The sequence below is a fragment of the Sminthopsis crassicaudata genome, chromosome 2, assembly GCF_048593235.1.
Source record: "Sminthopsis crassicaudata isolate SCR6 chromosome 2, ASM4859323v1, whole genome shotgun sequence".
NCBI lineage: Eukaryota > Metazoa > Chordata > Mammalia > Dasyuromorphia > Dasyuridae > Sminthopsis > Sminthopsis crassicaudata.
Window position 1 is genome coordinate 514121150 of NC_133618.1, and position 70079 is coordinate 514191228.

The window sequence follows — 70079 nt, forward strand, 5'->3', positions numbered from 1 at the left end:
GCTGGGCCTCCAAGGGCTTGTCCGGCCTCAGCCCTGGGCCAGGCAAAGGGGCTGGGGGCTGGCCCAGGCCCTGTGGCCCATAGTACTGGAACAGCTCAGGGGGGTTGGCAGGGGTGGCTCCTGGTGGTGGGGGAGGGCCTGGTCCCACCAGCCCAGGAGGCAGCCCCAGAGGCAGCCCCTGATGTAGCAGCAGAACATTCTGCATGTGCTTCTCTGAGGTCATGTGGATCCGAAGGTTCCGGGAGATATTGGTTTCATAGCTGCAGACCTTGCATTGCCAGGAGGACTTGGCCTTGGGTTCCTTGTCTGCAGCTGGGGCCGGAAGTGCTGCCTCCGTGGGACTCCCTTGACTTCCGGGGCCAGCCTGAAAACCTTGGAGGTTGGCCAAGTGCTTATCCGACTGCATGTGGATGCTGAGGTTCCCCTTGGTGGTGGTGGAGTAGTTGCATACCTCGCATCGGTAGGGCTTGTAGCCGCAGTTGTAGCTCTCCCCTCTTGCCAGGCGGGGGTGGGCCCCTCCTGCACTGCAGTAGCTGCAATGACTGTTGTTCTCGGGGTGCTTCTCCCTCATGTGGACATCCAGGGTCTGCTGGTACTTGTAGTGCCAGTTGCACTTGGGACACTTGAGTGTCTTGCAGGAGTTCCGAGAGTGCAGCAGGGACATGTGGCTGGAGAGACTGAGGCCCTGGAAAGCTGGTGGGGCTGGCGCATAGTCATCAGCCAGCCGATAGGGACGGGGTGGATCATTGGGATCTTCAGGTGAGTCAGCCTGGGCTGGGAGAGCTCCCCCATCTTTGGGGGAGGGTGAACTTTGGTTGAGTGGGGGGCAAAGTCCCCCATCCTCCTCTTGCCCCTCAGGGAACCAATCTGGCCCTGCTTCACCTGCTACCACTAGCGATTCTTTGGCTTGGGTTGGGTTGGGGTCCCAGGCAGTCGGGGTGGCAGGTGGGGAAGGTGGGCTAGGGACCATGTCTTCCTCAAGGGGCAGTGGAGGGCCCTGGTTTCCTGCCTCAGGAGGACTGTCCCCATCCTGGGCTACATTCACCATTCCACTCACTGCTCCATTGCTGAGGAGTGTGGTGGGCAGGGGACCAGGAGAGATTTTTGGTTCCAGAAAACTGACAAGCACTGTGGACCCTTCCTTCCCCTCTTGTATTACAGCTGGGCAGCCTGGCAGGCTCTGGTGCTGAACCGGGGCCAACTTTACTCCATGAGACTGAGCATGAACTACAAAAGCCTTGGGCCCACCGAACCCCAGGCGGCACAGCAAGCAGAGCCAGAAGAGTTCCCTGTGGTCTCCGTTCCCACTCCCTGTGGGGCCATCTTTGGGATCTCTGGGTGGGAGTGGGGCCAGCCGGTAGCTCCGGAAGGCTCCATCCCCTCCCTCGCAGGCGGCCGGAGGTGGCGCTGAGGTATTATGGGGCAGAATTTGGTCAGAAGAGCTAAAGCCTTGAATTCGGTCAAAACCGTGTTGGACGTGGAGGAGTGTAAGGTGAGTGGAGGACGGGCAGACGCGGAGAGGCAGGCCGGACTCTTCCTCAGTCCCTGACTCACCCCAGGGGAAGCCCTTTGGTAAGAGGAGCTTACTGTGGCCAGAGAGGGGCACTTCAGCCAGCAGATAGGCGGCCCCATCTTCAGTGAAGAGCAAGTGATCAGTCAAATCCCAGGGAGGGGGCCCTGCTTCTTCCTCCTGTGCTTCCTCCTCCTCTTTATCTTCCTCCTCCTCGGCTCCAAGCTCCTTTGGTGGGATGAGGCCACAGTCTGGTTCCAGTAGCTGCTCCCTGATCTCCTTTGGTGGGACGAGGCCACAGCCTGGCTCAAGCTGGTGCCCCCCGGGCTCTGAGGGCCTCATTCTGTCAGTGGTGGCAGCAGTGGGGGGATCTTTGGTGGCAGGTGCGGAGGACATGCCAGAGGGAAGGTCCTGAGGCGGGGACGGGGCATTATGAGCAGGGGTGGAGGGGTTACTTGCAACGGAGAGTGAGTTAAGGGTGGCCATGGCAGACGGAGGAGCACTGGGAGGTCATCTCAGCGTGACAGCCAGCACCCTGAAAGGGAGATGCAGAGAGGTTTTGGCGAGGGACCAGATGTGGACAAAAAAGATGAGAGAACAGGAGGGTAAGATGGATGGGGGAAGATACCTATCTGTGTATATTTAGATGTTATTTTTGAGAATGAGCCTTAGGATGTTTCACATTATCAGAGCTCATTTTTCCTGGCTGGACCTCCTACGACATACCTGAGACTGACAACCTGTGGTCTACTTGCCAAAGATGGAACATAAGTTGGTTTCCACTATTACCCAAACCACTTCCATCTTCTTCCTTGAGACAGATACTACAAGTCCTGAGAATTAATGGCAGAGATACTCAATTCTAAGTCAAAAGCTTATCAGCTCCAAGCTTTAGCGAGGAGAGAAGAGGGAGTTTTTTCTGGCACATCTCTTCTAAAAGTGACAATTTAAAATGCTCATCACAGCCCAGGATCAGAGAAAAAGAATCCCACTGAGACACTTAGGACCAAACTGGCAAATCCTTGGTCATACTCCTTATACCCTGTCATGAGGTCATCAGCAAGGCAAATTTCTTCCCCCATTACCAAAATACCAAATTTTCCCCTTATGTTCTCAAACATGTCAAAAGTTCTTTAACTTTTCCTAACTCTAGATCATTGGTGATTCAGACCTTCTTAATCTTCAGTATCCACAGTGAAGCCAGAGAAACTTCAAACCAGACATGTTTCAGAAAGAAGAAAGATGATAAGAGGTTTATTTGCCAGGGATAACTAGAACTAAAAAGGTTCTTTACTTTTGACAACTTTTAGCCTTCACCTCTTGAACTTTTAGATTGTGGAGGAGATTCTAGGTATAGTCCTTGTTGGACCCATCCCCCCCTTATTTTTTGGGGAGAGAGACACTCAGATATGACATCAGAAACATTAGAGTTCTGAAAGGGGTTGGTTTAGCATGCTAGGAAAAGTAAGGTAAGTAAAGGAAGGTCAGGGAGGGAAAAAGTAGACTATGGATGGACAGATGACAAGGTGCCCAGTAGAGTGGGCGAAGGAGCCCACCAAGTTGAAGAAGAGTCTTTCTTTTGTGGCTCTCCTTAAGGACAAAGTGTCCAAGTGCATTTATGGGCAGCAGTGGACTTACTGCTTCTTTCCTTGGGCCTGCTATGACATACCTGAATCTCTAGGAGATTCAGAATCAAGATTTCATTCCCACGTCTACCTTCGTGCTGGCTGAAGGCTTTGGATTCAGAGGGAGCTAGAGACTGAAGCTGGCTGGAGACATTCTGACGGGAAAAGATTCAAGACTTTGAAGGACACAGTATGGGATCTGGACTTTTAACTCCTGGCTGCATTTTGGGATTATTGAACTCAAACTGAAACTAAGGCTGTCTCTCCAGAAGCTCCCCAAGAGATCTCCTCCCAGAGAACGATTGCAATCTAGAGACAACAGAACTTTACATTTGTCCTCCATTAGCACACAGCTAGGCCCTATCAAAAAGAGACACCAGTCCCGAGCACTCTCTACTGGGAAATATCGACCTTAGCCTACAAACACTATTGATGTACTCAGCAACTTTAAGGGGAGACTTTCTGGAATGGAAAAGTGAGCAGCCCATCTGGCTAAGGGAGTCCCTGTCTCTTGGCTTGGGGTCTGGGTGAGATGGAGGCTAAAGGGGCAAAGGGTTGGTAGGCAAGCTGTTTAAAATTGCAAATCTCTTCCAATCCCTCCTCCTCCCCGGAAATAATTTCAATTGCAAATTCATCTCTGCCTCAGTGCATTCCCCCCCCCTTTCTAGTCCCCCCCTCTCCTCCTCCTCTCCTCTTCCCTGGGGGTCTCCCCCTCATCTGAATCATCTTCCCACCAAATCTCAGGAAGAGCAAGGGTTTTTCATGCTTCCTTTGCCCCTTTAACATCTCTGTGCCACTGCCCCAATCTCCTGATGTTGCTTTTGGAGGAGCTGCAGAGAGATGGTGGAGCTTGGATTCGTTCTCTTTAATATCATTCCATGCTGTGGCTTACTGGAATTCTTCCCTCACACTCTGTCTTCTATCCTGGGTTTTAAGGGCTTCTCCTCCGGCCCAGGAATACCAGGTGGCACATGCAAGGACAAGGTGACTCTGAAGGCTGCTGGAGTTGTGGGCTTGTCAGGCCGGGGATGGGTAAAGGGAATGGGTGAAAGAGAGGAGTGAGTGCCTTCGGAGCACCAATGGGAGAGAGGGGGCAAGGAAGGCTGAGAAAGCTGAGGCAGTGGTATGATTAGAGAAGAGATTGATGTGAAGGGGCGCCACAGACGGCAGAGAGAGTCAATAAAACGAGAGGATCACATTAGAGGCGACAGAGAGAGCTTTAAATTACACGGCTGCTGCCACAAAGGGGGATGGGAGGAGGGGGACCTGGAGCAGAGGGAAGGATGGAGAGAATCCAGGGAGCAGTGGATAGCTGATCTAGCCAGATAAATCTCCAGTTCCTCAAAGGCCCCGTTCCACTCTGTCTCTTCCACCAGGGAGAAAGGAAGATATGGGGGAAAGAAGGAATCCTTTTAGGAAATATCGTTTTCAATATCTTCCTATTTGTGGGTTCCTTGTCATTCCTTAGGAAAGGAAACTAGGCATGGAAATTCAAAGACATGGGCAAGAAATATAGAATTTCCCTACCTGGGTCTCTTTTCTATCCACCTCTCAAGTCACTAAGCAGCAAATGTCTTTCCTGACAAGGAAGCAGGAGGCAAATGGTACCTTCCCCAGTAAATAGAAAATAATTTGCAACTCCTGATGCCTTATTCTGAAAACAGGGACACAGAATACAATGAGAATCAGTCAGATTCTCACTAATCTAGTGAGAAAGAAACAGCCACTGAAACCATAAAATGCACAGAACTCCAGGGCATCAGAAAAACCCTTCATAGTCACTGAGACCGACACTAGGATCCAAATGGTCAGTGAGCTAAACAGACTTTATGGATAAGAAAAATTCAGGTGCTAGGAGATATAAAAACAGATAGGTGACAATTTGGAACTACATATTCAACATAGAGAGATGCTGTGAACCAGTCAGCTAGCTGAAAAGGCAAGATGGCTAAAGTCAAAGGAAGACCCAGAAACAATAAAGGAAGAACAGCCATGATGGGAAGAGGAGATGCCATCATTTATTAAGGAGCTAGGAAAAGCCTGACCAAATAATAGGCCAGGACCCTCTTCCTTGCCCCAGAAGCTTCTATTGCCCCACCTGCCACCCCCATGAGGTATCTAATAGCTGGTTTCCCTTAGGAATAATTCTCTAAATCCAACCCTCTCTCAGCCCCCTCAGTTCCCTAGCACTCACAAAAGGAGCTTCATATGGAAAGGGATGCAGATTCCCCCCTAGCTCTCCATTTCTGGTAGGACCTTCCCAAATCTAGGGCTCTGCCTATGATCTTCATTAACTCCTTCCAATGATCCTGCCTCATTTAACACTTGCCCACATACAAACTTTCCTTAAACTCTTAGCTGGCATCTTTTCTACCACCTCTGTTTTTTTCTTACCTTCTTCCTTCATCTCCCTGAGCACCTAACTTGTCCATAAATGTATCCTTCACACTAAGCAGTGGACACCCAAATAAGAGAGAAGCTAGGGAACATGGGAAGAAAATTCTTTGTGTTGGACAGGGACGTCCCAAGCATCTAGGTCTGCTCAAGATGGAGGATCTCTTCTTCTTTCTCTTTTCTAATGAGGCAATTTGACACTCTATAAAGGACCCTGGATATGGCATCAAGAATCAGAGTGATTTATAACTCTGGTCTTTACCACCTTCAAGGCCCTTTAACTATCTCTTTCTGGCCTCAGTTTTTTCATCTATAAAATGAGGGGATAAACGAGATTATCTCTAAGGTCCTCTTTAAAGGCGTCTTGATTTTACTCTTGGCCTACCCTTTCATTGAATTGTTCAGTTATGTCCAACTTCTTGTGACCCCATTTGGGGTTTTCTTGGTAGAGATGGCAGAATAAGTTTGCCATTCCCTTCTCCAGCTCATTTTGTAGATGAGGAAACTGAGGCAAAGAAGATGAAGTGACTTGCCCAGGGTCATTCACTTAGCATCTGAGGCCAGATTTGAACTCAGGAAGAGGAGTCTTCTTGACTGCAGACTAGGCACTCCATTTACAGTGCCAGCCAGCTATCTCTTTCATAGCATACTAGTGTTTGCATTCCTAGAGTATCTAACACTATCAGTCTCTTTGTTTTCCTTACCTAGAGGGTGCCCTTTAAATCTCAGGATCTTGGCTTGGTAAGAAACAAATGTGATTTGAAGAGATGAATTTGGATTCGACTGAAATCCTGATTCTATCACTATATGGCCTGGACAAAAGACTTAAATCTCCGAGTCTCAGTTTCTTTCATCTGTAAAATATAGGGAGGTAGGTTTGAATTTAATGACTTCTGGGGGTCCTTTCCAATTTATGGTCTAATAAGACATAAATTCAAAGTAAGTGGAAGGTCATCTCAAAAAGGCAGGCACTAAGCAGATGGGAGAAAACCTTCGTATAATTAGAACCAGAAGGGACCTTATAGGTCATCCTCTTCTACCCTCTCATATTGCAGATCAGGAAATTGAGGTTCATAGAAGTAAAGTGATTTGGCCAAACTTGTATTAGTATGAAATGAGTTAGGATTTGAATTTATATTCCAAATTCAAAATCAATGCTATTTCTACTACTCTAAGGAGTGCCTGAGGCCTGATTCAAAACTGAGATGCTATCTCTTCCTTTATCTATCTCAAAATCTGTCTTTACTTTCCATAGCTCACCTATCTCTAATCCTTTTGTCATTTTTTTCTCCCTCAATTCCCCTCCCCGGTCACAACTATCTGGGCCAATTCATGATTCTTTTCCATTAAAGAAAAGAAGAAAAAGTCTGAGTATGGTCAGAGAGGGAAAGAATAAGTAGCCAAAGGGAAAAAAGGGGTAGACACTGTAGTGGAAGGAGTTCATTTCCTGATCTGCATATGTAAATATCTCAAAAAGATCTTCCAGCCCGTGGAAAAAATAGTTCAGGTGGCAAGTTTGGGAGGGAACTACCAGAAAATCTTTGTGTTTTATACTTTGCAAAAGGCTTGGGTGGTAGTGGTAGAAGTAGAGGCTTAAGAATGAAGTAAAATAGGAAAAGGGGACACCAGGAAGCTGGAGATAGGAGGGAAATAAAAAGATAGGGATTGGAGGCTGTGAACTGGAACTCAGTTTGCTGAGATGCATCCATATATATTGGCATATCCGTGTTTATAAGAGATATCCTAAGGAATGGTATAACCTGGTACTCTTCCCCATATTTGAAAACTATGTATGTTCAGGTGAAAAGTGATTTTCTGTGCTGCTGGCCATGTATGATTTTATCCATCTTGCCTGTTGACTATATACATACATACACACACACACACACACACACACACACACACATATATGTGTGTCAAGATACCTTAGGGTGGTTTGTGACTATATAAATATATATAAATTCATATGGAGGCATATGGAGCTGAGATTGGAGGACTTTTCTACATGTCACAAGCATCAGTACTTTCATTAATCCAGCCCTGTGTGTACCCTTGTGCACATCCTTGAGTTAGTAGGGTGTTGGAATGTGTCCTTGAACAAATCAGGTATATATCTCCATACTGCCGTGCTTCAGAATATATAAAATATGATTTAAATTACAAGTCAGAAAGGTACTCTATGAATTTCTCCTAGTTATTTTCAAGAATATTTGTGTACACTATGGATTCGTATACATGTGATGGTACCATGTAACTAAGATGATTGTTATTAAGTTCCCTGATATCTGAGTCTAAATGAGGCAGTATTATGTTGCTGGTGTATTTTTCTTCTAGCTTGAAATTGCTAGAAGCATTCAATCCAGATACATTCTTTCTCAGGATGAAGTTTCGCAGCCTCTGTGTGATTTGTCTGTTTGAGTTAAGTCTGTGCCTTTGAGTTTCTGTGGATGGCTTTGTACCTGCTTGTACCCAGTTTGAGAGATTGCATGGGTGGGAGCTTCTCTACTCACAAGACCACATTCCAACTACACGCAGGCCTTTGCCACAGGTGTACCGTCCAGAGCACTTGGTGCCATGGACCAGACAGCTCCTGGATCTGGGAATGTGTGTGCCCTTGTTTCTCTGTCTTGTCCTTGTGTTGTCAGGATGGAGCTTACACCGTGTGTGGCTGTGTGCAGCCTGCTATGGGTGTGTTTGGGGTGGATGTAATTACTGGGATCGGCTGGGCCCTAATGAGTGTGATCTCGTTACACTCTCGCAGCCGAGGCCTCTAATGGAGCTCACCTCATTTCACAGCCATTAGAGATGGAGATGGAGCCCCGCCCCCTCCCCCCCCCCCCCCCCCCCCCGGGCTCTGCCAGCCACTCCTCCCTGGGCCACATTCTTTCCCTCTGGCTCGCCATTTCTCAGCTTCTTCTTTCCTTCTCCCTCATTTCTCTGCTCCCCTTTTCCTTTCTGCCCTGTTCCACAATGATGCCCCTCCCCCTCTCTTTCCCCAGATGCCTCTTCCCTTCTTTTCCTCCAGATACTTCTTCCTCTTCTCCATCTCCTGACCCCTTCCCCTCATTACTCATTCCCCCTTTTCTTTATCTATGTCCATCCTTCCCCTTTCTTTTCCGTCGATCCTCTCCCCCTCCTCCCTCTTTTGCCTAGTCTGGCCAAAGGACAAATCTCAAGGGGAAACTAGCAAAGACAAACAAGGAGCAGTGACTTCATTATCATCATTAATTTGCCACTTCAGTTCCTCCCATAAGGGTCAAACCCAGCAAGGCTTGAACCTGGGATTGACACGGGGAGGAGGGGGTGCAAACAGCCGACCAGGGAGCTGGTCCCTACTCTTCAGCCTTCCCCTTCCTATCTCCTCCCTCACTCTCCAGGCTTTCTTCTACTTCCCAGAAGGTACCAATATCCCTAATCTATCTCATCTCTCTCCTTCCTGATTATTACTCCTCTTTTCCATCACAATTGGGCCACTTCTTTTGGCCCTACCTCATCCTTATATTACATGCTCTCCAGTTCCACCACTCAGATCTCTGCCACATTCAGTTTGTTTCTCCTCCCTTCCACCTCAGCCTTATCTCACAAGATTGTTGTTTTACATAATGTACATGAAAGAGCTTTGTAAACAATAAAACAAAATACAAATATATTATTCCAATTCTGAATTCCTCTCTCATCCTTTGTCTGGCGTACTTTGCTTCTCTCCTTTCTCCTTTTCAAATCTCCAGCCCACTCCCTCTTCCTTGAATCCCAGGTTTTGGTTTTTGAAGTAACTGTTAGGTTACAATAGTAGTATAGTAGAAAGTATAGAGGTCAGAAGATGATATAGATTCTTTTGGAGGCTAGCAATCCAGACAGAATCAAAGCTAGACAGAGATAAACACCACCAGAGAGAAAAAAGGAGACACAAGCAAAGACCACAGTTCTCATAAAGAGACCCAATAGTATGTGTGTGTATATATATATATATATACACACACACACACACACACACACACACACACACACACACATACATACACACATATATATGTGTGTATCAATGAGAACCTATACTACAGAAAAATACAATCTGTGAGGCAGACAGAGACTGACAGGCCAGAGCCAGAGGCAAAGGGCGCTAGGAAATCAGAATCAACATGGAGGACAACCAAATGAGCAGAATGAGAAGAGAGGAATTTGAGGGTGAAAATGACAGTCAACCCAATTCTTCTGAAAAACTCAATCTAGCTCTTTCTGCCCTGATCTTTGTTCTTTTCTCTTCTGAAGCCAAATGGGGGGAGGGGGAAAAAGAGGGTCTGACCTATAACATTTTAGCTTAGTCTCTGCCCCAGTGGTAGCTGTTCAAGAGTGGAGTTATGATTTTTTTTTTTAAACAAAATAAATTGTAAGCAATACAGCACTCACACACATTGTATACCATGTACATAAACATGCTACACATAATCAAGTCTTTCTCTCTCACACACACGTATATAATTATATTCCATATCATATTGATAGAAAATAGCTCTGTCACATCCCATACATATAGGACAACAATAGCTGCATAAAGCCTACACATGCTTGTTCATAGACACAAACCTAGGCTTTGTTATTCACATAATTCTACATGTGGCAGTGTATATGAAGGGTCCCTTTCCTTGGATCTTTTTTCACTCATGGAGAAGACAAGTAAGATATTAGTGATTTTTGGGGGATGAAGTTGAGCTGTCCTTATATCTCTATTGAGCCCCATCACAGCTAATGGGCAGAGATGAGAGAAAATATATGAGAAAGAGGAGAGCATTTCTAAATCTTAACTCCATCCCCCTTTTGCCAGGAAAGATGAGGGTCAAGAATGAAGACAGGTAGAATAGCAGATTTCCTGGTTTCTCTAGGGAGGCAGGGGACTCAGGGCAAGTGGGTGGTGGGATGGCTCAGCTTAATATGAGGAGCCAGAGAAGAAAAATGGAAAAATCAATGAAATGAGTTTCTAACGGTGAGGTAAAGGACCGCCGTGTCGACAGCCTGTCGCCTGCTGCAAAATATGAGCTGCCCAAGTCCACAGTGGTGGCGGACAGCATATACAGCCTCCACAATCCCTCAGCTACTGTCCCTATGGCTTACTTTCTTGATATCCAGCTGTTTCTCTCTGACCATAATACTCCCAGCTTGCCTTAGCTGCTCAAATTATAGCCAAAATCCTCTCCAGGGTTTTAAAATGCCATCTTTCGAGAAATTCCTACCCAACTCAGCTGTCTTCTTCATTCTTCACAACTAGACTGGGTTGCTATCCCTCTCTTCTGTTCTCTGGATCTGGTGGATCTTGCTGAGTATGTTTGTTCTGTACATTTTTTGTCTCCCTCCTCCCCCCACTCCTCTATTCCTAGATACCTTTGGCTCCAATGACAATGGAGAATTAGACATTTATCCACATCTTGTCCTTCTTAGGAGACAAATATCTTTAAGACAAAGTAATCTATGCCACATTCTGCCTTTTGATCTCCTCTGGAAATGCTGCTTTCCTATCATTCACCTGATTGGGGGTAGAGAAATTAAAGTGGATCTGCAGATGATTTATGAAGCCTTTATTTGTAACCAACTGTGTACATGGAGGCATCTGTCTAGTGGACTATGATTCTGTGATTTGTGGAGATCTGTTGAGGGTGTTCTTTCTAGTTCCCATATATTGACTTGGAAACTAGTTATCACTCAACCAGGAACTCAACTAATTAACTTCCCTTCTCCATCATTCTCAGTTGTTACCATTCTTTACTTTTGGTAAATCTCCCAAAATCTCTTCAGAGGCTCCCCCATCTCTGCTTGATCCAGAGAAGGGCCTAAAAAGCCCTGATTCTCTTCTATCATTCCTCCCACATACACTTTCTTTCCCTCAGCTTATTCCATTTTAGCTCTCATTTATGTAGGATTTTATACTTCTCCAATCTTCTCCTTGTCTTTATCTTCCACCCTTTTGGTCTTAGGGAGATTTGTGAAGAGAAAGGGAAAAAGTGAAGCTCCTTCTAAACCCTCTCTTGTTTCTATCTTTACAAATTACTTACTCCAATTCACCGTCTGTTCTCCCTCTGTTACAAATTACACTGTCTCCTGACATTTCAGAATTCCTTCCTCCTCTCTGTCTGGGTTAGCTCAGATCTCCAACTCGACCTAATCACCTCTCCTTTCAGTTCTAAAGAGCTACCTCTTTTCTGCATTTCCAGTGACCCCTTTAGTTCCAAATTTGATTCATTCTTCTAATTTCCTTAGCATTTCTCTTTCCTCCTCTGCTTGCCCATACCTGATTGCCTTCTAATCACCAATTCCTCACTACTCATTGCTTTTTCTTGTTTTCTCCAAACCTCAGTACAGCATTGGAATTCAGTAAAATGGCCATGTTCTGAGTTCAGAGAACAGCCCTTAGTAAAGTGAAGTCAGACAACAAAGCTATCAGATTTAGAAGTCCTACAGATCACATTCAGATCCAGTCCCCAGACTTCAGATACAGCTACCCAGCAAGGCAGCATTTCCTGTATGGTTCTCTAGGTAACACCAGCTGTCTGTGACATCACAGAGGGGGGACCCTGTCAAGTTACCAAGGCAACACCAGCAATTTATGACATCAGAGGCTTGAGGTCTCTAGTTCTTAGAGGACTAAGAAGATTTGAGTTTCTGACAGTTAAAGTAACTGGGAATCCTGCTTTCCCATCAACTTTATCAATGCTCTCCTGAATTTGGAATGAAGTTCAAAGGTTTCTGCTGTTGTGATGGAGAACTGAGGGCCTTTACTGCCTTCCCTTATTCTATACTGTTTAGGCTGCCTTTGCTCTCTTTTTAGTCTCAATTTCTCTCAGGCTCCTACTAAATCATTCTCCCAAACAGCCTCTCTTACATCTGTCTTTTTGCATGGATCATGCTTTGTGCACGGTACACACTCAATACTCCAGAAGCACTTGTTACCTCAAATCCATCATTCTCTTGACTTTTCTCCACCCCACCCCCTACATTCTTCTGCTCCTTTCTATCATGCTTCCTTTTTCTAGGCATCCTTATTCTTTGTACTGTTCCCTGGTGCACAGAGAGGCTACATGGAATAAAGGATGGAAAGCAGCATCCAGAGTCGAGAGAATAGTTCAAATCCTACTTCCCACAATCACTAGCTGTGAGACCATGGATAATAATTTACTTAATCTCTCCCATTCTTAGTTTCCTCATCTGTTAAATACAGATATTATTTTTAGTTCCTACTTCTCAAGAGTTGCAGTAAGAATCAAATGAGATAATGTACATATATTTTGTAAACCTTGAAGTATTTGCAAATAGATGTCCGCTATCATCATCATCATCATCATCATCATCATCATCATCATCATGATCACCATTTTCTGGTTCATTTTACTCATCTCCTTTTCTCTACATTTCATTCTTCTGGTCTTGTTTGACTCCGTATGTATCTTTGTTTTTAATCCTTTTTTTTTTTTTTTTTAAACTCTCTGGTTATCTTATTTCTTTCACATACTCTCTCACTACTTCCACACTCTGCATATCTTTTCCTCTCTGTTATTCATGCAGCATATTTCCTCATCCAAGTATGTTTCTTCCTTTGTCCCCCCTTCCCTTCCTTCGGTGAGTTTAGGAAACCTCCCTTGTTCATTTTATTTCCAATTCTCTTTCTTGCCTTCTCCAGCTTCTGACAGGCCTTGAAAACAGTGATGGACTGAAACCAAAGCAAACTCCCAAACCCCTGTGGCCTGTTTTCTTTCCCTTAAGTTGAACTTGCTAGTCTCTTGGGCCTCTGCACAGGCTAGCTTTCACCTCACTAATGAATACTGTGCCTAGTAAAGAATTGGTGCTCAAGCCAAATATGGTAACAGCAGCAATGAAAGAATGTTCTTTGGGTCCAGGGAGAAGATGAACAGGAATGTGAGGAAAAGGCCACTGAAATGTATCATGACTCACAGACACAGAGAAGGAATCTGGAACAAGAAGGAAAAGAGGAGGTGTGACAAGAGGGGGATTCAGGCTTCTATAGGCTGTCCCCCCACAATCACAAAGTTGACAGCTGAAATGATGACCCTGGCAAGATGTAGGCGGCTAAAAATCCTCATAATCTTACAACTTTTCTTAGCCTGTTTGTTGCCCTTCTTTTTATCACCTAATCCACCCTTTACAGAATTGTAGCCCTCTAATTTCTCTCTGCTACTGGGGTTAAAAACATTAGGAAGGCGCAAAGGAAAGGACGGAGGAAGCAGGAGAATGGGTGGGAAAAGGTGGGCTGAGAGGAACAAAGGTGGAGGAAAGGATGAGAGAAGGATAACCGGAGGGGAGGGTAAACTGGAAAAGGGGATGACCCGAAAGCAGGGGAATAGGAAGTGACAGAATGAGAGAAGAGTAAGAGTAAGTAAGAGAAGGAAAGAGTGAGAAGTTTAGGGGGAGGTAACAAGGGCAAGGTGATGACACATGAGAACACTAGGCGGGGGCTGAAAAGGGAAGCAGCCCAGGAAAGGAGAAAAGCAACCACTCGGTAAAGTAGAAGCTCCTCTTGTGCACCTCCATCCCACCCCGGGAAGGCTGAGGAGGTGGTAAGAGACATCCAGGCGACAATGGTGGGCAACAGGGGACACCTGCTGTGCGCTGCTCCCCTTCCTACCAGGCCCCCAGTTCCATTCCCAAGCAAGCTATCAGGGCCGCGCTTGACCCACTGCCGGTGGCAAGAGTGGGGAAAGGCCTGAGCGAGGCGGCCAGGGCTGCGCATTCTCAGGGACAGAAGCAGCAGCCCTCGGAGGGCGGGATAACCAGCCCCGGCTTAGGCGGCCCACCGCCTGCCCGGGACAGCTTACGCACCGGGGTCAAAAGGGCCGGCCTGGGGGACAGAGGTGCGGGGCGGGCTGGGAGGGCACAGACCACAGGGCCCGGAGGAGAAGAAAAATGTGGCGGGGCGCAGAGAAACGAGGGCAAGCCCGAGAAGAGGGCAGGCGCCCCCGGAGGGGCAGATGCGAGGGGAGGGCGCTGGACAGACCTTCACCTTGACGGCGCCGCCGCCTCCCCCACCCCCAGAACCTTCCCAAATACACATCCAACTTCAGATCCGGAAGCGAAGGCAGCGCGAGCCCACTCTCCAGCGGCAGCCCCGGCCCCTTCCTCCCGCACTGACCCCGCCGCCGGCCCGGTGCCCACGTCGGAGACGGCCGGTCCCCCTTCCCCCTGACAGCTCGCACCCCAGCCCCGGTTAGGCCGTGGTCCAGGGAGCGCCGGGCGGGCTGGCCCTCATTCCTCTGGGGGTCTCTCCGCGCCCCGTCCCCCCACCTCCGCTCTCATGCCCCCTCCCTCTCTCCAGCTGTGCCTCTGCTCCCAGTCCTCCGTCCCCCTCTCTCCCCATCTTTCCCGCCGCCGCCCGCATCCCCCTCCGGAGCGGCCCCCAAGGCCCCCGCTCTCCCCGCGAGGGCGGGCTCGCCCGCTCGCTCCCCGTCCTCCCAGTCCCTCTGCTCCCGGCCGCCGGCCGTCTGTCGGTCTCCGCGCGCCTCTCTCCCTTCGGTCTCGCGCTGCCGGGGAGCAGGGGAGGAAAGAAGCGAGCGAACGGGAGCGCGAGCGAGCGAGCACGAGAGCGAGAGGGAAAAAAACCCCGGCAGCATCGGAAATCGATGCACTTACACCTCAGCTGGAAGCAGAGACGGCAGTCGAATCGCGGCCGCTGAGAGCGCGAGGCGGGGAGGGGGAGAGGGAGGGGGCGGCTCTGGCCAGAGACTTCTCCGATGTTGAGTCCTCTTTTTTTTCCCTCCTCCTCCTCCCTCCCTCCAGGACTCGCTCCGGGGTGTCGGGGGCAGAAAAGGGAAAATAAATAAATAAATAAATAAACAAACAAATAAATAAACGCACGGCGGTGAGGGAAGGGAAACAAAATAATCAATGCTATTTGGCTGCGGCTGAAGTGTTTTCCCGGCTTCGTGTGGGGGTTTCCATTGATTCACCCGGGGCACTCGCTCCCTGCCTCCTCCTTCTCGCCCTCCTCCTCCTCCTCGCCCTCCTCCTCCTCCTCGCCCTCCTCCTCCTCCTCCTCCTCCACTCCCTCACTCCTCCGCCTCATTCACTGGCTAGAACCGTAGCGTCCCAACACAATGGAATAATCAATACCCAGGCGCCTGGGGTTGCCCCACTGAGCAGGTGCAGCCGTCCTCTTGCCGCGGCATGATGGGAGATGTAGTCCGAATCTCCCCCACCCTCGAGTAGGGACGTCACTGCTGTACCCGGCGCTGGGGGCTGGCGGTGGAAACATCTGCAGACTGGGGGGAGGGCTTCCTTAAGGTGCTGCTTTTGCTGCTCTGCCCCCCGCCCCAGCCCTGTAGCCTATCGCCTTGCGATTTCAGTCTCCCCTATATCCAGAGTCCCAAATCAAGTACCTTAGGGGCGCAAATTCCTTACTGTATGTGTTCTTTTTCTTGCCTACAAGAAACCATAAATATCTTATCAGCTTCTTCTTTCTTTTATGTCCCTAGAGCTGCTTGGGCCTGTCTCTCCCTTCCCCCTTTCCTCCTTCCTGCAGTTGTATAACTGGCTAGAATTATAACAAAATTGGTGAAATTATACAGCACGATACATTGGTGCCCTCACAAATATCAAGAGAAAGCAAGGTTTCCCATAGTGAATTTCTGGGAAGATGTGATCCAGGGCCATCCAGGATGGTCAGGCATGGATGGGATGGTGAATAAATGCACGGTTGGAGACGAACTCCCATGAATTCGGTTTTTTTTTTTTTTTTTTTTTTTTTTTCACCAAAGTCTTAGAAAACAGGTATTAGTCCCATTTGACAGAGGAGGGACTTTAATTCAGAGGTTGAGTGATTTGCTCCCAAAATATATGGATAAGATCACAGTACTCATGAAACAACCACTTTTCTTAACCATTGCTTTTTTTTAGGGTACAGATACCTAAATGATCCTTGTCTCGTGCTCCTCTCCAGTCACTTGAGCACTGATAGCTAAGAATCGATTTCTTATATCTTACCATTAGCACATATTATCTCCCAAATCGAATTGTCTATATGGATTCCTAAGTCCTCTTAATACAAAACATAAAAGTTCACAATCATAACTATGTGGGGTGATATTCAAACAGAGAAAATAAATCCTCTTCACAAAAGCAACTGAAGAAGAAGCAGATCTAATGACAGGAATTTGGGCTGAGAGTCAGAATATCTTGTCTTTCCCTTGATGCTTGAGAACCACAATGGCTGGCAGGGAAGGCACAACCAAAAACGGGCTGGAGAAGGTAGAGAAGGTCCTGCTCAAGCATCCCCTTTGCAACCCAGTCTTCTCACTAGAGTGCTAGCCATCTGGGCTGATCTGGATGTGGCACAAGAAAAAGACTGCCTCCTCTCAATCCCAGGCATTTCCCACCTTTCAGATCCTTTGGAAGCCTTTTTTCCTGAAGTTGGCAAATACAGGTAGATTGGAAAAAGCACATTTCCTCAATAAGGTGCTTAGCATCCCAGTGGGTTAGAAATATTAAAGCTTAAAATGGCACTAAGACTTTTGGGACATCCCTTACAATTAAGTCATGCTGCCCATTATTTTAACCAGAGGACACCACCTGACTCTAACCCGGCATTTCCTCTAACCTTTGCTAAAATCAGGTCAAACCATCTCATAGGAATCAGAAGACCTGAATCGGAGTCACTCTGTTGTATGATACCTGTATAACCTTGGGTGACTCATTTAATTTGGGCCTCAGTTTCCTCATCGGTAAAACGGGATGATATCACTGGTACTTACAAGTTCAGAGGTGGTGTGAGGACTAAATGAGAACATATGTAAAACACTTCACACCCTTAAAGCATCATAGAACTGTAAGCTATTATTATTATAATTGTTATGCTCTTTTATTTCAAATTCACTTGCAATCAAATCTGGGGGTGGGGAAAGGTCGATCTTTTATTCTCCAAACCGGTCCTACCCAGAAAAGTGCCTGGAAGATTTAGGGGTTGGGAGGGGAACAGTCCCATCTTTTTTAGCCGCAGTCTATGAGGTTGCCTGGGGAGTCCTGGGACCTTTCCTCCCGTCTTTCCCGGACACCCCACTCCCCAACCCATCTCCTTTTTCCCACCATCAGCCGCCCGACCAGTATTAAGACGGAGCCCTAATGGTCCTAATTGCAGCTTTCCCGTCACCATGGCGACCGAGAGGCGGGATAGTGTAGGCGAGGTGGGGGGGAAGGGGCAGAGGGGCAGAGGGAGCGGCTCTGCCGAACTACATCTCCCACAATGCTCCTGGCTCAACAGCTCTTCGGCTCCGCCTGAGGCCCAGTGACCCCAGCCCGCCCCGGGACCCGAGCTGGGACTAGGGGTGGAGCGTGGGGACCTTGGTCTCGCTCCTTTGGCCCACAGCCGGGGACTCGGCCCCCTTCACAAGCCCGCAGGCCTATCAGATCCGGCCTGCAAACTACACCATCCCATCCAGGAAATAACATGGCCGCTGGATCTGGGTCCAGGGCCGGAGGCGCGAGGGTGAGGCCGGGGCTCGAGGCCCGGGAGGCCGGAGGGTGGGGTGATGTTTGGCTCCCGTCATGCTTCGCGAGGAAGTTCTGTCCTGCCTCCTCGGGGCCTGCTGGGCGGATACAGTCCCGGGGGAGGAGGCGGGAGCCGAGGTGGGGTGGCGTGTGAAAGAGGGGGAGACTTGGGTAGTGACTTCAATAAATCTGTTCCTCCGGGCGAGTCTGGTGGAAAGGGGTGGGGTTGGTGCTAGGCGAGTACTCCCATCCCCATCGAGTTTGGTTTTCTCATCTGTAAAATGGGGTAGTTAGAACTCGGAATTGTGAGAAATATGTTTTTTGGTTCTTTAAAGCACTTTATAAATGTGAATTAACCGCCTGGCGGAAAGGATTTAATTTAGACTTATAAAACCCCTACTAACCTGCTGTGTCCTCGAAACTGTGCCGGTCACAGAAACAAAATCCTCATCAAGAGAAATAACTTTTAGCCGTAGCTTGGGGAATAATAGTTTCCATAAATGTGGAAAGTGCTTAAAAAACTGAGCCTCACTTCAGTTGAGGCTGGCAGAGGGGATGGTAATTACAAAGCTGTTTTTGTCAGTGTAGACATCCCCAAGATTATCGTGGGGATCGAAACCCGGATATGATCCCTGCCTTCCTGCCTCCTTGAACCTGCTGCGCTGCCATTTTATCTCTTTCCCTAACAGATAGTAGAAGCTAAATCAGTGTTTGTTGATTGACTGGCTAGAGGCAGCATGACACATCCCTGGATTGAGGTGGAACAGAAGTTTGTCCCAAGACCGGGAATCGAGGATCGGTTGAAGGAACTGGGTGGCACTCAGGAGAGCCACATTTCTTTCCGAGATAGCTACTATGACACTCCAGAGCTCACTCTCATGAAGGCCGACCACTGGCTCCGGCATCGAGAAGGGAGTGGTTGGGAGCTCAAGTGCCCTGGAGCAGGAGGCAACACGGGCTCCCATACCAAGTACATGGAGCTCACAGCGGAGGCTGCCATAGCGGCCCACTTGTGTGAGAGGTTGGGGACTGCAGGGCTGGGCACTGAGAGTGTATCGGAGATGCTGGGGCGCCTGGAGCTGCAGGAGGTGGCCAGTTTTGTCACAGAGCGCAGTGTCTGGAAACTGGCGCTCTCTGGAGCAGGTGATGAGGAGGAGCCCCTTACAGTGGACCTGGACACGGCAGACTTTGGCTATGCAGTGGGCGAAGTGGAGGCCCTAGTTCGAGAAGAGGCTGAGGTGCCAAAAGCCCTGGAGAAGATCCACAGTCTCAGCTCCTTGCTTGGTGAGGGGACCCGCAACTTTGTTTCCCCTTTCTCCTTCACCAGGGTTGGACTGTTATTAGCAAGAAGATGTTCTGGTACTTCTTCTGTAGTAAATTTGTATCAAAATTCCTGTTCTGTCTATCTAGGTGAGGCAGTTGGGGTTAAGTGACGTGCCCAGGATCACACAGCTTGCGCGTGTTAGATATCTGAGGCTGGATTAGGACTCTGGTCCTCCTGACTAAAGAGCTGGTGCTCCATCTCCACTACACCATCTAATTGTCCATTCCTGATCTGTCTAAAAGAGGGTGATCGAATTCCTCCCTTTCCATTTATTAGCAGCTCTGGCAGGATATGCATTTCATCTCATTTCTTGGAGTTTTCCGTTTTCCTGAGTCTCACATATTCTGTACATGTCATTCACATGTGTCCCTTTCTGATTGTATCCAGCCCTTTATCCTGCCCCTCTTTGAGTCTCTTAAGTTTCCCAAATTTATTACTATCTGTTCCTCAATCCTATTTCTCCACTTCTAAGTATGTGACTATCATTACTATCTATCCATTTGCTGCCTCCACTCCCAGATGCTTGTTTTTTACTCAACTTTAGTTTCTTCATCATTTCTCAAATTACATTTTTGTCATTACTATTGTCATTATTTCCCAAATTATATAGAATCTTGGTATTCTATGTGACATGAGTTAGTATTTTCTTGGTAATATCCATAATAGTAATATTTACCCTTAAACAAATGGATATCAAATGCTTATATGACAGTTTCTGGGTCTGAAAATTGGCTTATTTTGTTCTACAATTTAACCCACTTCTTCCTTTATTCTTGGGGATAGTCCAGCCCTATAAGTGCCATATATGGCTTCAGTCAACATATTTTAAGGCCTAGAGTTCTGTGGCCAAATTTCTTAAAGAATGTGGATCTAGGCAGGCTCATATGAATAAAGAGACAGAAGATGGCCAGGCCATTGTGCTTTTTCACTCAAGCATGGTTTAGCAGAAATAGCTTCAGCTTAGAGAGTAGATCTGGATCCCTGAAGGAAAGAGGTGTGATGTAGTGGGAAGAACATTCCAACGGTAGAATTCCAGTTTTACTTCCTGTGACACCTTGGTCATATCACTTCTTCCTTCTGGGCTTGTTACTTTTATCTGTAAAATGAAGGAGGTTTGGACCAGGTAATCTCTCACATTTCTACAGCTCTGTAGATAAATTTCAAATCCAAAAATTCTGTGGTCAAACTAGTTTGGGAAATGCTGGGCAGTGTTATCACTTGTATTGTCTTTATAACTGAAAGGAAGATCTGGACATGTTATTTTTGTGATAAAGATTTAGGATCTCTCTTCATCCCCCTTGGTAAAAGGATTGATAAAAAAGCATTAAGAGCCTCTATATGTCAGAATACCTTTTACCAAAGATCTCTCCTTTACTTTCTTATTTAACTTATGCTGTGTTTTTCAACACAAAGATCTCTGTTCCTCTCTAGGGGGTAACAAACTATATATAGCCTATTGTGTCCTATACCAGTCTAGAGAGGATTCTCAGTACTTCATTCCATTCATTCATTTGAACAGATATGAGCCATATGTGCAACTATGGGGGATACAAAGAAACATACATAGCCTCTGTTCTCAGTTCGTGTCTAATAGTACTAGAAGTCTCCCTTGCTTTATGTAGTATAAGCTGTTTTAGGCCGGTGTGGAATTATGATTAAGCTATAGTTATAGCTTTACCTTTCTAGTGGGTTATCCTTCTTCATTCGTGGGTTTACATCTGTGTGTATTTGTGGCCCTGCTTCATTACCAAGCCAATGAGCTCTGGCCTTCTCTAGAAGGGCTTTAATCTTTATCAGGGGACAGAAGCAATAACTGAAATGAGCCAGTTGCTATAAGGCCTTTTCCATCACCCATTGGATAAGCAGAAAGATTATATCTATTATTTACCTTCACATATTTTTGTCTCTCTGGCAATTGGGACAAGAACTACAGTCCAGAACAGCCTGTCTTGACCTGACTTCAAAGATGAGGGAGGGGGAAAGCCCCAGGAATTGAGAGGGATTAGTATGTCACGGAACACTTATAAGGCAAGGGAGGTAGAAGGTTGAGGTTAGAGCTCAGGGGCTTATACTAGCTAGAAAATAGCTTCAGGGCTTGCTGTGTGGCTTAGGAAATGGAACAGGGTGAGAATTGTTTGATTTCTCATGCTTTCTTATAGGAAAAGTAAAGAGGACCTTGCTTAACCTTTCTCTACCCTTTTTGCTTATAGGTGTGTCACAACAGGAGCAAACACCTGCCAAACTGATTGTATATCTGAAGCGCTTTAGGCCTCAGGACTACCAGCGCCTACTAGAAGTGGCCACTGGGAAGAATGATGAACAACAAGGGTCTGCAGCCATAGAGAATTAAACAGCTACGACATGGGATGAGTAGGTGTCATTTGTTTGGGGGCTGGGGAGTAGGGAAAGAATGCTAGGGTTAGTGAGGCCCATCCTTCAATTCCCCATCCTTCCTCTTGTTCTCTCCTTCTCAGTCCTTCTGCCATCTCTACTTCCTTTACTTTCTCTCACCTACCCCACTGCCTCCTCCCTGCTCACCTCCTTTTCTTCATCCGTCAGATGCAATCTGTGGGCTGCCCCTCTCCCCCAGCTGCTAAGCAGCCTCCATTGATTTCCGCTCGTGTTTATAGGATTTCCACTTAGCCGTGATCAGTAGTTAAGCACAGGAAAATCCCTCGCCGGCCCCCCCTTGGTCGATGCCATTGATTCTGCCAGCGGCTCCTAACCGCCTTACAGCTGAGTTAGAGATGAGGGCAAGCAGTAGGGATTTCCCTGGCTGGGTAGAGGGGAGTGTTGTTGAAGGGAAAAGAGATGGGAGGATCTGCCAGAAAAACCAATATTCTGATGTCACCGATAGCTGTGTTCTCCTTTGACCCATAATGGTAATTTGGATCTTGTGTGAGTTTTTGAGGTAAATTTCTGTCCTGTAGTTTGGGACAAAGAAAAATCTCTGTTTATGGACTGTTCCCAAGGCTCAGGGGTAGAAACCTTGTTCTTATGAGGTTCCATTCCTTGCTGTCTGTTGTTTTCGAGGGCACTGTCCCCAGAACAGACCTAGACGGGGCTTTTTTCTCTCAAGTTTATTGTAATCCTTCATGGCTAAGGGGGGAGATCTGAGCCCCCATAACCCAATCTGTCTCTGCAATAAACATGGAAGCAGATTGCCACCTACTGGTAGCCCTAGGGAAGAGTGACTTCAAGCCCCACCTGCTCCTGGGTGGTCTAGGGCCTTTTCTGGAGAGGCTGGGACTTCTTCCTGCTCAGGCTAAGAAAGCACATCTGTCTCATCATTGCCACGTGTCTGGGGGGAAGTCCTTCACCTCAAAGATCTCTTGTACTGACTGTCCAAAGTGGTTGTATGTGAGTCTCAGTCTCAACCGCAAAGGGGCCTAGGAAGGAGAAAACAAAGGGACAGTAATTGACTCTTTTTGCTCCTCCAATTCTCCATGGCTTCCCTTAACCATAAGAGTTCCAGGTTCTCACCTTGTTAGGATTGAGGACTCTGAGGACCTGTGTGATGGGAGGGCCTCCCTGAGCTGGAACTGTGTCTCCACTGGGTATCTGCAGTTGCAGTTGGAAACTCTGGCCATGGGATTGGGGGGAAAGCAAAGTAAGGCAGACCTTTCGGCTTCAGCAGGCCCCTGTTCATGCAATTGTACTTATCGCCCCAAGTACCACTTTTCACCCAGGTCTACATCTTTCCCTTTTCCTTTAATATCTTAATTCTCCCACTAAAACCTGTTCTAGTATTAACCTTGGGCACGGCGGCCTGACACACAAAATGGGTGACATCACTCTTGGAGGTGTTGATGGCAGTTGCAGTAATCAGAAGCAGGGCAGGTATCTCAGGGGGACGAACAAAAGACAGATTTATCTGTAGTCCTTCTCGGTCAAATACCTTTAGAGCTGGGATGGGTGCTAGAGTAGGGTTATAGAGAAGAGCTCAGCTTTAGGAGTCTGGAATGGTCATGCAAAGTAGAGAAATGGAAGAGAAGGAGGGAGAGAAAACTCTGGAAGCTCCAGATAAACCCTGCTATACAGCTGTATGGGACCTCTATAGCACTCCCCTTGTGCCAATAACTTACCTACGGAAGGAGTAGTAGAAGGAAGATCCAATAGGTGTAATAAGGAGCCTCCTGGCATTAGATCCAAAACAGGAGGTGGCTGGGCATCCCCACTGGCACCATCCAAGAGATCCAAGAGGTCTAAAATGTTTGCAGTCTGGGGAGACCAAAGAAAAGGATCAGTATGAGGTAGGGGAAGTAGACTTACATTCTCCTGGCTTTAAAACTTCTGATCTCCTCACCGGGGGCTTAGTGGGAGACTGGCTCTCTCTGTTTGGATTCCAAGGCTCTTCTTTGCCTTCTCCTGCCTCATCTTCTTGGGGTCCACCATGCTCCACAAGAGGCATCTTCTCCAAGATTGCTGGTCTGAAGGGAACACAACCCAAGCATTCTGGCTCCCAGGTCAGTCCCTGCCTAACATCTTTCTTTTGGGACTAATAGTACATAATGGGGACTAGATGAGAGAAAAGCTAGCACAGTGAAAAATAGTCATGGCTGTGAGAAAAATAATGAGAGCTTGTTTTACAGTGGTATGTCAGTGTTGTCTTTGCATTCAAAGAACTGTTGTCTGGAAGGGCCAAGAACTGTCACTAAAAATTTGTTGGGGGGAGGACAATAGAAGCATTAGGAAGGACTTTCTGGATGCATCGCTAAAAGAATGCTGGGGATCATGGCAAGGGGAACTCTGGGGACAGATTGTTGTACCTCATATGGTCATACTTCCGGAACAAAGCATTGTATTCCACAGCCCTCTGTTGTAGTTCTATATCCAAGCAACTTCCATAGATGGATACTATTTGTCGGATGCGGCTGGAACATATGATGGGCCATGTGGAGAAGAGAGAAAGTAGTAGTGGCTAGAAGTTTAGTCATCATCCACCCATTAGCCCCAGAAGTAAGAGGGAGGGGAAAAGACTGTCTTAGGGAGTTTTAGAATTCTATGCCAATTGGGGCAGCTAGATGGTGCAGTGGATAGAGCCCCAGCCCTGAAGTCAGGAGGACCTGAGTTCAAATGTGGTTTCAGACATTTAACACTTCCTGCCTGTGTGACCCTGGGCAAATCACTTAACCCCAATTGCCCCAGGGGAAAAAATTCTATGCCAATCAACTTCAAGAAAGGAGGCAGGAAGATAGGCAGGGCCTAATGGAACCCCAGAGGAATGCTAGAGGCGCCTTTCTCACTTGTTGTCTCCTAGGAACCTGGTGCTCAGCTTCATAAGGGCGGTGAGGGTGTAACCTCGGGTGGCTGGCAAGGATAAGTGGGACTGCAAGATCTTCTCTAGCAGTGTTAGTACTTCTTCTTCCTGAACCTAAAAAAGAACAGAAGAGGTCGATGAAGGGATGGTTCCAGTTTTTTACCCCAATGGGCAAATTCTCCCTTCCATTAACTCTTTGTTTAGCCTCACCTGCAGGGGTTCAGTCTCCTCACAACTTTCAGACAGCAGAAGATCCCCATATTCCCCAATGCACCAGGCAGCTACTTGTACCAGAGGTTGCTGCATGGAGAGAGGACAAAACCAAGTCACCACATGGGCTCCTCTCTCTCTCCTGGCCGTCAGCTCAAGGCCCCATGTTTGGGGGATCCGGGAAAGTAAAAGAAGGGCCTTAGAGCAAATGGTAATTAAGGGCTCTCGGGCTGGCACATTGGAGGGCAGCCTTTTCCCCTGAAATCCCAGTGGCCTCTAGTGGTCAAGAGGGAGAGCTGCAATATCTAAATGAATAGAGAGCCTTGGGACATAGGGAAGGTAGAGGCCTTTTTGCTTGCAAAGGTAAATGCAGCTTTTTATTTTGAGGGAAAAAGTCAATGACTCAGCCATTCTACTGAGATGGACAAGGATGAAGCTGATGGAGGGGGTTACCAGAAGTGTTATGGAAAGGGCAGTGGGTTGGAATCAAAAGTCTTGAGTTCAAATCATGAGCTCTGAGGAAAATCACTTCATCTCTGGTGTTCCCTTTCCTTATCTGCAAAACGAGGACTAAATCTCTCAGGTTCCTCCCTTCAAGCTTTACATTCTGCTATTTGAGGAGAGAAAGATATCTAGGGAGTCAGTTGGGCCTTGCCATCTGCACCCTATCAATCTCTGGGCCTTACAATCTAGCTTGCTGATGCCCCTGCTATATGTGCTATGTTTTCCTATTAGAAGGTGAACGCTTTCAGAGCTGGGACTGTTTGGATTTTCTCTTTGTATCTGCAATGTGTGAAAAGCATTTAATAAAGGCTTTTTCGTTAATTTCTTTATTCATTCACCTGCTGAGGGTATGAATAGAAAAATGGGGCAAGGTAATACATACTTAATGAATGGACCAAGGAAATGACTGGATAGTCTTAAGGAAAGGGGTAGAGTGAGAAAAGGGGTTACCTGGGAAATGTCTGCAGCTAGGGCATTGTACAGCCGACAAACAGAGTAAGCATGAAGTTCCTCTGCCCCTCCAATCAATTGAGTTAAGTTGGCCACTGCATCATCTCGCACATGAGCACCTGCCTGCAGAGGGTAAATGAAGGAAGACAAGTCAGTTAGCCTAATACCTAACTTTTTCCTTCAGGGTTACCTCCTTCCCCCAATCCTTCACCAGCCCTCCAAGCCCACTGTTCTTACTGTGGTCAGCACTTGCATTATAGTATCTATATGCCAGCGCTTTGTTGGGGCAAACCTAGGGAGCAAAGAATAGAACAGGGTTATTCTCTACATTTCCTACCCAAGGGGAGGAGTAATGGAGGCACTGTTCTGCATTTCCCCTGACTTGAGCATTTACCTCTCTGCAGCCAGCAGGATGCCGGATGCACAATCTGCCCGAAGATCTGCAGGGCAGGACTCCAGGAAACCTTGTAGCTCCTGGGTCATGGACCGAATATTAGAACTATTCACAAGAGCCAAGCTCAATTCTAGTGCCCGTCTAGCAAAATAAACAGAGAATACTTAAACAAATCAAGGTCCCCAAACTCTGGTTTCTGTTACTAATTCCTTATGTCCAGTTCCCTCTCCTAGCCTCATCCTAGTCACCCCAGATGAAAGTTATGCTCTGCCTAATCCTCCTTCCCGGAGCTCTACTCACCGACTGAGGGAGGCATCAGGCTCCCTCAGACACTCCACCACAGTGGGCCGATGCCTCTGTACAGCGCTGTGATCTGACTGTACCAATCGAAGTAGAGAGGTCAAGGCCACATACCTGGTGGGTGAGAGAGTAGGAGGGGATAACCATCATGCTTTCCTGGAACTGACTTAAGTCAATAATTTCCAACACCCTCCCCAAACCAGTCTCTATGGGACAGGGGCCAGTGGTGAGGGTAGGTACTAATGGGCAGCCTGACTCTGAAGGGAGGCTAAGATGGGTAGAAGACCAGGCACCAGTTAGATAGCCTTATTACCTGATGTTCTTATCACTATTGAGCAGGAAGCGGCCAAGGATGTTGACAGCAAGAACCTGGCGTAGAGGGGAGTGAGGGAGAGGGTGTTGCTACCACATGGGATTCATGGCATGGGGGAACTGAAGAGTGCCGATAGGTGAAGATGAGAACCACTTGGGACCACAAAAGAGCCAACAGGCATGACAGTAATAAAAGGGGAGTCCCACACAGTACCCGCAGGCCAGAGGCAGAACGGATGTCCACAATGGTGAGCACTGTCTCATATAAGACTGCATTGCCAGCATTCCGACTTGTGTCTGTGTTGGTGGCCACCTGAGTGGGTGAATTTGAAGTCAGCACTATCCCTAAGTCAGGTTCCCACCTACCCTAACTCTCACCAAACTTACCTGGGCCAGCACGTCATTCATGGCCTCACTGCTTTCCTCATGGTTTTGGCCTAAGATCCGGAGTAGTCTCAATATCTTAACCTTGGGGTGAAGGAATCAAAATAAAAGGGTATAGAATTTAAAGGATTAAGCAAAAGTTAGCACTGAGAAGAACACAACGAGATAAACGTCACCTTCTCCTTCAAAGGTCAGAAGGACCATCGAAAAACAAAATGGGACTTGTCACCCCTTTCCCTTTAAAATAAACCTAATCTACTTTCAGGATCCTAGAATGGCTTGTCATGAATAGAGGCTGCTGTGAGCCTAACTTCCCTGTGTTCCTAATACTTATGACATGACCAGAATCCCACTCTTTCAGAGTAGTCATTAACAGTTTCTCTTTCTCATCTCCAGATACAATAGGGACAGGGGAGAGAGATTATGATGCCAGGTCTGGTTTGCACCTGAAGGAAAGGGTCACTGATCCCAGACACGCTATGCTCTGCTGAATATCCTGACATCACCAAGGTCCGAAGAATCTGTACCAGCTGGGGTACTACCTGGGGAAGAAAAAAGGATTTCATATAGAGGCATGAGAATCCTGCATCTCCCTATTCAATCCCTTTCACTATCACTACTTTGTACTCTTCTCCCTTGTGAGTCTCTTGACTCTTGACCCACCCGTCGGAAATGTGTGAGGGCAGCAGGGCTTCGTTCACATAGTTCTGTGATCAATGTGATTGTTCCCATCAGGATACCTGGTTTCAAGGAGAGAGGGCAAGGAAGGAAATTAAGTCAAATGTAGTACAGAGTAAAGCCTATTTCAAATCCATCCTGCTAACTTGTTTTACTCAGGGGATGATGACCCTCACCTTTCACCTCTGTACCCTGGGCCATGTCACACAAATTGCTCTATGACCCATATCCAAAGTTGAAAAAGGAGACAGAACAGTGTAGGAAGGAAGGGTGGCAGGTTCAGATGATCCTATTAACATTGGGGATGAAGGAAGCTCCTTGAGGTAGGGAGTTCTTACCATGGTGTCGTTCATGCAGCAGTTGGGTACAGGGAGGGAGAAAGATGTCAGAGAGCTCTGGGACCTTCCGGATCATGTGCACTGCAGCCAGCACTGCCTGGGGCATGGGGGAGGGAAGAAGCCATTATAAGGGCACAGCAATATCAAGGCCAGATTTGGGAGCAGGAAGGAATAAAAAGAGCTCCAAGGAAAAAATTCTTGAAGGTAAATGCCTGAGTTCCTTCCATCCCTACTTACCTTCTTTCTGATGTAAGGACTGGGCCTCAACAGCATCCTTTCTACTTCATTGGCCAGATCTCGGCATATCTCTGCTGAGCCCATGGTGCTTAGGGTACACAGTGCCAACCCCTGCACTGGTTGGGTCCCTTGGCTCAGGTCACTGAAGGGTCACCAAGATTGGGGAATGTCCTAGTTATTGAGTTCTTCCCTCCCAGACCAGGAAGCAGGTTTGTTAGATGTTTCCCATCGGGTCCACCACCCCATCTAGATTGAGATTCCTCCAAATTCCCCCAATATATTTTGTTTTCCCCAACCCCCTCACTTTTTAATGCTGTTGGTTATGAGCAGGTGGGCATCCTGTCTCTCATCCAGCAGCAGCATCGCCCCCAGGTAGCCCACCCTTTTGTCTGTGAATCGGGGTGATGCAATCAGCTTCAGGCACTCCATCTATAGAAAGGTAGGAGAGGATGCAAACCAGAAGGAAGAGTGAGAAGAACCAAAGATATTGAAACCTCTTTGTACCTTCCTTCCTAGCATTAAAATTAACCCTCTATGGGCGACTATCCAATATGGGAGAAGTAGAATGTGACAGGAAATGGAAATGTGCCCTTACTTCCAATGTGAGTTTCACTAGCTATGAATCTTGGTTCCAGTATCAAGGCCTGGAAAGGCCTGATTCCGGGATGGTTAAGACATATGAAAGACATTTTATTGATGTGTGTTTACATATGTGAAAGGAGGAGGTTCTTGGGATCTACAGAAGAGATGTTGTGGGGATCTTATTCACATGCTCAATTTTAGTTCAATTAATGAAATAAAATAGGCATTCAAGGCATGGGTTTTAGCTGGACTAGCCTATTCCTCGTAAGGGTGTGAGCCTGTGTGTATGGAGGCAGGGAAAACCGGTCCTGGGGAAGATTTGAGCTGAGGGGTCAGAACTGGTCGGCACGACTAGGCACCTGCTAATGGTGAGGCTGTGAGCAAAAAGTCCCTGGGAAATCTTGGGATTTGGTAGCAGGAGACAGCTGGAGTGGAGGACTCCAACGTTTTTCTTCCCACAAATGGCTTTTTTTTTTTTTTTTTTTTTTTTTTTTTTTTTTTTTTTTTAAACCGAACTGGCTGAAAGATTAGCAAGAAATAGGACTCTGAATTGTAGGTAAGCTGCTTTCGTTTTTACTGACATAGCAGATAGGTTGTTAAATCAATGGTTTCAATTGTAAGTATGTTAGGGTGTACAATTGCATATAGCTCTGTAACTATTTTCATGGGAAAGATAAGTCTGCCTGCTGACATGGGTCACAGTGAGGGAGCTGAGGGAACCTGGCTGCAGTGGGCTCGCTTCTGATGGGGGGGCTGTGGGTGTAGGGGGAGTCCCTGGAGGGATCCCTAGGAAGGAGGCGCTTTGCTCTGCACGGAGGGAGAACCTCCTGCCTGAGCGCGCTGCCCTGGCTGAATACCTGTCCAAAGTGGGCGGGGTAGCCCAGCATGTGGACGTAGAGGAGTTTGGCTAGCTGGCGGTGGCGCTGGGGGGCGTCGCCTTCGCGGAAGGCGGCCCGGATGTGGGCGCACTCCTTCTGGATGATCTCCCGCTCCTGGGCCTGAGTCTTGGCCCCGCGGATCTCCCGGATCAATTCGGGCAGCTTCAGAGAAGGCAGCACCATCCTGGCAGGGAGGGGTAGGGCTGCGGGTCCGCAGGCGCTCAACAAGGGCGGGCGGGCGGGCCTCGAGGCAGGGACCTCCTTAGCCCCGCCCGCGCCCCGCCCGCGCCCCGCCCGCAGGACTCCCCCGCTGCCCACCACCCACAAGGCCGGAATCCTTTCCACCCCCCTCTACCTGCGGGTTTCTGGCTCCGCCCCCTTGCAGGCTTTCCTCACCGCGCCTGCGCTCTGCCTCGTCTCGCTTTCTTCAGTAGGCCTGCGCATCCCTTGAGCCCCACCCTTCTCCCCGGCCCCGATTACGCTTGTGCCCAGCCTCGCCCTATTTCTCCATCCCGCCCTGCCCGGCCTTCTGCACCTCAGCTCCAGCCACCTGTTCTTCCCCCCACTTCCCGCACACTTTGTGTCTGCTGCTCCTGCAGCCCTCCACTCCCTCCCGCCTCAGAGATGCTCGCGATCTCCCCCTCCCGAGACTGGAGCGCCCCCGCGCGTGCGCGCTCGCACAAGCGCCCCCCACCTCACCCTAGTCTCGGAGGCTCTCCGCTTCGGTGCGGGTTTCCTGGTCCCAGAGCGGTCTGGGCGGCTCCCTACCTGGGCCTGCCCCTTCCCCGCCCCACCCCGGCCGTTCCCGGCCCATCCCGGCCTTCCGTGAGGTGTCTGGGAGGCGCTGAGGACTAGGGCTGCGGGCCGGATGCCCCGAGTTCCGATTCCTCCCCAGAAAACCCGACACCAGGCGAGCTGGCCGTGACCCCGCAAGTCACCCGGCCGCTACTTGGGTCAGTTTCTTCTTCTGTGAGATGGAGATGACGCACTTCTCTCCCAGAGGGTTGTGAGCATCAAATGAGACAGCGTTTGTAAAGCTCTTTGCAAATCTTGACCAGTTATAGAAATTATAAATTTATATAAACAAAAAGCGCAAATAGTATCAGCAGGACCCAACCCCCGTCAGCTCTTTTGCACCCCACCCCGAGTCATATGTCATGCATTTGTCACTGAGTGAGCGGGGGGAACAGAGGGAAACTCAATGAGCGGGATGGAGCAAGGGCAGCCCGCAGAGCTGGCAGTCACCAGCGTCCCCCCCATCTGTGGGTCCAACCCCACCCCCAATTTCCCCTCCATAAGACCTTACTCTTAGGGCATGAAAAGTGACCGAGGGTAGAGCAAAGAAATCTTGGGGTCAAAAGATCTGAATCTCTCACACCTCAAAGGATATGACTGCCCCCCCTTTTTAAAACTTTTTTATTAATATATTTTTTGTTAAATTTATTTTTTTTCCTTCAAGACTTGGTGTGAGCCGAGATGTTGGACTTCGATCCCAAATCCACAAAGTAGAAATTTGAAGTGAAGTCTGAGAGGGGAAGTGGGCCAGGTAGAAAATGGGCTGGCCAGGAAAAAAAAGAAGAGGGGCGTGGGGGGCATTCCCAGGCATGGACATTCCTTGGGGAACGGGGATAATGGGCAGCTTGCCTCTCTGCCTCATGCAGGGGCAGGGAGAGGCCTTCAGCCGCGAAGGACAGATCCTGGGCACCTCACACCCACCCCCTGCCTGAGGGCCCGACATGGGGGAAATGTCCAGTAACAGGGATCGCTCAAACCCGGGGCTCCCCACCCTTCTTTCTCTGGGACTTTTGACTTCCACCTTTCACCCTGCTTCCTGTGCATGAGGGTTCCTCTTCCTTTCCAAGGGATTTTGACCCCAAAGAGATAGGTCCCCATTTTGATCCTCAGAGAGGAAACCTGATGTGGTGGATAGCAAGTGTGACTGTTGGGCAAGTCATTGAAGCACTCGGTGTTCTAGGCAACTCTCCAAGACCCTAAGTTGCAGAGAAGGTGCCAGCCAGCATGGGTAGAGGGAATTTACTCGTTTGGGAGTTCCCTAAACCAATGAAATCACAGATCTAATTCCTATCCTTATTTCGGCACCTAACCCTATCCTCAGACCTTAACTGAGATTCCTGGGACTGGCTGTATCGTGCTGCCTTTTGAGTCCCCCATATTCTATCTCGTTCCATCTCCCAGAAGTCTTTCCCACCCTACTTCCTTCCCCACCCCCATGGTAATAGAGCACTGACAGAGGTCTCCTAACCCCTTAAGTAGGAATGCCTCACTTGACCCTTCCAGAACGTTATCAAGGCCACAAACAAGTCTAGACCGTGTATAGATGGTGATGGTGATAGAAAATTATGGGGGTGGGGATGGGGAGAAAGGGTACATGAGGGTTTGGGAGGAGGGGGATGGATTTTCAGGTGTTTTTGTTCTGCCAATTGTCCACTACCCCTGGGGCTGGGGCAGAGGTGAGAATTAGAGGCACCCCGCGCTCCCCTTCAGATCTCTACCTAAGGGAGGACAAAGTTAGGTAGAAACCAAGTTCAGTGCCTAGAAATTTGATAACTTGCCACAGGGTAAGAGAGGCCTCCAATACACTCCATCTCTATTCATTAGTCCTGCTTGTCTCCATAGGAACATCATTTCCTTGAGGGGGTATTGGTTACCCACTTCTGGCACTGGAGGAACACTAAAAATCTCCAAGCAGGTTGTCTGGGATGGAGAGGCAGAAACCTAGGGGTGACTTCATAGCAGCGTTACTGGCGCCCCACTCCTGCAGTCAGTCACCCCTTCTCCAGGTCCCCTCTCCACCTTGCTGGTAGGAGAGGTCTCATATACCTCAATATTGTGCCCTCCCTTACCCTCAGTGCTCACCCCATGTCTTCCCTATTGAAGTTTTGATCCCTAGGAAAGTTAGGAGGGTGTGAATGGTGATGGTCTGACTTAGATTTGTATTTCTCAGAGTGTAACTCTGAGAGAGAAGAGCCCTTCATATGTAAACAATCTAGAGAAAGAGAGAAAAAAGATACATAAAGTCAGAATAAGGGAGAAGAGAGAGAAAGTAAGAGAAAGAAGAGGGAGTAGAAAGCAATAAATGGGAACAGAAAAGGAAGGGTAGAGAAAGGAAGATAAAAGATGGAAGAGAGAAAAGGCAGGTCCAAAGGGAAGAGGACATGGGAACCAGAGCCATAGCCTAGGGAGAGACCTCAAGTGAGGAGCTGGGAGAACAGGAAGGCCAGGCTCAGATCCAGCAGTGCCACAGCTCCTACCACCAAGGGGTTAGCAGCTCCCTGGAAAAGGAAAAGGGAAAGAGTGTCATATTCAAATACTTATCCATGCCATTAGAGACTGAGTCATTTAGCAAGATGGGACCTGGTCTGAGGAGGACAAAGCTTAAAGTGCCAACGTTCCTTTGGTTCCAAGAAAGGCCAGAACTAAGTACTAACTCTGGGTTCTGCACACTACCCTGCCTCTCTCTGCCAGCTCACACTCCTCTTCTCCAGCGTCCCTGTGTACCCCAGTAGTCCTCATTTCTCACTGAGATGCATTACTCTGGGACATTTTTGACTTCTCTACCATGCCCTAGAACTCTCATTGTTGAGGTAACCTCTTCGTCCTGTAGGATCTTGGTCCTCCTCCTCCTCCTCCTCCTCCTCCTCCTCCTCCTCCTCCTCCTCCTCCTCCTCCTCCTCCTCACTTGGAGGATGGGGCCAAACTCCAAACCTCTGTTTAAGGAGCTCTCCTTTTTCCCTGGCAGCACTACTTTGGGCCTTCTCTGACTGACTTATTCCACCATGACTCAAAGTTGGGTATCTTCTCCCTCCACCCCATTTTAAAATTGCCTTTTATGTTTTGTCTCTCCCTCTTATACCATAAACTCTTTGAGGGTAAGGATTGCCTTTCTCTTTTTTCTGTTTGTATCCTCACTGCTTAGCACAGTGCCCGGCACATAGTAGATGTTTAATAAATGTTTGCTGATTATTGAGTGTCCCCAACTTTTTACCAGGTCTTCGTAGGGTCAGGCCAGTGTGGCAGGGAGTCGAGGGTGTGGTTTCTAGGAGGTTGAAAATAACTGGAGTCCTGGGAAAAACCTTTCCCTTCCTTCTCTCCTGCTGCTTTCTGGGAAGGAGGAGGAACCATGGCAGAGAGGGAAGTTTCTAATCTATTATTTCTGGGTCAACAAATTGAAAGGTATATTGGGAGGAATGAGAAGAAACAGACGGACAGATGAAGAGTCTGAAAAACTCCACTGAGAACTTCATTGTGTCATCTTGGGCAAGTCATTTGACACCCCCCACTTTCAAAGAACAGAACTTTAGCTCTGGAAAAGATCTTAGAGATCCTTTCTATATAACAAACATTTTTTCAAATGAAGATACTGAAAAATTGGGGGATTAAAAATGGTAAGAAATCAAGAAACTAAGGTTAACTTTAGGTCTCCAAAGCCAGGAGAAGAAAAACTAGATAAGAAGGACAAAAGATATGGGACTCAAAGGGAAGAATAGGAAGTTTGGGGTGGAGTAGAGGCTGAAGGTGTAAAGAGTACTTACCCGTTGGGCAGGCTCTTCGGTGGCACCCGGCTCCTCTGGTGCCTCTGTTGGGTTCTCTGCCTCCAAAGTCCTTCCAGATGTGCCCCTCAGTATAGGGGTGACAGTGGGCTCAAGCCCTGGGTCTAGGGGAGGCTCTGAATGGGGCAAGGACTCCTCATCCTCTCCTTCTTCTTCTCGAAGACTTCCAGAGCTGTCACTGGAGCCCCCAAGGAGGGGAGAGCCATTGCAAACCCCTGGCCCCTGTATCCCAGCTTCATCCTCAGCCTCATAGCCAGCTAGCTCCTCTCCAGGTCCACTTGGGCCTCCCCACTCCTCTGGCCAAGATTTGGGGCCAGAGAGGTGGCCTCCATCATCCCTAGAGGGCAAAGGACTACGGTGGGTGGGGTGTCTCCAGGTTTGGCAGGGGGAGACAGGACTGCTGGGAGGCTCTGGCGTGCCCTCCGAAGGGGTCAGTCCATTCTCATAAACTCCAGGGCTGTCACAGTCAGGCAGCTCTGTGTCAGTGCCTTCGGAGTCCTGCCTGGGTCTTCGGCCTGGGACAAAGGGGATGAGGAATAAGGTCACAAATCTATGCTGAGGTGGTGGGTAGAGGAAGTTGTAGCCTTTGGTTCCTGGCTTAACCCCATAATCTTTCAAATGAGATATTTGTAAAGCCTTTCGCACAGTCTCTGATACATAGTAGGCACTATATAAATTCCCTTCCCTTCTCTTGAGTTCTCCAAACTTTCCTGACATCATCTGCTGGATTCTTTGGTCCTACCTCATAAACTTAACCTTATTTTCAAATGCCCCTTATTTCACCTTATCCCTCAAACCTGTTGATTCTATCTCATATGATCCTCTCTCTCTCTTCTGACCCTGATTCTCATTCCATTGACTGACCTCATTTAAGACTCTCAAAATAGTCACCCCCTAATTTTCTTCCAGGGATTCTTATGTCTTTTCCTCTCTCTTCTCCCTAGCAGTCTCCCTCCATTGAAACCTTACCCCTTGTCTCTGGGTTGTCAAGGCCATGATAGAGCTTTAGGACATCACCACCACCACCATCCCAGGGCCCTTCACATCTCACCTGGTGCATCCAACATGGGCTGCAGGTCCTGGGCCATCAGTTTGGCCATTCGAGCTGCCTCCACTGCTTTTTCTGCTGTGTTACCTGCTGCCACTGCCTTCAGGAGAGCATCTGCAGCCCTGCCAGGGCCAGGGACAGGGTGTTAGTGGGTCTCCTAATACTGCACAGCTCCCAACTGACTCTCTCCTACCTCATGACCCAATTTCATACAGTGAGTCCTGGGTGGTGATACACATCCTCCCACTATTTTCCTATTCATAGTCCACTCCAGCTAATCAATCAATCACTAATCAATCTGCTATGATCCTTCTCTCTCCTAGAGATTCTCTGCCTTCCACTTGCAGTGCAAAACTTACTTTGATCTTCTTATACCTGATCTCTGATATAGTTGTTAGTACACTTTATTATTATCACACTTCTCTCTCAATTCCTTTTTCTAGTAACACTTTATCATCTCCAGCCTCTTGGACTAATCCTTGTTCCTCAAAGGACTCCTCTTTATCTGTGAGTCCATCCCTCTATATTCTTCCTCTCATTATGAAATCCCTCCATATATTAGCACATTCTTCTCAAAAATCACTGTTCTGTGCTGGGGAACCATTTCTTCTGCTATCATCACCCGACCTCACCTCTCCCGCCCAGCTATTATCACCCTTTTTCAAATGGTGTCATCTCACCCCTTCTCTATTATCACACCCCCTCTGTGCTTTCCACAACTACCTTTCTCTCTCGGATCATCATGCTTTTCCCTACGCATCACACAGTCTTCCTCTACAGAACATCGTGAAGATTTTTAGAAGCAAGTGTGTCCTTTCCGTGCTGTTCCGTTCACTGCCCACACCCCACCCCCACATTGTCCATACTGCACAAATTCACTATTTCTTCTCCCCATCTCTTCACTAGTTCCTCTCTTTTGGTTTAGTCTCTTTTCTATTACCACACCAGTCTCTCTTTCTTGTCTCACATTCCTTCCTAGTTCCAAAAACCATCTTTTCCAGCATTCTGGAATTCATAGCACATACAGATTAAAATCTTTATTACTCTATCAAACCATCTCTTTTTACTATATCCCCTCGTTGTTTTTTGTTCTCTATGAGCTCTGCTGTCCTTTCCCTTCCTAGATACGCACCACCTTATAGCAACCCTCTCTCGTGTGTTTTCTTGCAGCCTTTTTCTGTTATATATCTTTTCTCTTTATTCCCCATCCTCCTCATTTTCATGTGCATCCCCTCCCCCATGCTCTGTTATCACGGCCTTGCCATTGGTTACTCTGCTTGCAAGCTGCCCTTTGGTGGCGTATGAGATTTGGGTGGGTAGTCTTGATGGTAGAGTCCTGGGTGTCAGGCTCTTAACCTGAGTATTCAGGCCTAGGCTTCTAGAGCTACCTGGGAGAAACTCTACTGCTATGGTTCCCTTGTTTCCATGGAATCCAACAGCCAATCAGAGCTGCCAGTCCTGTTGCTGGGGAGACCAGCCAACCTCTTCCCACTGCCTTGCTAGCCCTATACAAAAACATAGAACAGTTGTTCCTGTACCATTCAATCCCCCTATTCCACCTCGGGCCTTTTCTGCAATTGGTAAGGAGCCAATGCTCAAGATATTGACTCTCTGTTAGTAGAGAGCTCCTAGTATAAACCCAGGTACACAATGACAAATACAGAAAAACATAGAGATGTGTACACATCTGTATTTATCTTTATATCCACACCAATATTCTTCTTCATATATACAATACACATTCAGTGTGTCCTATAAAAATGAAAATCTAATATACAAAATTCAAAACATTTGAATCAGAAAAAATTAAGGAGTTAATTTCTTAAAAATTCTTAAAATCCAAAAAGGATTTTTCATGTGTCTTTTTAAACAGCAAGATCTCTTGGAAGGCTGAAAATATGATTTGATTTATAACAAGTCATTTTGCCCAAATTTTTCAGGGACCTCATCTAAAGGCTAAAGGGAGGTATGGGAGACAATGTTGGGCCACACCTTTACAGAAGAGTATGCCAGCTTTGATTTTAAGGCAGGTCTGAAATGATGTCAGATTTCTCAAGCTAGAATGTGATTAGAGATGGAAATTATTAACTGAACCCTGGGCCCAGCCTTCTTTAGGCCATGCTGTTTCTAGTCTCAGAGGGAAGAGAAAGAACTTGGAATATTTCAACCATCTATGACATTTCTCAATCTGTTACAACATACTCGCGCGTGTGTGTATTCGTGTATGCATGTACACGTATACACAGATATTTACAGGTACACGTGATTATATGTATATCCGAGGGCTCATAGGCAGACACCCTCCCCCCCCCACATGTGCACCCCTACACACTAACACACCCACACTCGAAGACCAAACTCAAACAAGGATCACAGGACTGTGGGATCATAGGCTGTGAAATTTGAGAAATTTTGCCTTACAAATCATATAATTCAGCCTCCTCATTTTATAGATGAGGAAACTGTGGCCTAGAGGGATATAGCTGGAATTTGGATCTGGGTTCTCTGATATATATAAATATAGGCTGCACACGCGCGCGCACACACACACACACACACACACACACACATAGAGGAATTACACATTGACCCTCTACTCAGCTTATATTAGTTTTCCTTTCACTCCTTTTTGTCAACTGCATCTTTTTTCCCTCCTCCTAATCTTCCCCTTCCTTTCTCCACCCACCCCTCCAGTCCCCTCTCCCCCTCAAGTGTCTCTGTGTGGTTCAGGCTCCATAACCTCCCAGGGTCTTGGAGGCTTCAGGATCTTAAGTCGTGTCTGTTTCCTGGGCCCACCCCCTCCTCTATGGTTGCTTTCCATTTGGGCCCTACCTGGCAGCAGCAATCTCCTGGCGCTGGCGGGCTACGCTCACAGCCCGATGGGCACCTTCTACGGCACGGTCCACCTTTTCCTTGACCTTGCCCCTCCGCAGGGCCAGGGGTAGGAGGCTACGGACCCGTCCGCCTCGAACCAACCGGTTGCGTTTATACTTGCCCTCCTCCCGAGAGCCATCAGGGCGGGTGGTACGGCCGTAGCCGTGCCTCCGGTTGCCCAGCCACTCGCCCTCGTAGCGCAGCCCGTTGGAACGCTGGCTCACTCCATAGCCGCTGCGCCGATCGGCCCTCCACTCGCCTGCGTACACTTCAGTGGCAGAGCCTTCGATGAGTGCCGGAGGGACAGGGGCTGGAGGTTCGCTGGCCTCGGAGCCTGGAGGCCCTGTGCTGCCCACCTCGCTGCTCACCTCGCTCCTCAAGGATCCCCGCTTGCTGCCCAATGAGCTCCTGCGCCCACCCGCCCGAAGCCCGCTCAGCAGGAGAGAGCGACGGAAGAAGCCCCCAGTTACTGGAGTTCGTTTTCTGGAGGAGGCTGCATCTGGGTCACCTGGGCCTGCCAGTACAAACCCCCCCCTGGAGCCAGAGGCCGGGCTTCCCCCCTCATCACCGGGCAGGGGAAGGGGTATGGGCGGTGTTGGGGGGTCGCTGTGGCCCGAGTCCAGTGAAGTGCGGCGGGGTGATCTCAGCAGTGCTGCTTGTTGGAAGGGTACGCTCTGGCGAACCCCATAGCCATGGCGCTTGCCAGCTTGCCACTGGCCCTGATAGGTACCTGGGGAGAGGGCAGAGTAAAAATAAGAGGGGGGCTTCTTTGTGCTCCATCCCTAACCGTCCCCCCTTCTCTCTCCCGGTGACGCCCCCGTTACCCAGGTCACCGGAGCGGAGACAGTAAGATGGCAGAGGAGCGGGAGGATGGAGACAGTGGCTTGTGAGGGGCAGGTAACAGGTAAGACTAGCTAGGAAAGCTAATAGACTCTGGTAGATGGGGGTGTGGTGGAGGGGATGCTCTATGGACAGACGGATGGCAAAAGACACACAGACGGACGATCAGCGCGCGGTCACTTAGAAGGTGTGTGAGGTAAGCCGCGGCTAGGCCATGGAGGTGTGATGTGGCTGGCGAATGGGAGGTGGGCGAGGAGTGCAGGGGAGACAGACGGGGTTGAGTGGCCCAGCTCATGCCCTGGCACCTCCGTCAGAGTAGGTCTCAGTGCCGTAGCCATCCTGGAAACCGTCCTTCCAGAGCCCAGCATAGCGGAGTCCCGAGGCGCTCTCCCATACACCAGCGGGCCCCTTCAGCCCGCCCATCCACTCGCCACGGTAGGTCCAGCGGCTCTTCTGTTCCACGCCCAGCCCGTCGCGCTTTCCCTGCTGCCAGTGGCCTTGGTAGCTGTGCCCCCCGGGCCCGGTGAAGACCCCCAGGGACTCGAAGCCGTGAGCCCAGCATCCACTGTACTCTCCCTGGGCCCCGGGCCCTGTGCACACGCCATAGCCATGTGCTCGCCCAGCCTCCCAGCCCCCCACATAGCAGCCGCCATCATCAAAGTCGAACTTGCCCCCGGGGGACATGCATGTAGTTGGCGTGGCCTCAGCCTCCCCACAGCTCAGCACATCCTGGAGGGCCAGGGACCTGGGTGAGGGTGTGGGGCCTGGATGCCTGGTGGGCAGGGGCTGGGGGAGTCAGACTGGGGCCAGCTGGGAGTGCCCCAGGATGGGCAGGCAGGGGTGGGCCCTCATCCTGAGTGGCTGGCAGGAAAAAACAGAAAGGGAGAAAGAGACTAAGTGAACACTGCTCCATCCTTCCCCCCTTCCTGGTCTGGCCGGCATCGGTGCCCCTCTTCCATGCATTTTCTCCAAGCGGTGCCACAAGGTTTTAGGGGAAACCAAGGGATATCCCCATCTCCTCCTCCCTGAGAATCTCCCCGTAGGGACCCCAGTCCTTTTACCCCTTCCCCATGCCATCCCTCACCACCTCCTGGAATTTCCCACCCCATTTTGCATCTTTAGCAAGAACATTTTCATTTCCAGCCTGAAAGGGGTGGGTGAGGACAGCAGCTTGGAGAAGAGGTTGGGGAGCTCCCAGAACCCATGCTCCACCCCCTCCCCAATTGCTGCTAGCGCCCCATCGCTCTTTGGATTCACTCTGAAGCCAACCCAGGGGGGCAGTGCAGGTGGGGGAAGGTCGCTGTCAACTGGCCAAGATGGGCAGGGGGTTGGGGGGGGCGGGCCAACTCAGGGCTAGGGGAGGCACTGCAGGGGAAAGGCAGGGGGTGGAGACAGGCGGACAGGCAAGGAGAGGGGCCAGTTCTACTCACCATGTGGACTGGGGCTCAGACGGCCCCCCCGGGCGCAGCGTCCATGGCAGGAGACCCCCTGCCCCCACCCCACCCTAGCCAGCCCCCCTCCCCCTCTTTTCCGGAGAGGCTCCCCTAGCCCAGGCAATAATCCTAGCCCAGAGCAGCAGGACTGGCTCCCCTCTCTCCCCAGCCACAGAGGAGCAGGCTGGTGGGGGGGCGGGGTGGTGGCAGGGGGTGGGGGGAGAGATGGGAATTGTGTAGGGAAAAAAATTGCCTCTGATGGAGACAGGGAATCAGAACTGGGCGGGAAGAGGGAGGGGGCAGTCGTAAGGGGGGGTATTATTTTTAGTTGTTTTTTTTTTCCTTCTTATGGTTGGGGGAGGAAAAAAAAATCAAAATTCCGATCCCATCCCAGCACAAATCAATGTTTGCTCCATCACAGCATCACGGGGAAGGCAGGGCCAGGGCCAGGCAGATTTAAAGGGGCAGGAAAAGGAGAGGAGAGGGTTGGGGATAGTATGAGATGCAGGGAAGAAGGAAAGACTGTGGTGGGAGGGAGGGAAGGAGGAGGCTGAGACAGAAGGAGACAGACTCCCACCAATGCCACCAGTGAGTGGGAGGAGGCAGGGAAAGGAAGGGAAGGAGAGGCAGGAGATACCCAGGCTGGAGAGAACCCAGGGAGAGGGGTGTGGGATGAGGCAGAGAGGAGGGGAGAGGGGGAGGAAACGGAGAAGAAGATGGGGAAGCAGGAGAGAGACAGAAACCGGTGGGGGGCGGGAGGAACAGGCAAGGGTGTGTATGGGGAGAAATACAAAGAGAGATGTAAGGGATAGGAGCTAACAGAGAGAAAGGGGAGGGATAGAGGGAGAAATAAAGGAACAGATACAGAGACGGAAGACTTGACATGAGGCTGGGGAGAGAAACAATACAGGGCGGGAAGAGAGAAGCAGAGACCAAATTTCAGAGAAACAGGACTGAACTGGGAGTGGTTGGGTACCAGGGGCTTATTTTGCCTTTCAGCTCTCCAGAGTGCAGACTGGATGGTGGGAGGAGAAAGATTTTAGCTCTTTGAGCCCTCTGCAAAACCCATCCAGGAGGCTTTCATGGATGCGTGGGTCTCCTCAGTGCATCTTTATTATTCCTCCTAAGGAGGCCTAGGGAGGAGAATGAAGGCAGAAGTCCTGACCACCTTCAGCTCCTCTCCTACCTCCCCCTTTCTGAGGAAGTTCAAAGCTGGGGTTTCATGGCTAACAGAATCTTGCCTTCTCTAGGATTAGCTGCTCCATCCTCTGGAGGTGGGCTGGGCTGGGGCCCAGAAGAGGTGTCAGGAGGGGAAAGAGTTTGTGGATTATCATGGAGATACTGTCTTTATCTGGAACCACTTCTTTTTCCTCCTGACTCCTTTTTCTCTGGTCCTCTCCCCCACAAAACAAAACAGAGGAAAAAAACCCTAGACAAATCCATCCTCTCTGTACCAGATAACAGGAAGGCAGGGACAGATCGGATCCTGAGATGCAGACCAGGCTGCACGTGCCCGCCCCATGCTTCTCCCCTTCTCCCCCATACACCAGAAACCCCCCACGGGGCTCAGGCGGACACACAAGAATATGTGGTACCCGAAGGTCTGCACACCGCCTTGGGGGTGGTCACAGACAGACGGACAGACTCTCTCTGGCAGGCACACGCAGCAGATGTCACCGACCCACGCAGGAGCATAATGAGGCATCCCCATCCACTTATATTCTGTTCTGTCTAAACCTTCTCCACATAAGGTGAGGAGGGCAACATGTTCAAGATGCAAGCAACATGTAAAAATGCAAATGTGCTCATGAAAGGGTGGTTCCAGAACGTGGAATTCTGGAGCTGGAAGAGACGGCAAACATGGAGCTCTCGGGTAGCCCAAGGGCTGCCAGAACCAAGTTAAAATGTAATTGGGAAGTAGTGAAGAAAAAATAAAAGTGAAATCGAACATAGGTAACATTGCATTTAAAAAGTTTAAGGCCACATGCTCTGTGCAGTTCCTTATATATGGATTAGTGGCTTAAATGCAATTTAAATGTTACTGCAGAGAATACCCTCTTAATTTATGAATGAGGAAACCGGCGGGGGCACGGTGGGGTGGGGTCACTCAGCCAGTTAGTGCAGAAATTAGTCTAGAGTTCAGCATTCCTGATGTTTACTCCGGTACTTTTTCAATTATGCTTCGCTGCTCCTCATATTATTTATAAATTACATTTTATTTTCAAACAAAGAACAGTCTTCTCTCCATTCCATTTCCTTCCTCACAGCCCTATAGAGAAAGCAAGGGAAAAAACCCTCATTATTAGTACGAATTGCCATTCCTCTGTTTTCTCAGTCTTTTCCTTTAATAACTTGCAGTGGCGTTTGCATCTTCTGTCTTCTTTCACAAAGCTGGAAGCCAGAAGTACCCAAAGTAATTCAATCCTTAGAGTCCTGAAGAAGATGGCTGCTCCCATAGTCAGAGGGGCTGGCCCTGGGGAGTCCTGAAGGGGGACTCAAAGGAGACTCGCGCCGAGAGTCCTCGAAGGGACTGGCAAAAGCTGGAGCTCTCCTGTCTATCATCAGTTCCTTTTCTTCTCTCACGGAGGTCAGAGTCCACCCCAATGACCTTTGGGACTGGGATTAGAGATTGTACCCCCAATATTTAGCACAGTGCCTGGAATATAGTAAGTCCTTAAGTGTTTTAGAATTGAATCAAATGGAATTGAAGAGAATTTTTCTTATTTTGCATAAATTATACTTGTTGATGGTTGCTGTTTGATCCTGATTGAGGCTCTTTCATTTTTGAATACTTTCTATGGTATTTTTTCTTTTAAGTTTTCTTTCTTTCTTTCTCTTATTTATTTTTTTGCAGAATTTGGGCTTAGGTTTCTTGCCCAGGGTCACACAGCTAGGAAGTGTTAAGTGTCTGAGACCAGATTTGAACTCGGGTCCTCCTGAATTCAGGGCTGGTGCTCTATCCGCTGCCCCAACTAGCTTGCCCTCTTCAAATTTTCTTTAAATATGATATCTAAGCTTTTTTTTTTTTCTGTTCTAGCTTTAAGGAAGTTTAATGATTCTTAATTTTTTTCCTTCATCTGTTTTTGCTATGAGACACCTTCTATTTTCTTCTATTTTTTTTAGCCCTTTGATTTTGTTTTAAAATTTCTTATTGTTTCACAGAGTCATTGGCTTCTATTTTTCCTTTGAATTTTCAGGGAGTTTGTTACTTGGGCAAGACAGTGCTTTCTTGTGCCAAGGTGTTAATTCCCTTTTCAATTCTTCCATGACTCTCGTTTATTTTCATTTTTAAGTGCTCTCATTCCATTAAGATTTTTTTAATTTAAAAAAATCCTTAGTTCATCTCTTCCAGAAATTCTAATTGGGTTTATGAATATGCTGTGTTTTTCTCTGAAGTATTGCCTGTAGACTTTTGGGAGCCATTGTCTTCTGCATTTATGACTCGAGCATACCTGCTCCCACGTTAGTTCTTTATGGTGGGGTTCTTTTTTGGTTTGTCCACTCTTCCTGCCTACTTTCTGACTTCAGCCTTGAGGTTTGGGCTGAGTTTTGCATCACTTCTGGAGGGGGGTCTGGGCGGGTGCTCTTGCAGCTTTCGTGGGAGTATTAAATGTTTTGTCATTCTAGGATCTCAGGTATAGGCTGGGAACCTGCAAACTTTCATTGCTCTCAAAGTGCTCTGATCCAGGATAGACTGTTTGCAGTCTTCCTATTCTTTTCTTTGCACCTTCCAGATCTGGATTTGGATCTGAGCAAGAATAGGCTGCTGCTGGACTTGTCAACATGTTCTTGTTTGGAGGTGACTTTGGATTTTCAAATCACAGAGCTGAAAGGGACCTTTGAAGTCATTAAGTCCAAACTCCTGATTTTATAGATGAGGAGCTGAAGTTTAGGAGATGCAGAGTTACTTGTACAAGGTTACACAGATATGAATTTGCAGAGTCAGTATTCTAACCAAAGTCCTCTGACCCCCCAAAACAAGACTTTGCTTTGCTCTGTATTGCCTGGTGATGTCTGCACAAACCCCGTAGATCCCACCTAACTTTAAAATCTTCAAATATGGCCCAGCAATGTTATTTATACACACACACACACACACACACACACACACACACACACACACACACAACATTTGTCAGGAGCACCCTAGCCTAAATTCAGGAAAGCTTGTCACCAGAAGGTTGGTTAGAGGGTAATGAATTTTTTTTGACCACACAATTTATGAATCTCCTCTCTTTACCAGTGAAAGGAGTACACGTATTAACAGAGTTAGGTTCCTACTAATGTTATTTATTTTTTATAATAGAATATTTGTAAAATGAGTGAGTTAGATTAGAAGATTTTCATTTATAAACTGGACAATGAACTGGTCCCAGAGTTCAGTTGCAGATAGATGTTGAGTTGGATTACATTTGGGAAATTTCAAAAGTATTTTCAGTTGTTTCAAACTTCTTACTGCCATAAAAGCCTACTTCTGTAATACTAATATTTTCCTGTTACTGCATGAACTTCAAATGATAGAATTCTATCTCAGAAGATTCAAATTACAGGTAACTCTAAGGGTAAGGAAAAATGTATGGTGGGTGTACCCAACTAAGGGCAGGATAGACTGAGCTCTGGAGAAGATCCGAGTTAAAAATCTCACCTCAGATTCTAACTGTGCGACTCTGGACAAGTCTCCATGTACTTCAGTTTTCGACCTATAGAATGGGGATGATAACAGCACCCACTTCCCAGGACTGTGAGGGTAAAAAGAAGCACTAAATGCTATATAAATGCTATTTATTATCATTAAGTAGGCTATGGTGTTCTATGAACAATAAATTGCATGAGAGAAGTAGGGAAAAGAAAAAGACATAGACAGTTCATGAACTGCAGATTAGAGTTAACAAATGGACATCCTAAAAGTACCTTTGAGATATGAAGATAATCAGAATACAAGTCCCGGCTTTTGGGATGGTTCTTCTGTGAAAGATTTATGGAAAGATACGGACAAGAATCACCTGGTAGGAGAAGGCATAGAGGGCTTTTCCTTCTAACAGGCAGAAGGAGTACCCATAGGGATGAAACTACCAATCCCCATTAATGAATCAAAATTTAACGACGCAGCAGTTCTCCTTTATGTAGTAGAGCTTCTCATGGTTTACACAATACTTCTTCTATCAACCTTATGACACTTACAGTTGCAGTTTTTCTGTGCCCCTTTTTTTGGATGGGAAGAATGAGGCTTGGAGCAGTTAAGTGATTTACCACAGCAGAGTCACAGAGCTATTGTCTATACCAGGACTAAACCAATCAGCCAGGTCTTTTGACAACAACAAACTCAGTGCTATTTCTACTTCATTTACTCTCTTAGGAGCAAGAAGGTCTCTGGTCATACCAAGTATTTTCATGCTTTCCAGGCCCCCAAATCTGGGTTCTGTTAATTGGTGACAGACGGGCTTGCCAGCTCTGTAAATTGGACTCTCAGAAGTCTTGGTGGGTTTTATTGCTTTTCCTCTCTTGGGGCTTCCCTCCAAAAATTCCCTCCTCACCTTCCTTAAGTCTTGCTTTTGCCCAGGAGAAGAGATATCCAGGAATCAAGTGCACCCAGGAGAATTTCTGGTAACTCCTCATGAATTAGCCTGGTGTTGGGAATAATGTTTCTCTTGGAACTTGGCAGCCCCAAGGGACTGAAGGTGTGTTCCTGCTTAGGACTACTGAACCAGCAGCATCAGGGAAAGAGCGGCGGGAACCGCCCTGCACATCTCTGGGCTGATTGCAGGGGTGGCCACCAGATGTCACAATGGGGCCAGAGATTTCAAAGGCCAGCCATTAAGAGTGGAAAGACCTTAATGCAGAGTGTGCAGCCTGGCTGGAGCCAGCCATTGCATTTTCCAAGCTCTACTTCTTCCCCAGAGATGTGGAGGACCTGAGGAATGCTTCCTTAATTCCTCTTAATTCTGAGAGCCAAAGAATCTTCTGGCTGCCCACCGTCCCCTATCAAACCATCCCAGCTTCACTCCGCTTTTATGTAAGACTTTCTCTTCCCCAGGCCAGACTGATGGGAGTCTCTCCTACTTTTTCCAATAAATAAATCTGACTCCTACAGAAAGTGTAGATATATTTGTAAGGAGCACCTTAGCCTAAAGCCAGAAGGGCTTGTCACTAGGTTGGTAAAAAGGTAATGAATTTTTTTGGCCATAAAATTCATGAATCTCCTTTCTTTACCAATGACGCATTTACAGTTATGTTCCTTCAAGTAGTTATGATAATTTACCCTTTATAAGAGAGCATATATTTATAATATAATAGCACTACTTTCATTATTATCTTGGAGACTATAGAGAGGGGATAGGAGGGCCCCTAATCTCCAGGACCTTATCCACTTGTTCAGCACCATCTTCCTTTGTCCAGTGGAGAAACAAAGTGGATAAAAAACACGTTCCCCACATCAGAAAATAGTTATACAGATAGCCCATTAAGGTAGTCCCTGAATATTTTTTCTGTTTCTATAGGCCCTGGACATGGGAAGTAGATATATTGGGGAAATTAGGAGAGACACTTATATGTCAGCACTGGGGGATATAAAGAAAGGAATAAGACGGTCCCTGTCTTCAAGGGGGTCACAATCTAACTGGGGGAAGACACAGCATAAAAAGAAACTGAAAAGGTTGGGGAGAGTTACCTTGATTGATGGCATGATGACGTATTATAGCTAGGAAGAGAAATTATCTGAGTAGGTGAAAATTTCAAAGCTGATCTCATGTCACAAAATGATGAATTTCCAAAGATGGTAGTCTATTCTGGCAGATTAGAGAAGCCTAGAGATTCTTCAGAATAGCGTTTCCAAATGCATGAAATAAAATACATAAAATTATAAGGGAAATCAATTATATTGAAATATAGTTAGCAAATTAATTTTTATTATTTTTGTTAAAGCTTTTTATTTACAAAACAAATGTGTGGGTAATTTTTCAACATTGACCCCTGCAAAACTTTCTTTTCCAAATTTTCCCCTCCTTCCTCCCACCCCCTCACCTAGATGGCAGGTAGTCCAATACATTAAATATGTTCAAATATATTTTAAATCCAATATATGTATACATATTTATACAATTATCTTGCTGCACAAGAAAAATCATATCAAGAAAGAAGAAAAAGAAAAACGGAAAAAAGGAAGGAAAAATGCAAACAAACAACAGAGAGAGTGAGAATAGCAAATTAATTTTTAAAAGTCTTCACAGACTCCAGAGTAAAAACTCCTTTCCTAAAGTAAAGCAGGCCTGGGAAGTAAAAGAAATTAGACATGAGCTGTAATGAGAACTGTATTTGCTTAGGGCTTTGTTTTTTATTTTCTCTGTGTTATATTATCATTACAAGGACTCTGCTGGCACTAAGTGCAGTTTGTACTTATTGGCCAATACGCTATACTGCCTATACATAGTTTTGGATTTCAATTACAGAGTAGGGAGAAGTGCTAACATTTGTGACTTCAGGGGCCCTTCCAGAGTAAAGACCAGAGCATGAATCAGGAGAGCAGTGACCGGCCCTCTCCCCAGATCATACCACCATGAAAGCACTGAAAATTTGCAGATCTCCAAAATTCGCTCTGAAAACAGCAGTGTGAGAAAGCCTATAGCTTGGAATAGTACCTCCCCACTCCTGCTTGAGAAGAGCACAACTTTAATAAAAAGTTCAAAATTAAGAAATAGTCTGGAAAATGAACAAACTACAAAAAAAGAAATTGCTCATAATTATTATGGTGGCGGAGAAGACCAAGACACAATCTCAAAGAAAACAAATGTGAAAATAGCTACAACCAAAGCCTCAAAAAATTGCTAATTGAACATAAGTCTAACCAGAATTCCAGGAAGCATTAAAGAGATAAAGAGTGATAGAAGAAAAATTGGAAAAAGAAATTAGTGATAAAAGGAAATTATGAAAAAATAATGACTTGGTAAAAGAAGCACAAAAAATTAAAAAACAGCTTATTCATACAGAATTTTTCTTCCCTCAACTTCCCACAACTTTCCCCAGGTTTGACTGGGGGAGGTGGAAGGGAAAGCTAGATAAGACATGGACAGACCATAAGAAAGGGGAGAAACATTCAGAAACATTGTGGGTAGGAGAAGATATGATTCTATCACATGGCAAAAAGGATGAGAAAGGCCATCATTAGAGGAAAAAAAAAAAAAGCCCCATAGCTTCTGATAGGGAAAAGCCCAGGATGATGTAGGAGATGGTGTAGGAGCTGCTGCTTCAGGGAGGGGTTCCTGAAGTAACCAATTACAGCCCCATTCCCAGCTCCAGGGCCCCCAACCCTCATAGTGGCAGTCTCAGCTTCAATGAAGGTGGCTTCTGTGTCAATCCCTTGAGACAATGCTAGTTTAGATTCCACATCTGGGAAATGTCAAGGGACCTGGTATTACTAAGATGCTGAGATTTCATTCTTTCTGAACCTCTGGCTATCTTAACACCACTGCAGATAACATTTGACTCAGCAGCTGAAAACTGCTCCTCACAAAGGCAGGAGTAGAAATGAATTTGGTGCAGATATTCCTTCTTAGGGGATGAGGGGCAAAGCAGAAGAGCTATGGGCAGAGCAGAGGAGACCCATCATAAAAATTCACTGAAGAAAAGAATTCCTTAAAAAGTAGAATTGGCCAAATGGAAAAAGGGGTACAAAACCTCACTGAAATTTTCTTTTCTTTCTTTTTTTAATTTATCAATAGCATTTTGTTTTTGTAAATACACATAAAGATAACTTTCAACATTCATTTTTGTAAGATATTGTTTTCCAATTTTTTCTCCCTCTTTTACCTCTCCTCTCCCCAAGACAGCAAGAACTCTATTATGAGGTAAATATGTGCAAGCCTTTTAAACATATTTCCATATTTGTCATGTTGTGCAAGAAAAATCAGACCAAAAGGAAAAAAAAAATGAGAAAAAAAAGCAAATAAAAGAGTTGAAAATTCTATACTTTGATCCATATTCAATCTCCATAGTTCTCTCTCTGGATGTAGAGAGCATTTGTTATTCTAAGTCTATTGGAATTGCCCTGAATCATTACATTGTTATGAAGAACCAAGTCTGGTACAACTGATCATCATATAATCTTGTTATTATGTGCAGTATTCTTCTGGTTCTGCTCACTTCACTCAGTATTAGTTCTTGCAAGTTTTCCCAGGCTTTTCTGAAATCAGCCTGTTCATTTCTTATAGAACAATAATATTCCATTACATTCATATGCCACATTCAAATGTTCACTCATTCCCCAAATGATGGGCATCTTTTTTATTATAGCTTTTTATATACAAAACATATTCATGGGTAATTTTTCAACACTGACCCTTGCAAAAACTTCTGTTTCAACTTTTCCCCTCCTTCCCTCCACCCCCTCCCCTAGTTGGCAAGTAGTACCATATATGTTAAATTTGTTAAAGTATATATTAAATGAAATATATGTGTACATATTTATACAGTTATCTTGGCATGTTCTTGATTTCTAATTCTGTACCACTACAAAAAGAGCTTCTATGGACAATTTTGTACATGTAGCTCCTTTTCTCTCTTCTATGATTTCTTTGGGATACAGACTCAGTTTTGACATTGTTGGCTCAAATGGTATGCCCAGTATTATAGACCTTTGGATATAGTTCAAATGATTCTCCAAAATGATTGGATCAGTTCACAACTCAACCAACAATGCATTAGTGTCTCAGTTTTCCCTCATCCCCTCTACCATTTATTATTATCTTTTTAAACCATCTTAGCCAATCTGATAGATGTGATGTGGTACCTCAGAGCTGTCTTTGCATTTCTTTAATCAATAGAGATTTAGAACATTTTTTTCATATGACTAGAAATGGATTTAATTTCTTCTTCCCTTACTCTACTAATTTTCTTATATCATTCTTTATGTCTAAATCATGAACTCATTTTGACCTTAATTTGGTATAGGGGATTAGATGTCAGTCAATTGCTAGTTTTTTTCCATTCTATTAGAAAATAATTTCTTAAAATTAGAATTGGGTAAATGGAAGTCAATGACTCCATGAAACATCAAAAACAATTAAAATCAAAAGAAAAAAAGAAAATATAAAGAATTTTATTTTTAAAAATTGACCTGAAAAATAGTTCAAAGAGAGATAATTTAATAATTATTAGACTACCTGAAAGCCACAATTAAGGACATAGACATCAAGAAAAACTGCCCCAGTATCCTAGAATCAGAGAGTAAAATAGAAATTAAAAGAACCCCACTTATCAGCTCCTGAAAAAGATCCCAAAGTGAAAATTCCCTGGAATTTTATAGCCAAATTCCAGAGCTCTCAGGTCAAAGGGAAAACATTACAAACAGTCAGGAAGAAATATCACGGAACCATAATTAGCATCACACAAGTTTAACAGTTTTCATGTTAAAAGAGTGGAGGGCTTGGAATATATTAGTCTGGAAAGCAAACGGGCTAGGATTACAACCAAGAATAACCTAACCATTGAGTATAATTCTTCAGGGGAAAATGAATATTTAATCAATTAGAAAACTTTCATATATTCCTGATGAAAAGACCAGAGCTGAATAGAAAATGTGACATTTAAACCCAAAATTCAAGAGAAGCATAAAAAGGTAATCATAAGGGACTCAATAAAGTTAAACTATTCACATTCCTATGTGGGTAGATAACACATGTAATTGCTAAGAACTTATAAGAAATTTTTATTAGGGCAGTTAGAAGGAGTCTACATAAACAGAGAGTATGAATGTAAATTGATTAAGTTGGGATAATCTCCATCCCCACCCCTTAAAAGGAATGGGTGAGGGGCAGCTAGTTGGTTTAGGGGATAGAGCACCAGCCCTGAAGTCAAGAGGAACTGAGTTCAAATATGGCCTCAGACACTTAACACTTTCTGGGTGTGTGACCCTAGGCAAGTCATTTAACCCCAATTGCCTCAGCCGAGAGAGAGAGAGAGAGAGAGAGAGAGAGAGAGAGAGAGAGAGAGAGAGAGAGAGAGAGAGAGAGAGAGAGAGAGAAGAAAATGCACTTAAAAGAAAAAAATAATCCATTTATATTATTTCCTACCACAACTTTGTGTTATAGGAAATAAAAACATAATTATTTTTATTTTTACAAATGAGAAGCAGAGTCTAATAATTTGTCTAGGTCAGTAAGTGATAGCAGTGGAATTCAATCAACTGGTGTTTATTAAATGCCTACTATGTGCCAATCACTATTATATGCAAAGAAAGGAAAAAAATAGTTCTTGCTGTCATGGAGATCACAGACTAAAACTCAAAGCTAATTGAAACTCAAACCTATGATTGAAAAAATATTGAACTTGGAGTTAAAAGACCTGGGTTCAAATCTTGAGAAAAATCGCTTCTTCTTTGTGGGCCTCAATTTCTCTAAAACATTAGGAATAAGGACTGTCCTTGTGATTTCATTGCTTTAGGGAACTTCCTGAGAGAAAACTCTCCTCCCAATATAAGAGCACCTCCTCTGTAACTCAGGGTCTTAGAGAATTGCTAAGAATACTGATAGGCTAATTGATTTGAACAATTTACATAGGCAATACAAGTATGAAATGTAACTTGAACACAGATCTGAGGCTCTGAGGCCAAATTCCTATTCTATGCCACAAAGTTCCATAATAAAAAAAAAAAAATAAATAAAATAGCTAGCATTTATGTAGCACTTTAAGATTTGGAAAGTGCTTTATATGTATTACCTCATTTTTATTTGTAAAATGAGGAGTTAGTGCACAAGAATGGCATGATTATAAGACATTTTATTTTATAACTTGGGCCTGTTGGTAACTTCCAAGTGTACCTGGGTAACTTGAAAAAGTGAACTTAGGTCCACCTAGTGAGGTGGAGTGAAAAAAAATCTGAACTTGGAATCAAAGGATCTGAGTTTGACTTCTACATACAAGTTTGTAGGAACTACAAGTCCCTAATTCATGTTCAAGACCCTTAATATTTTTTCCTCTTTTAAGAAATTGGGTTTTTATTGCTTCTGAAAACAATTTTCAACATTCATTTTAAAAATTGAGTTCCAAATTATCTTTCTCTCTCCCCAGTCTCCTCAATGAGAAGAAAAGCAATTTGATGTTATATATGTGTAGTCATATAAAACTTCTTTCCACATTAGTCATGTAAAATAAAACAGACAAAAATAAAAACCCAAGAAAAATAAAGTAAAAACTTATGCTTCGATCTGTGTTCAGACTTCATCAGTTCTTTCTCTGGGGTGGTATAGCATTTTTTATCATAAATTCTTCAATTTGCCTTGGATCACTGTATTCCTGAAAAAGTCATCCACAGTTGATCATCCTGGTTCTATTAATTTTATTTTGCATCAATTCATGTAATCTTTCCAGGTTTTTCTGAGAGCATTTATCTCATAATTTCTTATACCACAATAGTATTCCACCATAATAATACAGCACAAATTGTTCAAGCATTCCTCAATTGATGAGCATTCTCTCAATTTCCATTTTTTTTTTTTTTGCCACCAGAAAAGAATTGAGCCTTATTATTCTTGTTTATGGAGTAATGGGGTGGGACTACATGATCTCTGAAATTCCTTCCATTCATAAGGGTACTTGCACACCTTCAGTTTTTGCAGGCACCCATGGAGGAGCTGGCTGGTCATTCACTCACTGCCCTTGGAATGATTCCTCCTCCTTTTCATCTCCTACTAGTTTTTCTCCTTCCTCCTCTTCCTCCTCTTATTCTAATTCTATCTCCTCCTCCTCCTCCTCCTCCTCCTCCTCCTCCTCCTCCTCCTCCTCCTCCTCCTCCTCCTCCTCCTCCTCCTCCTCCTCCTCCTCCTCGTCTTCCTTTTTTCCTTCTTCATTTCAGAACTTAGCATCAAATAAAATGAGCATTTCCATATACAAAACAAAACAGAAAAGAGGCTTTGCAATACAGTTGGAAGTATGTATCTTGCCTCTCTGAGTAGACAACAAATCTAACTTGTTTTCAAAGCTATTTGGCTTCATCTGTATTTTCTACTGATCTTCCTTCTGTGCATTAAAAAAGACTTCAATGACCCTCTTTTTTTTCTATAAAAATTCTGGCAACTCCATGGCTAATTGCCTTTCCCCTCTACTTCTAATGCCACCTGTTATTAAGACAAAACCAAAATGTATCATATATAAATATTCAAAGAAAATAAATCTGCACATTGGCTATGTCTGAAAATATATATCATTCTGACTCCGAGTTAACCACTTCAGTGTCAGGAGGAAGATAGCATTTTTCATCACTGGAATAGTGGTTGATATTGCATGGATTGAAATTTTTAGGTCTTTCTAGGTTGTTTTATTTTATATATCATATATATAACATATATATATATATAACATATACATATATGTATGTTCTCTGGGTTTTGCTTACTTCATTGCATTAGTTTCTATAAATTTTGCTAAGTTTTTCTGAAATTGTCCCTTTTTGCCATTTCTTTCAGCATAATAGCATTCCATTCCATACATATATTATGATTTGTTCAGCAATTTCCCAGATCAGAAGTATCAAATGCATAGCCAATGGCCACATGCAGCCTAGGATACTCCTGAGTGTAACCAAACCAGATTAAAATGTAATTGGGAAATATCTAAGGAAATAAATTCAGTAAAACTACTTAATATCACATTTTAAAACTATGTCAATATGTGGCCCACAGGGATCTTTATGTATGGCGTAGTGATTCCTGTTTCTATTTAAATTTGACACCACTTTTCCAAATGATGGGCAGCTCCCTTATTTCTAGGTCTCTGCCATTACAAAAAGAGCTTATATAAATATTATTGTACATATGGGTTCTTTTCCTCTAAGTTTAATCTTTTTGAAGGAGAGGTCTTATCATGACTTTGCTCAACCAAAGTGTATGCAGTTAAGTGACTTTGGGCTGAGTTTCACATTGCTTTCCAGAATGTTTGGATCATTTCATAGCTATACTTACAATGTATCAGTATGTTTGTTTTCCTGCAGTGATTCTAAGAATGATCATTTTCTGTTTCTGTGAATTTTTTCAAATTTGATGGATGTGAAGTAATTTTCCAAATCCTTATGTTGTAAATTTCACTCAGGGTCTGAGGATGTGGGTGGCTGTGGAATAAACTGAATAATTTTTGCTCAGAGTTCTTGTCCATGAAATGTATGAAGAGTTACTAAAAAAGACCTAAGGTCCCTTCACCAAATAGGTCTGATAGTTGTTACAACTTGGAAGCTACAAAGCTCTGAATCATTGGTAGCTCTAAACTGATGGTATTTAGGACAAAAACTTTGAACTTTCATTGCCAGGATGCTATGAACTGCTAGTGGCAGACCAAAGGAGCAAAGAAAATGGTGTAGATCACCAAGACAAGACATTGTATGTGGGGAGTTGTTTCCCACCACGCTGAAGGGAAGAACACAGCATTAAACTGGAGTCAGTTATGACCACCCAAAAGTCATTTAGGATAGAGACCTAAGCTGGTGAACTATAAATTGCCCAGCATATGAGGAGGCTGAGACCCTCTGAGAGATAACCCCAAAGGAAACTATAACAAGAGAGGAGAGAGTCAGAAGTGAACAATAAAGAAAAAAAAATGATGGCGGGGAAAAGACTGACAGTACCAAAGATTTCAGAAAGAAGAAATCTTAAATCTTAAAGAGCTTGAACATAAACAGATAAAATAACAGGAAAAATGATAATAGAAGGAAATATGGCCTCCAAGTCTAGTAAACTAGTTTGAATATCTATGAATAAATTTTGAAAAAATGAAGGAAATGATCTCACACTCGAGACAAAAGACCCTCTGTAAATTGAAGAGAATATGGAACCATAGAACACTTTCTGTGTGGCTTAAAAGAAAAATGAAAATAATGAGAGCAAAATTTATGTCCTGCACAGCAAAAATAATTAGTAGAATAGAAAAACTTGAATCTGCAATAGTAAGTCTCACCAATGAAAGGAAAGAGAACAATAGATTGGGAATATAATTACACAGACATGAAAGACAGATTGGAAAAAGAGAAACAAAAAACAAGAACATATGTGCTTAATATGCTATGATAATGTATGGATCATAGGTTTTCCAGAACACAATAGGACAAAACAATCTTAGCACCAAAATCAAGGAAATAAAAGAAAACTGTCAGAAATTCTGAACATAAAAATGAAAATGAAAGAATTCACAAATTTACCTCCAGAAAAAATTCAAGGTTACAAACACCAAGACACAAAGTATTAAATCTTACAGTTTGATTCAGAAACAAGTTATTCAAACAATCAGAAGAAAAATCTTTAAATATAAAGGAAAGGAAATTTTTATAATGTAAGATTATTCTACCCCCACTAGAAAAGAAGGAAGGAATGGAATGATATGTTCCAAAGACTATTGGAAGTCAGGATGCAGTCCAGGGAACTGTTCTGCAAATCTGAACCTAATCATAAAGCACAAAAAGATAGATATTCAATAATCAAGAGTTTAAAATATCTTTAGAAAGAGAAAGACCTAGGAGTTATAGGACAGCAGGAACTCAACACAATTCAGTAATGTAAACCTATAGTTAAAGGTTTCACAAACTTCATATATGTGTATACAAGGAGGAGCTTACTATCCTGTGAGGAAATTATCCAGGCTTCTTGCTGCTGATTCTTTCATGTGCTGAGGAAGATCAGGGAGAACAGAGGAAACAATTAATTTATAATTCTAAAGACATTTTCAAGGGGAAAAGATTGAAGTAACAGCAACTAATTAATAAGTTGATTAAATGTTATTAAGTAGTTACCATTTGTTAGGCATTGTGCTAAGCTCTGGAGATACAAAAGACAAGTTTTTTCTTTCAAGGAGTTCACAGTTTAAAAGGGGAGATGACAGGTGAATAATTATGTACAAACAAGTTATATATACAGGATAACTTAGAAATAATTCACAGCTGGAGAGGACTAGAATTACAGGGGTTTGGGAAAGATTTCCTGTAGAAAGTGATTTTTATCTGGGACTTGAAGGTTTCCAGAGAAGCCAGAAGGTGGAAATGAGGAGGGAGAATATTCCAAGTATTGAGGACAGCTAGTGAAAAAGCCATAAGTAAGGAGAGTATCATGTTCAATGAACTGCAAAAAGGCCTGTGTTGTGTGTTGTATATAAGGGGAGAGATAATCTAACAGTATGAAATATAGAAAAACTGTAAATGTGACCTTGTATTTTAAGCATAATTCACAATAGAAACTAAGCTACAAAAGAATATCTCAATAGGTAAAATGAAGCAAGAGAATGAAAAATATTATGCTTTATTATAGGTCCCCATTATATAAAATTATATCTTAATATTTATAACCCAGTGTCAGCATGCTCCTCCTACCTTGAATCCCTGATTATGATTTGGGAAGTTTCTCACAAAAATCTCTGGCTGTATGCCCCCTGGAAATTCCAGGAATTTAATTTTATTTCTCATTTTTCTTCCAACAAAAGGGCCTTCATCTCCCTTGCAAATACTTAGGCTAATTTAAAGAGCATCACTTATGGAACAGGTTTTATTTAGCACAGTGACAGACACAGAAAAGACTTGTATCTGAGCCTTTATCCAGTCAAAAGAACCCTTTCCTCCCTCTTTAGAGCCTTCTTTCAGTGTATTTCACAGTTCCTATTACTCAAGGTATTACCCTGTGGGAGGTCCCAGCAGAGTGGGGAATCAGGTTGGTTCTGCTGCCAGTTCAATGTCATTTTCTGGCACTGAATTCTTTTCTCTGAGTCTTAATGGAACTAGTGGCCAGCAATTAGCTTCTTTCTGTTTGTGACTGTTTCATTGCTCTCTTGAACTGTCTCTTTGCAAGTTCTCTTCAGACCATATACAGTCTGGCTTTATTTCTCTCAGGGTCACATGTTATCTTGTGTCATTCTCTTTTTCCTTTTTATTCATATTGTGCATATTGAAAAAACAGAAGGGAGGAGGGCAATGTACTCACTGAAGGGACAATAGTGTCATTTTAAAGTCCCAGATATATTTTAGAATTTTACATTTCTTGTCTTCTCAATGGATGAGGGAGGGGAGAAGGAAGAAGAAAATTTGGAACTGAAAAAATAAAATAAAATTGAATTAAATAGAAATTCTATCATCATCCTCAAACCCAAGAGAAACATAAATAATCTAGGAAGATACTCTGGCAATGTTAGGCTATATTCTAGTAATTTAAGGACCTATGCTTTCATTGGCATTATTACTCCTTCTACTAATAAATATTTTACTTCTCCATACCTTAATAATGGTCTTTGTGAGCTATTGTGACCAAAAATTATATCACTTTGTAGACAACCATCTGTTATAAATCTCTCTAAATTTAAAGGAGGGAGATGAGTAATTTTGTTACTGGCAGAGATATATAACACAGGCAAGGAATGTAAAACAAAGCAGCTAGGTTGAGATAGCAGACTCTGCCATCTCTACTTGGTTCTTCCATTCTTGCAACAAGTTTATTTGAATGACAATAATGAGGAATTGAAAATAATTTTTTCTTACCATTCCACATAACTTTTTCACTGTTTTGTTAAGTGGAGTCCCTGGTAATTTTTGAAACTGCATTGGCCTGAAGTCAAGAGAACATGCATTCAAATCCAACTCAGACACAACACTTCTTAACTGTGTGACTCTGGGAAAGTCATTTAATGCCAATTGCCTCACAAAAACCCAAACCAAAACAAAAGAAAAAAAAGAAAGTACACAAACTTAAACAAAAACCAAAATCAAAAATCCCAACATAAATAAAAAGCAACAACAAAAACAAAGTATGCAAACTAACAGTTAAGTGTAACAGCAATGAAAGGAATTTTATAACTAAGGGTGTCCAAGCTCACAAAGAGGAAATGATGTTCAAAAAAGACTTGAAGTTGCCTAAAGCCTTCTCTGCCCAGCTGGCAGAGCTGTTCATCATTTTTTAAAAAGGGAGGGCTAATAATGGCTCTTGATATCTTTAAACCAAGTAACTGATAGATTTTTCTTCCCTCTTTGAGGAAAGAATCTAGTTTCTTGAAACTCAATCCTATAGTAAGGAAGGACATCAAGATGTCATCATGCAGATGACAGCTGAGAGTAATTTAGTAGCTATATTCAGCAGAGAACATATGGCAGAAGGTCCCAGACATCAGAGGACCCCAACTTAGTGAAGAAAGTAGCTTGCTTTAGTCACTAGAGAACACAACTTTGTAGTTTTGGGTTTGAGATGCTGCATTGGTCACAACTTTACATATTTAATAGAGGTTTGAGAAATTATTGGCATCCTAGAATTTAAAGTTTAGAGGGACAAATGTACTCTCTCAATCCCGAGAGAAATTTAGAATTGTCTTGATTTTTGAGTTTGAGAAAAATTGATATTATGCTGCATTGCATTAATCTGGAATCCATCCTTTTCTCTATTTGGTCAGACCCCACTTTTTTCAGTCTAACTCACTAGGCAGTTTCTTTTCTTTTTTTAAAATTAAAGCTTTTATTTACAAAATATATGCATGGGTAATTTTTCCAACATTGACCCTTGTAAAACTTTTTGTTCCATATTTCCCCCGCCTTCCCCCTTACTCCCTCCCCGAGCTGGCAGGTAGTCCAATGTATGTTAAATGTATTAAAATACATGTTGAATCCAATATATGTATACATATTTATACAGTTATCTTGCTGCACAAGAAAAATCAAATCAAGAAGAAAGAAAAAGAAAAACTGAGAAAGAAAACAAAATGTAAGCAAATAACACAGAGAGTGAGAGAATGCTATGTTGTGTTCCACATTCTATTCCCATGGTTCTCTCTCTGGGTTCAGATGACTCTCTTCATCACTGACCAAATGGAACTGGTTTGAATCATCTCATTGTTGAAGAGAGCCAAATCCATCAGAATTGATAGTCTTCTTGTTGCCACATATAATGATCTCCTGGTTCTGCTCATTTCACTTAGCTTCAGTTCATGTATTTTGGTATGAATTAATTTATTAATTCATACCATAATTTATTCAGTCATTCTACAGCTTATGGGCATTGACTCAGTTTCCAGTTTCTTGCCACTACAAAAAGGGCTGCCACAAACATTTTTGCACATGTGGGTCCCTTTCCCTCCTTTAAGATCTCTTTGGGATATAAGCCAAACTTCACTGCTGAATCAAAGAGAATGCACAGTTTGATAACTTTTTGAGCAAAGTTCCAAACTGCTCTCCAGAGTGGCTGGATCTGTTCACAGGTCCACCAACAATGTATCTCACTAGGCAGTTTCTGTGGCATGATGGAGATTTGTGATAATTCCCAACTCCCCCAGAGGATATGTTCTTTAACCAACTTGGGCTGAGCCAGGAGACAATTCTCCTGTCCCTGCTTTTCCTCATCAAAGTTAGCGGTGACTTGGTCTCGAAGGGGAAGCCAAATGGGGAGGAAACCTAATTAAGATGTTTTTTTTTTTTTTTTTCCTAGAGAAGATTATTAAAGGCAGCTGGATCTCATAAAGCAAGTAAGAGTCCACAAGTATTACAGAGGGGTATCTGAATTTTAATTCCATCCCACCTCCCTAAAATATCTACCAATCATGAGTGCCTTACCTGTGCCAGGATAGAACCAAATAATGTCAGGCCAATCAGAAGAAAGACATACCTAGGTTTAAAAGATCTTACTGTCTCTTACTTTAGGTCTCTGGTCATTGAGAGAGATCATTGACCCAATTAATCAATTTCTGGTAGCTTAGTTAATGAATTGATCATGTTCAGATCCTTGGCTTACTGCTGAGGTATCAGAGCTACCCATTTTATTATTATTAAAATGAAATGAATTAAGATTAAAATGATCTTGCTCTATTAGGAGAGGAAGAAATACTTTATCAGATGTGTGAAGAAGGGAATATTTATGACCAAATAAGAGATAGAGAATATTATGAAATGCAAAATAGGTAATTGTGGTTACATTAAATTAAAAAGAGTTTGCACAAACAAAATCAATGCAATCAAAATTAAAAGGAAAGCAGAAAGGTGGAAAAATCTTTTTACAGCCAATGTTGCTGATTATGGTCTCATTTCTAAAATATATAGAGAACTGAATAAAATTTATAAGATAACAAGTCATTTTCCAATTGACAAATTGTCAAAAGATATAAACAGGCAGTTTTCAAATGAAAAAATTAAATCTATCTATAGTAATATGAAAAATATTCCAAATGACTATTGATTAGAGAAATGAAAATTAAAACAACCATGAGGTACCATCTTATACCTATCCATATTGGTTAATGTGACAGAAAAGGAAAATGATAAATATTGGAGAAGATAGGAGAAAAGTAGAATACTAATACATTGTTGGTGTAATTGGGAACTGATTTAATCATTCTGGAGAGCCATTTGGAACTATAAAACTGTGCGTACACTTTGATCCAGTCACACTACTACTGGGTCTGTATCCCCAAGAGATCATGAAAAAGGGAAAAGAACCTACATGAGCAAAAATATTTATAACATCTCTTTTTCTTGTGGTAAAAAATTAGAAATCAAGCCTATCAGTTGAGAAATGGCTGAACAAGCTGTGGTGTAGGAATGTAATGGAATATTATTGTGCTATAAGAAATGATAAGTAGGTAGATTTCAGAAAACCTGGAAACAGTTAGATGAATTATCACTGAGTGAAGTGAGCAGAACCAGGAGAACATTATACATAGTAACAGCAAAATTATGTGATGACCAACTTTGATAGATTTAGCTCTTCTCAAAAATACAATGATAAGACAATTGTGATGGAAAATGCCTCTCCAGAGAGAGAACCTGGAATCTGAACATGAATGGAAGCATACTATTTTCACTTTTTTCCCCCTTTCCTGTATTTTTTCCCCTTATGTTCTGATTTTTCTTTTACATGATTAATGTGGAAGTATGTTTAACATGATTGTACATGTATAACCTATATCAGATTGCTTGCTATCTTGGAGAGGGGAAACAGAAAGAGAAAAAAAATTTTGGAACTCATAGTCTTACAAAAATGAATATTGAAAAGTATCTTTACATATAATTGGTGAAAAATACCATTAGATAGAAAAAAAGTTACCTAAACAAACAAACAAAAGAATTGGAAATTGAGAGAATGCCTATCATTTGGGCATTTGAAGAAGCTGTGTTATATGGTTGTAAATTATAGAATACTATTATTCTATAAGAAATGATGAATGAGTGGATTTCAGAAAAACCTGTAACTGATATTGAATGAAGCTAGAAGAACCAGGAGAACATCATACATATTAATAGCTATATTGTGTGATCATCAACTATGATAATTTTAGTTCTTCTCAGCAATACAATGATCCAAGACAATTCCAAAAGACTCTTGATGAAAAAATGTTATCCACATCCAGAGAAAGAAGTGTAGAATATTTTCTTTCTCATGGTTTTTCTCTTTTGTTCTAATTCTTCTTCATGACTAATATGGAAATATGTTTAACATGACTGTACACTATAACATATCAGATTGCTTAATTTCTGAGGAGAGGGGAGGGGAAGAAAGCAGAAAAATTTGGAACTCAAAATATATAAAAATTAATATTGAAAACTATTTTTACATATAATTGGAAAAATAGTATTAAATGCTTAAAAAAGAAATATAAATATTTCAAATCAGAAAGAAAAATAATCCTTCATGAAACTATGAATTGTTATGTACAGTTTTTCATTATGTATACATTTTGAAAAATAAAATTAACAAGATATTTTTAAGATGATCTTGTCCTGAAGAAAACTGTACCTCAACATCATTTTTACTCATCTCAAATTAGAGATATGACTTGAGTGGCTTTCAAGAGTTTTAAAACAAATATAGACATTCTTGGAGACTGAGACAAGAACAGAAAAGAGTTATCAGCACAGAGATAATAAATGAAAGGAGAAACTGAAAAGCAAAAATATAAAGAAAGGCTGAATTTCCACAGAGAAGTAGAGATCAAAGTGGGACACTTGCCTTGAAAGCATCTCAGAATAAAAGACTTGAACTGAAGTTACTGCTTGTACCTACCTTTTTGATGGCACATTCCCCCCACCCCCCACCCCAAGCTGTTCTTCCCTTAACTTTTCCTTTCCAAACTTGTCCAGTAACAGATACTATAATGTGCTCATGTAACTTCTCTTACCTAAACATTATGGGTATCTTTATTTTTCCTTAAACATATATACAGGCCAAGAATTAGTTGTAGATAGAGAAAACTTTAATTAGGACAAAGAGCCAGCTGTAATGTTACGAATTTTCCTAAGTAGGAGCTCTGAGCATATGTTATTATACTAATAACTTTTCTTCTGATGTAAACTCCAGAAAACATCAGAAAAAGGAACCACAAGGACCTAAAAGGTCCATTAAATTGCCCCTGGGCTAAAAGTGTGCTTGCAATTGTAATAGGCTGTAGCTAATTAAATAACCAGCTTCTGGTCAGAGAAAGAAAAAGGGACAGGGTAGAAATAGGTGAAGTCTAGGTGAGCTTCAATTGTTGTTTGTTGTGTAGCCTTCATTTCCCCCCCCTCAATAGTATTTTATTTTTCCAAATATACTTATGGTTCTTAATATTATATTTCTGTAAGATGTTGTGTTCCAAATTCTTTTTTCCTTTCTCCCTACTCCCCAAGACAGAAGCAATCTGATATAGGTCAAATCTGTATAATTCTTCTAAACTTATTTCCATATTTTTTGTGTTGTGGGAAAAAAAAAAAAAAAACTCATACCAAAAGGGAAAAAAGAAAAAGCAAACAACCAACAAAAAAAATAGTGAAAATACTATTTAGCTTTCATTTTTGAAGAGGACCAATGATATCACAGGTGATATTTTGACTTTGGAGTGAATTGGACTTAAGTGAGGTAGAGATGCACAAAATAGTCAGCCTTACTCTGTCTTCCGGAATCATTGAGGTCTACCACGACTCATCACTGCTATACCAAGTCATTTCACTTGTCAGTGGGCCTGTGGATGACACTGAGTAGATGCCAGTGTCTGACCAAGCTTTAAATGCTCCACTGCAGTAGCTGCCCTTTAGCCACCCGCCCATTCCAATGGGGCAAGTCTTCACATGCTTGGCCTACACACTCTCTAACCCTCCCATTTGAGTTCTGTCAGCTATCTTCATCCTGGTTTAACCTGTCTGCTAAGAGTTTAGCAAGGTGTGGCTGTAGTTCATGCTATAAATGCTTGGAGCCACAGGTAAGAGTGGGTGAAAGGTGGACGAGAAAGCTAGAAGAGCAGTCATTTAAAGGGCTTGGCAAGCTCTCAAACCAGAGGTGCTAATCCTTTTTGAACACTCCACACACCTTTCCAAAAGGGAGGGGCAAGAAAGGATCTCAGGACCTTTTCCAAGACCAGCTGATAGCGTCACCTATGGGTATCCTTTCACTTATGTGCCCTAATCATGTGTTCCTCAAGTATAGGCTTTGCTTTGTATTTTTCATGGTTACACATTTCTTATGTGTTATTTATCCCTACAAAAATGATTCTATAAATATTTTTATATAAATGAAGCTTTCTATCTTTGATCTTCATGGGATATATACCTTGCAGTGGGATCTCTGGGTCAATGAGTAAGGATATTTTACTCAATTTTTTAGCATAATTCCAAATTGTCTTCCAGAAGAGTTAGACCAATTTACAACTCCATCAATTGTATATTAATGCATCTGATATTTTTCACACCTTCCAAAACTGACTATTTACAACTTTTGTCATCTTTGTTAATTTGCTGTGTATGATATTGTTTTGATAAACATTTTCTGATTACTAGTGATTTGGAGTAATCTCTTATGATTGGTGATAGTTTACAATTTTTGTTCATGTTCTTTGACCACTTCCCATTGGGAAAAATTGTTGGTTTTATGTTTTTGTATTAGGCTTATGTATTAGGGGTGTGTGTGTGTGTGTGTGTGTGTGTGTGTGTGTGTGTGTGTGTATCAGATTTTTATCAGATATTTGATGTAAAGATTTTTCTCCAGTTACTGCTTCTTTTCTCATTCTAATGATGATTTTGTTTCTGCAAAAACTCCAACAAGTCCTTGTTAACTCCCTTGGTTATTTTAAAGCCTAACTTTTGAATTCCTATCTGCTTCTTGGGATGATTAATTTAAATTCTTATCTAAGTTAGAGTACAAACTTTGTTTTGGAACTCTTATCATTGCCCTGAGTTAGGAATACAAATCCCCTTCAAAACATCTCAAGGATTTGCTAAAATTACTAAGAAAACAGCACCTATAATACCTCCTTCCTGTCATACAAACCAATTCAAGAGCAAGCTAGAAAAAGGATAAGTGAGGCTGTCACCTTTGTTTTATTTCCTTTGGAAATCAAAATTACTGTTTTCCATAAATCGACTGGCCTAAGGGATGGAATGCTGGACTTGGATTTAGGACTATCTCAACTCAAATCCTGCTTTGGACACTGCTTATTAGTTGTGTGAGGCAAGCCATTTTGCCTCACTTTCCTAATCTGTAAAATGAGGATATTTAAAGCATCTACCTCCCAACTTTGTTGTAAGGATCAAATGAATGAATTATGAAGTGCTTTGCAAATTTGAAGAACCAAATAAATGTCAGCTATCCACATACTTGGCAAAGCTCCCCAGAAGTAGTGCTTGTCAGTTGCCAGTTTTAGGCTAGCAACTTTTCATCAATTTGATTCCTGTATTCATCTTTTCTTATGTTCTTCCAGCATCTCCCCAAATACAATATCATCCAAAGAAACCAATGCTTTTAAGTAGCTCACAATTCTAAATACTTTCTCCATAAACTGCTAAAAAGTGTCAGAGGGTCTGAAAAATCTCAGGGCAAGGGTGATATGAGATCCAATTGGTATAATCCTGCTGGAAAGATAAGACCCATTTCTTTATCTTTTTCAGTAACATATATCTTAGAGTAATTGTTATGAATTAACAATATTAAGAACCACTGGCTACTTAAAAACAGTCTAGATCAAAAACTCTTTAAGGGGTGGGTGTGTTCTCTGGATAGATTTCAGGGAGGGTCTATGAATTTGAATGGAAAAAAGTGATACTTTAATTTTCACCAACCTTTGTTTTTCTTTGTAATCCTTTGTATTTTATTTTAGACATTTAAAAACACTATTTTGAAAAGGAGTTCATAAGCTTCATCAGGCTGTTAAAGAAATCTGTGACACCCAAAAAGGGTTCAGAAGTTCTGGTTCCCCACATTTTAAATTAGAGATACAGTATAACTTAGTTCTGGTAATGATGGTTTGGTCATTTATACACATCTTGACTTTCCCAGTCTGTTCCTTTCCCATCACTACAGAAATCTTAAGGGTGGAACTAATTCTTTTGTGATGTCATTGTCCAACAGTTTCTTCAGGGAGGGTTTGAAGTCCTTCATCTCTAATAGTGGGATTTTTTCATATCATTTTTGAAAATGTTGGAAATTATAGATATGTATTGTTCATGTTATCATGATACCCTTAAGATACATCCTATATTACTTCAATAAAAACATTGTATTGTTTCCTGCTGAGATATATCTTTCATTCCCTAGATACAAGTCTCAAAAATCCCATTATCTCTGAGACTACTAGGGAAGTAATTGAAGAATGGATTGAGTCCTTGATGCTCCAAGGAAGCACTTGCCACCATCCACCTAAAGTTTCTGTAAGACAAGCACAGATTGTTAGGATTTTCAAGTAGAGAACCAGTACAACTGAAGTCATAGCACTTTGTCGGCCTGCATTTTGGATTTCCTTCACAGGCTAATTGTACACTATTTCAAAGTCTGATTCTTTTTGTACAGCAAAATTAACTGTTTGGTCATGTATACATATATTGTATTTAATTTATACTCTAACATATTTAACATGTATTGGTCAACCTGCCATCTTGCGGGGGGGGGGAAGGAGGGGAAAAATTAGAACAAAAGGTTTGGCAATTGTCAATGTTGTAAAATTACCCATGCATATATCTGGTAAATAAAAACTATTAAAATATTTAAAAAAATAGATCAGAGTTGGTAACTAATCAATGCTAGATCCCTAGAATTGTCTGTTGGATTTAGTCATACCAGTGAAATGGTGTCTACTTTTTTCTTTTTAATTTTAAATATATGTTATTTATACATTTTACTTATTTACATATTTTACTTATTTACATAATATATATGCTATATATATAGTATACATACTATACACACACACACACACACACACACATACATACATATGCTATTGCTTTTATATGAGTCATTTTTAGGAAATAGATCCCAAACAAAACCCTTCCTCTTGTTTGGTTTGAACGCTGTCTTAAAAGAAAAAAAATAATCATGACAAATATCCAGTATAATGATATTCCTTTTAGATGGCATCCTCAACCTCCCTGGGAAAATTCTAAATACATTATGATGTTATCAGATTTAGGTCATCTTCCTTACTTATATGTGAAGTCCAACTCCTATATAGATTTTAGAGTTATGTTCTTCAGGGCAGCGAGATGGCATGTGGGCAGCATAGGTGGCAAAATGGATAGAGAGCTGGCCTTAGAGTCAGGAGAACCTGAGTTTAAATCCAGCCTCAGATACTGACTAGCTATGTGACCCTGGGCAAGTCACTTAGTCCTGTTTGCCTCAATTTCCTCATCTGTAAAATAAGCTGCACAAGGAAATGATAACTACAGTTTCTTTACCAAGAAAATCCAAAATGAGATGACAGACATGACTAAAATGACTCAACAATAACTTCAGGTAATGTTAATAAAATGACTGGAATATAATTGTCATTTGGTTTCTTTTTTCCCCCAGCACAAGAGAATTGATTTTCTCACCATTACAGCTATATGTGAGTCTTAAAGGAAAGGACCCTGGAGAGCTTGGTAACACAGGGGGAATTATTTGGCATAGCACCTATCCCTAGGTTCTGTTTTCCAATATTGCTCTGGTGGAATGCAGTTTGGGATAAACTCATATCAGATCTATTTTTTGAATAAATCAAACATGCATGTGTTCATTTCATCCACAGTGGTAGCAAAACATTACTTGGCCTTTTGGGATATGTTTTCTGGATGTCATTACCAAAAGAGCTGGACATGATTTCTGGTCCTCAATTGTCTTGTCACTTTGGTGTAGTGGCTCCCAGCAGACCTGAATTCAGCATTTATAATCAGTTCTTTCTGGTTGGCTTGCTCTTTCTCTTGTTCTTAGTAACCCACACTTGATTGCTGTATTTGGCTAAGCTGGTATTCACTGCACTTTTGAATACTGTGCCTTTGGGTTGTTTCATCTTCAAGGTACAAATCATAATACGAGTTCTATTACAGTATACTCTGCCCTAACCTTCTGGACTGACCCAATAAGTTTTGAATAGTTAGGGGAATGTTCCCAGACCTAGATGACCCATTAGATAACAAGAATTGGACCTGGACTCAGAAAGGTCCAAGTTTAAATTCAGCTTCAGACACTTGCTACCTATGTGATGGGCAATTCACAATCTTTGTTTGCTTCAGTTTCCTTAACAATAAAATAGGAATAATATCAGCAACTAGTTCCCAAGGTTGTGAGAATCAAATGAGTAATATTTGTTTTGTTTTGTTTAAATTTTTTTTATAATAGCTTTTTATTTTTCAAATACGTGCAGAGATAGCTAATATTCATCCTTGCAAAACCATGTTCCAGATTTTTTCATGTTGCCATGTATAATGATTTCTTGGTTCTGCTCATTTCACTTAGCTTCAGTTAATGCAAGTCTCTCCAAGTCTCTCTGTATTAATCCTGCTGGTCATTTCTTACAGAACAATAATATTCCATAAAATTATATACCATAACTTATTTAGCTATTATTGAACTGATGGATATCCACTGAGTTTAAAAGGCTGCCACAAACATTTTTGCACATGTGGGTCCCTTTTGCTTCTTTAAGATCTCTTTGAGATACAAATCCAGTAGAGACACTGCTGGATCAAAGGATAAGCACAGTTTTATAGCCCTTTGAGCATAGTTCCAAATTGCTCCTCCAGAATGGTTGGATCAGTTAACCAACACCAACAATGTATTAATGTCCCAGGTTTCACATATCCTTTCAACATTTATCATTATCTTTAACCAATTTGAGAGATATGTAGTGGGACCTCAGAGTTGTCTTATTTTGCATTTCTCTAATAGTGATTTAGAGTATTTTTTCATGACAAGAAATGGTTTTAATTTCTTCACCTAAAAATTGTCTTTTTATAATTTTTGGCCATTTATCAGTTGGAGAATGGCTTGTGTTATAAATTTGAGTCAAAATTAGAAATGAGGCCTTTATCAGAACTCTCAGTTGTAAATTTCCCCATTTTTTGCTTCCCTTCTAATCTTGGCTGTATTGGTACGAGCCCTTTTTAATTTAATATAATCAAAATTATACATTTTACATTTCATAATGTTCTCTTTGACCATAAATTCCTTCCTTCTCCATAGACCTGAGTAGACTATCCCTTGTTTTCCTAATTCATGGATCCATTTTGAACCTATCTTAGTTCTGCCACACTATTTTCCAATTTTCCCAGCAACATGTTCAATTCTTCTAAACATATTTCACATTTATCGTGCTGCATAAGAAAAATCAGATCAAAAAAGTGAAAATATGATTTTGTGATCCACATTCAGTCTCCAAAGACATCTCTCTAGATGCAAATGATTTTCTCCATTGTAAGACTTTTGGAATTGGCCTAAATAACCTCATTGTTGAAATGAGCCATGCCTATCATAGTTGATCACATAATCTCGTTGTTGCTGTGTACAATGTTCTCTTGATTATACTCACTTCACTTAGCATCAGTTCATGTAAGTCTCTCCAGGCCTTTCAGAAACCATCCTGCTGATTGTTTCTTAGAGAACAAAAATATTCCATTATATCCATATACCCTGACTTATTTAGCAGTTCCCCAACTGATGGGCATCTACTCAGTTTCCAGGGTTTTTTTTGCCACTACAAAAAGGGCTGCCACAGATATTTTTGCATACATAGGTCCTTTTTCCTTTTTTATGATCTCTTTGGGATACAGACCCAGTAGAGACACTGCTGGATCAAAGTTTGATAGTCCCTTGGGCAAAGTTCCCAACTGCTCCAAATGAGTAATATTTGTAACACACCTCTCACATATTAAGTGCTTTATAAATGCTATCATGTTGATGCAACCATAGATGTATCAGTTTTGATCTTCAGTTTCTTCCTTCCCCCAATTATGGTCAGATTTCCTGAATCCCGTAACTATTGTACATTTAATAATTGCTCCTTATAACAGTCTCTCCAAATCTAGAACAAAGCTGGAGAGCTTCTCCCCCTCTTCTTGAGGTTAGAAATTTCATAAAGATAGCTTCAACACCATCAATGTTACAAAACTGGTTATTCCATGGCAAACAGGGTTGCATCCTTGAAGTACAAATTGTAACTCCTATTAGAAACAGCTTAGCTTTTCTTTCCCTGAAATTTCCTCATTCTTTCCCCCCGGGGAAAAGCAGAACCTGATCTCAGAAAACCAT

General features: G+C 43.8%; 4 protein-coding genes and 1 pseudogene across 11 annotated transcripts in view; 1 reads left to right on the top strand and 4 right to left on the bottom strand.

Annotated features, from left to right (window-relative positions):
* The window catches only part of ZFHX2 (zinc finger homeobox 2), a 13616-nt gene extending 11620 nt beyond the window's left edge, over positions 1 to 1996 (bottom strand). The window contains exon 1 of the mRNA XM_074294293.1: positions 1 to 1996. This exon is cut by the window's left edge and continues 57 nt beyond it. Within this exon, the coding sequence (XP_074150394.1) occupies positions 1 to 1996 (1996 nt within the window).
* A 15689-nt stretch (positions 1997 to 17685) lies between these two features.
* Positions 17686 to 21697, top strand: THTPA (thiamine triphosphatase). Of its 2 annotated transcripts, none has more exons than XM_074294303.1 (3): positions 17686 to 18007; positions 18699 to 19293; positions 21544 to 21697. In XM_074294303.1, the coding sequence occupies exons 2-3, from the start codon at positions 18747 to 18749 to the stop codon at positions 21681 to 21683; spliced, it is 687 nt and encodes a 228-aa protein (XP_074150404.1). In that variant the 5' UTR covers positions 17686 to 18007; positions 18699 to 18746; the 3' UTR covers positions 21684 to 21697. The 2 variants fall into 2 exon arrangements, with proteins under 2 accessions (XP_074150404.1, XP_074150405.1); XM_074294304.1 differs by having other exon boundaries at positions 17725 to 18007; positions 18740 to 19293.
* An 84-nt stretch (positions 21698 to 21781) lies between these two features.
* Positions 21782 to 30632, bottom strand: AP1G2 (adaptor related protein complex 1 subunit gamma 2). 6 transcript variants are annotated; one of them, XM_074294297.1, is made up of 22 exons: positions 30560 to 30632; positions 29840 to 30063; positions 28705 to 28829; positions 28401 to 28542; positions 28164 to 28260; positions 27811 to 27887; positions 27594 to 27689; positions 27151 to 27231; positions 26978 to 27076; positions 26765 to 26820; positions 26452 to 26565; positions 26152 to 26292; positions 25995 to 26049; positions 25758 to 25880; positions 24804 to 24893; positions 24580 to 24707; positions 24103 to 24207; positions 23640 to 23763; positions 23419 to 23554; positions 23088 to 23251; positions 22817 to 22915; positions 21782 to 22722 (listed from the first exon to the last, which is right to left on the bottom strand). In XM_074294297.1, exons 2-22 carry the CDS (start codon positions 30041 to 30043, stop codon positions 22621 to 22623), a joined length of 2358 nt encoding a protein of 785 aa, XP_074150398.1. In that variant the 5' UTR covers positions 30044 to 30063; positions 30560 to 30632; the 3' UTR covers positions 21782 to 22620. The 6 variants fall into 6 exon arrangements, with proteins under 6 accessions (XP_074150398.1, XP_074150397.1, XP_074150395.1 ...); XM_074294296.1 differs by having other exon boundaries at positions 29840 to 30044; positions 30560 to 30623; XM_074294294.1 differs by lacking the exon at positions 30560 to 30632 and adding an exon at positions 30216 to 30312 and having other exon boundaries at positions 29840 to 30044.
* A 630-nt stretch (positions 30633 to 31262) lies between these two features.
* Positions 31263 to 46341, bottom strand: JPH4 (junctophilin 4). 2 transcript variants are annotated; one of them, XM_074294301.1, is made up of 6 exons: positions 40624 to 41443; positions 39499 to 40054; positions 38312 to 39083; positions 35483 to 35601; positions 34414 to 34946; positions 31263 to 33153 (listed from the first exon to the last, which is right to left on the bottom strand). In XM_074294301.1, exons 2-6 carry the CDS (start codon positions 39875 to 39877, stop codon positions 33070 to 33072), a joined length of 1887 nt encoding a protein of 628 aa, XP_074150402.1. In that variant the 5' UTR covers positions 39878 to 40054; positions 40624 to 41443; the 3' UTR covers positions 31263 to 33069. The 2 variants fall into 2 exon arrangements, with proteins under 2 accessions (XP_074150402.1, XP_074150403.1); XM_074294302.1 differs by lacking the exons at positions 39499 to 40054; positions 40624 to 41443 and adding an exon at positions 46161 to 46341.
* Positions 46342 to 48751: 2410 nt separating this feature from the next.
* On the bottom strand, positions 48752 to 49225 carry LOC141552957 (ATP synthase F(0) complex subunit C2, mitochondrial pseudogene; annotated as a pseudogene).
* Positions 49226 to 70079: the final 20854 nt, after the last annotated feature.

Excerpts from the sequence above, each read along its gene's own strand:
- THTPA (XM_074294303.1), top strand. The coding sequence starts at position 18,747 with ATGACACATCCCTGGATTGAGGTGGAACAGAAGTTTGTCCCAAGACCG. Across the intron at positions 19,294-21,543 it reads CAGTCTCAGCTCCTTGCTTG|GTGTGTCACAACAGGAGCAA; the intron begins GTGAGGGGACCC and ends TTTTGCTTATAG.
- JPH4 (XM_074294301.1), bottom strand. The coding sequence starts at position 39,877 with ATGTCCCCCGGGGGCAAGTTCGACTTTGATGATGGCGGCTGCTATGTG. Across the intron at positions 39,084-39,498 it reads TGAGACCTACTCTGACGGAG|GTACCTATCAGGGCCAGTGG; the intron begins GTGCCAGGGCAT and ends CCCTCTCCCCAG. Across the intron at positions 35,602-38,311 it reads CAGGAGATTGCTGCTGCCAG|GGCTGCAGATGCTCTCCTGA; the intron begins GTAGGGCCCAAA and ends TGGCCCTGGCAG.
- AP1G2 (XM_074294294.1), bottom strand. The coding sequence starts at position 30,304 with ATGCGCAGGCCTACTGAAGAAAGCGAGACGAGGCAGAGCGCAGGCGCG. Across the intron at positions 27,077-27,150 it reads TGAATGACGTGCTGGCCCAG|GTGGCCACCAACACAGACAC; the intron begins GTAAGTTTGGTG and ends TCACCCACTCAG. Across the intron at positions 24,894-25,757 it reads TAGCTGCAGACATTTCCCAG|CAACCTCTGGTACAAGTAGC; the intron begins GTAACCCCTTTT and ends CTCTCCATGCAG.